Source organism: Nuphar pumila, chromosome 3, assembly GCF_984573655.1.
Source record: "Nuphar pumila chromosome 3, dmNupPumi1.hap1.1, whole genome shotgun sequence".
Classification (NCBI taxonomy): Eukaryota; Viridiplantae; Streptophyta; class Magnoliopsida; order Nymphaeales; family Nymphaeaceae; genus Nuphar; species Nuphar pumila.
This window is the reverse complement of record NC_143251.1, coordinates 41,024,819-41,096,907: the sequence shown is the minus strand read 5'-3', so window position 1 is coordinate 41,096,907 and position 72,089 is coordinate 41,024,819. Positions and strand designations below refer to the sequence as shown.

General features: G+C 36.8%; 2 protein-coding genes and 1 non-coding gene across 3 annotated transcripts; 1 reads left to right on the top strand and 2 right to left on the bottom strand.

The window, feature by feature from the left end:
• Positions 1-13,338: 13,338 nt before the first annotated feature.
• LOC149842690 (large ribosomal subunit protein eL24-like) lies at positions 13,339-17,558 on the top strand. Its single transcript, XM_089999363.1, has 5 exons — positions 13,339-13,391; positions 16,193-16,268; positions 16,551-16,652; positions 16,795-16,943; positions 17,169-17,558. Exons 1-5 carry the CDS (start codon positions 13,381-13,383, stop codon positions 17,320-17,322), a joined length of 492 nt encoding a protein of 163 aa, XP_089855489.1. The 5' UTR covers positions 13,339-13,380; the 3' UTR covers positions 17,323-17,558.
• Positions 17,559-25,713: 8,155 nt separating this feature from the next.
• On the bottom strand, positions 25,714-70,372 carry EDA7 (embryo sac development arrest 7). Its single transcript, XM_090001543.1, has 17 exons — positions 70,291-70,372; positions 69,921-70,081; positions 69,650-69,748; positions 66,585-66,676; positions 60,080-60,180; positions 56,324-56,414; positions 47,648-47,706; positions 47,442-47,562; positions 47,285-47,353; positions 46,433-46,485; positions 46,213-46,321; positions 31,002-31,172; positions 30,661-30,819; positions 30,387-30,479; positions 29,175-29,345; positions 28,709-28,929; positions 25,714-26,208 (listed from the first exon to the last, which is right to left on the bottom strand). Exons 2-17 carry the CDS (start codon positions 70,048-70,050, stop codon positions 25,860-25,862), a joined length of 2,088 nt encoding a protein of 695 aa, XP_089857669.1. The 5' UTR covers positions 70,051-70,081; positions 70,291-70,372; the 3' UTR covers positions 25,714-25,859.
• On the bottom strand, positions 33,104-33,225 carry LOC149842689 (U6atac minor spliceosomal RNA). Its single transcript, XR_016431273.1, has one exon. It is a non-coding gene; the product is annotated as a U6atac minor spliceosomal RNA (small nuclear RNA).
• Positions 70,373-72,089: the final 1,717 nt, after the last annotated feature.

Below are 72,089 nucleotides of genomic sequence, written 5' to 3'. Positions count from 1 at the left end.
GCGATGGAACAAGAGCGATTCTACAGAAGATCTGGCGAAGAGAACTGAGATTCACGGTTGAGTGGTTGATGAACCGGGCTCAACCTAATTTTGTGCAAACATGGAAAAAAATTGATGAGGATGTCGATGACTCTTATACCATGATAGAGCAACAGCAGAGAGAAGAAAATGTATGTGTATTGCATTGATTCTTGAGATAGCCAAAAGGGCTATTTATAACCTTACAGTTTACAACGATTTAGAGTATACAAGAGTTATCATTTTTTACAATGGTTATCAAAAACAATAATTAGCTAACTTCATATGGACTCTTTAATGTTTTAACTTTCTGGTATACAGGAATCTTCAACGTTTTGATGTTCTGGTATACTCTGGATAGAAAAGTCTGGAAGAGTCGTATTCTTATCAGTATAGATACCCAATGGGGGATAATTCGTGACCAAGAGAGTACTTCCCAATGGCAACAACTAGAATTAGGATGCATCCTAAAAACTTCTGCAAAAGACTTGGACATACCACCTATGACACATTGGTAGTCTTGACTCCCTAACTCCGAGGACTGAGGGCTGGGTGAGACACCTCGCTCTCACAAACACAAGAATGTCCCGCAGAGTTTGTATTGTCTACCTCTCTATGTAGACCACGAGTCTGGTAACATACTTCCCAATGGCAGCAACTAGAATTAGGATGCATCCTTAAAACTTCTACAGAAGACTTTGATAAACCACCTAGGACACATTGGTAGTCCTGACCCCCTAACTCCGAGGACTGAGGACCAGGTGAGACATCCCGCTCTCACAAATACAAGAATATCCCACAAAGTTTGTATTGTCTACCTCTCTATATAGACCACAAGTCTGGTAACATACACTGTCTTTCAGGTGTACCCAGAACCCAAGAAATTCAGTAACATATACCGTCTTTCAGGTATACCCAGAAATCTCGAATTTAAGAGTGTTTCTTTCATAGATTTGTATATTATTCTATTTTCTGTCATGGTACCTTATAGAGACACCGAACTTTCATCCCGCACTCAGATGGTGACAAGTATAAGTGGGTCCGTCAAGGTGCGGGTAAGCACTTCGACACATATCTGCAACCACAGGCTCATATTTGCCTAACACTCTTTTATTGCATGTCAAGTCATTTTGACAAATTGAATGTACATGACTGTGTCATGTTTCTTATAGATTTCGCCAGAGCTTCTGTAGCTCCATACGGTTTCAGCAAACTCACACATGTATTTCTTAGCTCTAGAAATACACATAATTCCTTTCAGGGTACTACTGATTTTAAAACTGGACATCAGTTTGTATTCAAAGTGTGAACACCTCTTGTGCATTATCACAATTTGAGGTGCAATTTGAGAACTTATTCAATTTAGTTCCTTTAATAAGTATACATCAACATAAATAACTATATATGTTGATTTGATACACATACATACATTTAAAAGTGTGATATTCGTGGACCGTATTCATAGATCTCTTTCGGTCCATTCCCAAACCTAACCCGAATGGGTGCCAGGCTGTCCAATGTAGCAAACATTTGTTGTTTTACTTATCTATCATTTTTTTTGTTTTCTCACACTGAATACAGGAAGTCCATGATGGACTACAGTCCGGTTGAGCATACTAGTTGATCACTCCCTTACGATGGTGAGTAATGGCGGTGACAAATGGCAACCAACGATTTGCCATGTTATCTTTATATCTATTATAGTTTTTTTATAATGCAAGTTGGGCTGCAGCAGAACCTTGTCCTTCGGGTCTGCAGCACCCAACACAATGTTGCATTGGTTTGTGTTGAATGGTACAGTTGGGTGTTCCAGCACCCTATACCAAAGTCGTCAGGCCTGCAGCTCGCAACACAAATTTTTTTTTGTCTTACCATACATCAAACTGTGAATTAGGTTACACACATAACTGCATATTCTTTTTGTTTTTGTTGACAGATATCAAACTATGAATCAAGTTACACTCATACTACATATTTTTTTCTTTTTGACAGATATCAAACTATGAGTCAAAATACATGCATAGCTATTTTTTTGACAGCTATAAAACTGTAACTTAAGAATATGCATCATTATATTTTTTTGACAGATCTGAACAATAAATCAAACATATCACGGTTGTACATGTTTTTGACAGAACTAAACAATGAATCAAAACATGTAACGATTGTACATGTTTTGACAAATTTAAACCATGAACTAAATCATATCATGGTTGTATATTTTTTTTGACAGGTTTAAACGATGAATCAAAATATATTATGGTTGTACTTGTTTTTGATAGATTTAAACAATGAACCAAAAACATATCACAGTTGTACACGTTTTTTACATATTTAAACCATGAACCAAAAATATATCACGGTTGTACACGTTTTTGATAGATTTAAACCATGAACCAAAAACATATCACGACTGTGCATATTTTTGACAGATTTAAACCTTGAATCAAAACATATCTAGTTACATTTTTTGACATAGCTAAATAGTAAATCAAAACATATCATAGCTAACAGATCTTAATTGTGAATCTACGTGTATCCTCATTATAAAATTTATTGACAGATCTAAATAATAAATCAAATGCATCACGGCTATAACATTTTTGACAGGTCTGATCGTGCATACTTAGTTTCGATTTGCATATAGAACATGTGATAAGGACGAAAATGCACAGATTGTATCATGGTAAGGTTTGATCACACAAGCTTATTTTTTATTTGTATAGATCTAAAATATATCTCATATGGCCATCAATGATTCATTAGGTATCATGTATGTATCGAGGTCTCAAGGCCACATATATAAATAGTTTCACATATTCGGACTGCTGATGCATACGTGCATCACACGTTTCTAAGAAGCAATATAGGAATGGAATGCCCCTACCTCTTTCGATGAGTCGAATCATCGAATACTCCGTTACGGTTGGCAGGATCCACGTTCGCACACCTTCTTTCAATCATTCCTTTGTCTAGCACCTCTAGTAAGGTTGGTAGCATGGCAAAGAAGGAGATAGAAGGGAAGAAAGGAAGAGAGGAGGTGAGAGAGAGACCCAACAAAAATTGTGTCTTGATTTTATGGCAACTTCCGAAATTCTCCTTATCTCTTTTGGTTCATTGCCAAAATTTTGAATTCTTGAAACTGTCCTTCCTCCTCCTCCATTAAAGCCCATTCAATTCTTTCCTCATTTTGATTTCTTATTATCATTTTCACTCTTGCCTTTTCTTCCAGCTATGCACACAAGGCAAATCACGAAAATCGTGAATGTGAAAGAAGGGATAGCTAGCTTCTTAATTTAAACTTTCAACCTTCCTATTCTTTTTAAATTTTATCTTAATTCTATCTTAAAACCCATAGAGGAAAAACGTGTGCTAAGTAAAGGAATTTCTTTATCTTTCTAAAATGAAGGTTTTGAATGTTAAAACCCTAATTGAGTTTCTCATTTTAAAATTTTTGACTAGCCTGCATCTTGCATAAATAAAATATGTAAACTTACCATTTAATTCCAGATTTTTTTGTAAAAAGGAATCATAGTATGAAAAAGTAAAAACCTATGTGCATAGAAGGATTTGAACTTGGATCACTCCTCAAAGAGGCACTGAACCTCTCCATTACACTATCATTTACTTCAATGCAATTTGAGTCTTCTTTAATTTACTAATACACATGTAAGTGTTATGTGTTTTTGTCAAAAAGAATATAACTTTTATTCATTAAAACCGCACGTGGGTGTAGTGAGAATTGAACCTGCGTCAAATCCCCAAGAGCCAACAAACCTCTCCACAACACTACATCTCATTTCGTTGCAAGTTTTGTCTACTTTAATTTAAATATATCTTTATTCGGATTTTCCAAAATCAGTCTCAGATTTTTGGATTTGAGTTCCTGAATATTACAAATCTATAGAATCCTCTAATTGGTTTTCAGATCTTGATTAGGGTTATACGATATTTGGATCCATTAGGATCCAATTGAATTTTAATTGGATTTTGGATCCATCTAGAATCTGAATCCATTTGCTATATATAAATCCACATATTGGATTTGATATAACCCTATTCGGATACAAGATTCATTTGGATTCAATACATTTAATATACTATTATCCTATCCATTCTGAAGGAAAATTCGCTTTTATTTATTTCTAAAAATTCTAAAATGTTTTAGGTTTTACAGCAGGGGCAGGACGACTCATAGGCGACAACTGGTGGCAGGTTGCAGGTGGAGGGCAACAACACTAGAGGAATGCCAGTCGAAGAACTGGTGCACATCAATGCATGAAAGACCCATCCAAACAGGTTTTGGAATGTCCATCTTCTCCCTCTATTGACAGCAGAAAGCAGGTGGAGGGTGATAGCTCAAGAGGAATGCCAGTTGAGGAGCTGGTGCACGTTAGTGCATGAAAGACCCAGTCAAACTAGGTTTCGAATGGCTCTCCTGATTATCCATCTTCTTTCTCTCTCTGCAACGGTTTATTTTCTTATCCTCATCATCTCACTCTGATTCATCGTTCTTCTGGGGTCCCTAGCATTGAGGATCACATCACTCCTCCTGGTTTTCTTCTCTTCCAAATGATTAGCATGCTAACGTGGTCCCTGGTGTTGTTGATCATCACCTTGCCCCACATTCAACCAAAATTACTCATAGGTCTGTGATAAGGAGAACCCATCGTTGTTTGGATGCTAGCATTGATGGGTCCATATCTCTTACTCAATCAGGTCATGTTAACTTGCCTCCCATGCCACCTATCAAATTAGTGCTAGAGCTTTGTAGTAAAGCACACTAGCCTCGAAGGACAGAGATCAAGATGCTTAACGTGAACTCTAGGTAATCTTTTTCCTATGGTCTTCCAAAAGGTTACTCCTTCTAGTAACCTTCTGACACCTATGACATATTTCCTGTCTCATTGGCTTCTCATTGATGACTAATGGTAAGCTAGCCTTATGGGCACGTAGTTTTGTGGTTCTTTTGCCTTTAATTTAAATATTTTTTTTTTCAAAAATAAAGTTGATTCTTACTAAGAAAAGTATGTTGATCACATATGTGAGGTTAGTCTCATGAAAAATAGTAAAAAAAAAAGTCATTTGTACCTCATGTTGCCATGACCAAATGTTTCCCATTGCATCAAAATTTATATGTTTAAATTGTTTTAATGTTGTCTATCACAGTAAATGTATTAAATATAATCTATTGGCTAGAATAAACTCTTCAATCATGTTTTCTTACTTAAAACATATGCTTTTTAATTAAAAAATCAGATACTTAAAGTTAGTGATACAAAAGAATACATCTTACTATTTCTTAAAGACGGAAGAGGGGCATTGGTGGACTAAAATAATTGGTTTTGTTATATTTCAATGTCATTTTTAATTTATTAAACCATGTTATAACAATGCCCTTGTCATGCAAGAGAGAGAGTGAGAGCTAATTATTAAAAAATATTTAAATTAGAGAATTATAGATATTCTTTTGTTGAAGATCAATATCCATACAGTCCATCCAAGAATCCTTACAACTTCAAAACTCCTCGTGACTCCAAGAAACCTCATTTGAAAAGTTTTCACAGGAGTCCTAATCAAGAAGGTTATTTACATGAAGAAAAGAATTATAAAACAACGTGTACGATTGAGAAATATAAGAGTTCTTAGAATAGGAAAACTCCAAGTTACCTATTTTCTATTGTATCTAATTAATTGTCTATATATAAACTTCCTCATCTCTCTGAAAATCCTTGGAGAGAGAGAGAGAGAGAGACTTTATGGATGTAGGCACGCCCTGGCCAATCGATGCAAAATTTGTGCTCTTCTTATGTGATTGTGTTTCTGCGTGTTTGTCTCAAGGTCAGTTTCAATACATGATCTGAATTTCTTTCATAGTATCAGAGCCATAATGTGTTGAGCACAGAAAATGATGTTCAGGCTATTATAGTTTTCTCTGCATAAAGTATTACTAACGCAACTTCATTTGGGTAAGTCATGATGCTTCTTCTACATGCGTTGTTGAGATTTTGCATGCAACATTGGATTTGGGGATTGAAAAGTTTTTGTTGAGTAGTTTGCTTCGCGATTGGTTGCTTAAAAAATGAGTTTCTCATCATCATCTATGTCCTCATCGCTATCGGCATCAACGTCTCTTGTCTCTAATGTGACAATCCAATGGAAAGCCTTTTCAAGACTGGTTTCAATAAAATTTGATCGTAATAATTACATGTTATGGCATGCTCAAATTGAATCAGTTATGTTCAGTCAAGATTTGATCAAGTTTGTTGATATTTTATGTCTTGCCCCAAATTAGTTTTTAAATATTGCTAAGAAAGGTGAAACATGTTTCATAATTTTTGAATATCTAGTGTGAAAAATATCTAATCAATTGGCCTTGAGTTGGATTAAGACTATGGTTATTGAGGTTGTGCTCAATCAAGTCGTTAGAATTCCTAGTGTCAGAGATGTGTGGATTGCTCTTGAGAAAGCCCATGCTTCCTAATTCAGTCTTGGAATCATGCAAATGAAGAAAAAACTCTAAGACGTTAGCAAAGGAGATAAATCCATGATAAAATATTTAAATCATGTTAAGTTTCTCATTGATTCTTTAAGTATTGTGAATGAAATAGTGTCTGATGATGATCTTGTGGATTATTATATGTTGAATGGCCTCATACACGAATATGAGAACTTTGTCACCACTATCACTACTCTTGAAGAGCTTCTTTTATTTTATAAATTATATGATATGTTGTTAAGGAAAGGATTCAGATGCAAAATCAAAGATCCTTTCAAGAATCTACTGACATGACCTTATTTGCTCAGCAAGGAAGAGGTCGTAATCAGGGGTTTTTAAGACCGTTTAGAGGTGAAAGAAGTAGAGGTTGGAATTTTGGAAACCCAAATGATCATGGGTATGGGTTTCTTATAAAAAAAAATCAAGGTAGAGGTAATGGAGGTGAGGAAAAAGGGAATCCCAACCAACAATGGGTCATTTGTCAGTTTTGTGGGTGTAGGAATCATACTACAAGATAATGTTGGGATATTTTCAAAGCCTTTACAACGTTATTGAGCATGTCTTCGGTTAGAAACTCCAACTAGTAACCAGACACAGACACCACCCATCATATGATAGCTGAAGAAGAAGGCATAACAAAAAAGACAGATTATGACAACTTAGATTTTATCATGGTCGATAATGGTGTCAATCTCTCCATAGCCACTATAGGTACGATAAATCCTCACTATAAAGGCATATATATACTAGGAAATGTTCTACATGTCTCTCAAATCAAGAAAAAACTAGTTTTCGTTGCTCGTTTTACTTATGATAATAATTGTATATTTTCACCTCACGTGTTTCTATGTTAAGGATCTGAAGGACACGGCTACCCTTCTAAAGGGTCAAAGTGAGGGAGGTTTATATGTTTGCAGCAAAGGAAAAGAGGAGTCAAGGAGAGGAGCCAAGACATTCTTGGTTCAAAAGGATATTTGTCCATAAATAGGGCATTGCATGCTTCAACATCCTAGTGAGGGCGTTACATATATTTTTAGTTCTAGATATTTTCCTGAAATTAAGTTACACTTATCCAATTTATGTTCTAGTTGCATGATTGGAAAGACTCATAAATTACCTTTCAGTTTATCTAGGACTGTTTCATCCCATCCTTTTGAAATATTGACTTGTGGGGTCCTACACCTGTGATCTCTAGAGAAGGTCATAGGTTTTATTTGTTGCTTGTAGATGATTTCTCTCAATTTTCTTGGTTATTTCCTTTGGTGAGAAAATAAGATACTTTGAGTTGTTTTGAAACTTTTAAAAATATTATGAAAAATTTTGGTTTCTTAATAAAGATTTTTCACAGTGATGTGGGTGGCGAGTTTCTCAGTTTGACATTTTCATTTTTTTTTTTAAATCATCATGACATTAAATGATGGGTTTCATTTCCTTATACTCTTCAACAAAATGAGATTGTTGAGCGAAAACATAGACATGTTATGAAAACAAGGCTAAGTATGTTGTTTTATACATCTATTAGTACCAAGTTTTTGGTAGATGCCTTCAGAACAACCATTTATCTTATAAATAAGCTTCCCAGTCTTAATCTTGATAACAAGTCCCCATATGGGTTACTCTGGAAACAAATTTCTAACTATACTTTCCTAAGAGTATTTGGATGTATTTGTTATCCTTGCCTTGTTCCATATAACTTTTTAAAGTTGGCTCCTAAGACCAAAGCTTGTGTTTTCATTGGATATGGAACTAATTACAAATTCTATTTGTGTATTGACCCACTACTAAATAAGGTTTATATATCAAGACATGTGACTTTTGATTAATCACAAATTTTTTATGCTGGTACCAATGGTTTTGTCACCTAAAAGAAGTTTCTAGTTGGTTAAGGTCTCAAGAACCTCCAATAACCCTAGAGTAAAAGTTACCTAGTTTCACTATTGTACCAGGTCCTTTAAATAACCAAGTCCTACTGTGTTTTATTGTCATTTACTTGTGCCTACCTCATCTGCACCAGAAACTGTTAGTCTTGACCATAGCACACCTCCCTCACCAGTTTCTGATCTAGACCGTAGTCCAAAAAACTCGTCTCCCATAGATTCCGCTAATCCTGAATCAAGTGCCTATTCAAGGATAAATTTGGTCGTTGATCTTACTCCTAAAATTACTCGTCAACCTATTAGGACTCATCCTATGGTTACGAGGTCTTAAGATGGAACCTTGAAACAGCGACATTTCTTGTCCACCAGATATCTCTTAAGTGTTGCTACGACAAGTGAGCTGTCACAAGAGTGAACCAGAAACCTATGCTAAAGCTATTATAAATAAAAGGTAGAAAACAACTATGCAGGAAGAGTTTGATGCCTTATTAGAAATGAAACTTGGACCTCTGTTCTTTCATCACCTACCCAAAACTCGATTGGATACAAATGGATCTATAAGATCAAGAGGCAGATAGATGGATCTACTGCTAGATATAAAGAAAAACTTGTTGAAAAATAGTACAATCAACATGAATGAATTGATTATGTTGAGACATTTAAGTGGTCAAACCTACTACTGTCAGAACTGTTTTGTCTCTTGTTGTGAGCTTTAGTTGGTTCATACATCAATTAGATGTGAACAATGCTTTTTTACATGAGTAGCACAACCATAAGATTTGGAAAATAGTCATGACCCAACTATGTTTGCAAACTAAAAATCGTTCTATATGGGTTAAAACAAGCTCCCAAAGTCAGGTTTAAACGATTGCATAGCTATCTTATTTAAATGGCCTTCGTTGAGTCAAAGACCAACATGTCTCTTTCTATTAAAAAATATAGGGATTTTACACTATTTGTCCTTGCATATATTGATGACATTATTGTGATAGAAAATTCTCATATAGAAGTCTAGAGCTTGATAAATAAGTTAAGAAAAAAAAATTCTATCAAAGATCTAGGTTCTCTATGATACTTTCTAGAAATAGATGTCATTCTCTCTTCAAATGGGTTGATTATTTTTTAAAATAAATATATTCTAGATGTGGTTAAAAGGAGTCATATGCTAGAAGCCAAACCAGTGACTACACTGCAACAATTAAGGTCATCTTATGCTAAATTTGAAGGAAAACCATTTGATGATACCAATCATTATTAACGCATCATTGAGGCACTCCAATATATCATGTTTACCCATCCAGATATTATATGCGATGTAAATAAAGCATGTCAATTGATGCATGCTCTAACTCAAGACCACTTCAATCATGTCAAAAAAATCATTCGATATCTTAAGGAGACCATAATGCATGGACTTCATATTCATAAAAGTAAATTGTTGCAGTTATCAGGCTATGTTTACACTAATTGGGCGGGGTGCTCATAGGCGCTCAATTGGTGGCTACCTTACATTCCTTGGCATAAATTTACTCTCTTAGAACTCATCAAAGCAATAAATTTGCAAAACCTGACGATGAACAGACATCATTTATTAGGGATGAAAATGGTTTGGACTTCTGATCCCAAAATACATTGGAGAGTAGGATCAGTTCAAATCCAGGACAACCAAAATTTGCAAAACCCCCTTCCTGAATCCGACCCATTTGCAAACTTATCATCTATCTTGATAGCTAGGATAGACATTGGTCATAGATGCTTAAGGGCACATTTGGAAGCAAGAAAACTTTTCATAGGAAATAAAAATTTTGCCTATGATAAGTTTTGATATTATAATTTTTCAAAATCAAAATTGTTCACTTGTTTGTGTGCACGAGAAAAGTTAAAATGAAAAATTTAGAAAAATGAGAGAAGAGGAGAGTGATGGTGATGGAGCAGCTCTACCATGTAGGGGTGGCAAAATCTGACACGACCTGCCAACCCGCTTCTTAGGCGGGTTCGGGTTTGGCTTAAACAGGTTCGTGTTGTAAACGGGTCGACCCGCCTAACCCATTTGTTAAAAAGGTCAGGTTTGTGTTAGGGGTATGCCAACCCGGCTGACCCGTTTAATAAACGGGTTAGGCGAGCGGGTCAACTCGTTTACCCGAACCTGACCCACCAACCCATTTACCCAACCTGCCCACTAACCCGCTCGCCAACCTGCTCGCTAACACGAACCCGACCCGCCAATCCGTTTGCCCGACCCCGACCCGCCCGCCAACCTGTTTATTAAACGGGTTAACCGTGTCGTGTCGGGTTACCCGTTTAATAAATGGGTCGGGTTCGTGTTTGCCACAGCCGACCCGTTTAATAAACGGATTGGGTTCGTGTTGAGGTATGCTGACCCGGGTTGCCACCCTTACTACCATGGTTGTCACCCACTGGGTGGTGGCCCTGGTGGAAACGATTGAACAAAGGGTGGCAGAAAAGGTGCCGGTGGTGACGGGTACCCTTCCAAAATCGATGAAGATGAAGATGAGAGAGAGAGAGAGAGAGAGAGAGAGAGAGAGAGAGAGACCCAAATGGTGGGTGATGGTGAGATGGTGGAAGGGAGGGTCTCTAACAAAAGGAAAGGAAAGGAAGCGGGTTCAGCTCAACCCTCTACAAAAAAAAAGGTGTGATGGATGGTGGGAGAGAGAGCCCACAACTTTTTTTTGGATACATTCCTTTACGTTAGCCCACAACATGCTTCTTCCAACCCGAAGATCGATGTGAAAATTCTCTACGTTATTCTACTCCTACGTAAGGAAAAAAAAATGAACATGAAATGCATAAAATTCAGAAAAATAATAAAGTTTTATTCATCCATCTCTTTCTAATTCTCCCGCATAATAATAATTTATAGAAAACTAAAACCTTAATCTAATATGGATCCAAACTCTAGCTATAATCCAAACATAAAAACAAAAAAAACAAAATGGACATACAAACGGATCCTGGACCTAGGTAATTAATCCTGCGTCAGATGCCCATCACTCGGATGGGCCCCACTCTTCTTTTCTTCGATGTCGTTCTTATTTCGGATGGACGGCATCAAGCTGGTTTAAAATGAACGGCTCACAATGAGCTAGTTCGCTGTTTTGATGGGTGTCGTTCATTTCTAAGATGAACGACATCCATGGCAGCTGGTGTGATCCTCCCTCTTTGTGGACCAATAGGCCTAACCAGAATTCGGGCTGAGCCGGGCTGGTCTGTAGCCCACTTCTAAGGTCAAGCGCCAATTAGATGAAGCCCTACAGGAACCTTAATTGAACATATTTTATCTGATATCTGACTCCGATTAGACAGATTCGACAAGCCAAATTGGATCTGATTACTAACAGAATTCTCATTCGGTTTTGAGTTTTGCTACCGAATCTGGCAATTATCCAAAATTGAGGGATATCTGAATTCAATTAGATGTAAAAGGTCGGATTTAGTATGAGATTTTCTATATCTGAATCCAACCCTGATTAGCCAATATCCAAATAGTAGTTTCTTGTATGGGTCGGTGTCAACGGGTCAGGTTTGGTTTGGACCCATGTAGAACCAGACCCAAACCTGAATTGAGATGATGGTACCGGATCTGGACCTGGGTCTAATTGGACCCACCATAAGAGAAACTTTACCCGGATCTTATAAGGATTACATGAACTAAACTTAGACCATACCAGGTAAAATATTATATTTTATTATTCTTACATTGAAAATTTGTGGATCTTAATCAGAACTCGGGTCAGGCGTGAGTCTGGTATAAAATTTCACAAACCATACCCTGCCCCACCCATATTCTAATCGGACCTTCTTATTTCTTACCAAACCCTGAACCTATAGGGTTTGGTACGGGTCGGGTCCGGATCAAACGTGACCCATTGACACCTTAAACAGGAGAGGCGTCATGCACAACCAACTACTGTTGTCAATATCGGTTTCAGACGTCAACCCGATTCATACTTGAACCAAATCGAGTGTCACTTTTATTTTTTAATTAAAAATTTAAAAAATATTAAAATATTAAAATAAGGGCAAATTCAGCCCAATTGGCCCGATTCAAGGTGAACAAGAATTGAATTGTCCGATTCAATGCGAATGGGCCGATTCACATCGATTCTGCAACATTGCATCCTTAAACCCTTGGTGAATTTGACCTCTGACTCATAGGGCTGTCAACAGGTCGAGAAATCGACCCATCAGGGCGTACCCGAATCCAAATAACAAAGCATCGAGTTCTTTGTTTTTGGGGTCATGAAAATAAAATCCCAAACCAAAATCCATATGATTATTTGATGAAGTTTACTTTTACTTAAAATGCATATAGAACACTTGAGTCGGGTCCGGTATCAGGCAAAAAAATCCGGTTTGGGTTAGGCACCCAATAAAAATCATAACCGAGACCCAGCCCACATATTGCTTGGGTCGGGTTAGGGTCAGCCCGAGTTGACAATTTTTATGCTCATACTTGGGAATTCGGGTTTGAGTTGGGTGCTCGGTACAAACCGGACCCGTTGGTAGCCCTCCCAATTCCCATCAGATTTTACTTTGCAATACTAAATCCGATTGGAACACGTTGTCGGATCCATAATTTCCTACCGAACCCAACCAAACGGATTCGGATATGTTGAATATCCCCCGAACCAAACGGATTCTGATAGGTCGAATATCCGACCCAAATACTTGGGAATTCGAGTTTGGGTTGGGTACTCGGTACAAATTCGACCCGTTGGCACCCTTCCCAATCCCATCAGATTTCACTTTGCAATACCGAATCCGATTGGAACACGTTGTCGGATACATAATTTACTACCAAACCCGACCAAACGGATTCGGATTAGGATAGGTAGAATATCCGACCAAAACCCGAACCAATTGACATCCCTCGCTAGGGTTCAGGGTTTCATCCCCGTTCTGTGCCCTATTTATTGCTGCTTAGTTGCTGCTGGAGGCCGATTTCTGCAAGGCGGGTGAGCAGCCATGGTTCTCAAGTACATTCTTCCTCTCCCCCTCTCCTCTCTTCTTCATTCCTTCACTATATTCTCCTTTAGATCTCCATTCATGTGGTTCTCGATCTTGTTTCGGAGGCATGATCAGAGTTCTTTAGTCGTTACTAGATTTCGGAGTGTCTCTACGGTCAAATAATCTCATTTTAGCTTCTTATGTCGAATTTTTTTTGCTTTCTTAGTGGAGTTTCTTGGGCAGATTTGGGTCGATCGTGATCGTGTGCAAAGTGGTTGTTTTTCGTTGCTTTAACAATTCAGAACTCCTATGTTTTTTTTTTGGGGGGGGGGGGGTCGGAATCTGGCTTTTTATCAGATTTCGATTTTGATATGAACCTTTCGCCGTGGAAATCAATGAACGCCCTGATATTTGTTGCATTCCTGCCCGCTTATTTTTGGTTTTTCTCCCTCTTTGGGGGAGTGATGAACAAACCCTAGATTTCGGATCTGATAAGATTTGCTTTGTGTTTTTTCGGATTGACCTCTGCTTGCCACGTTCTTTCATTCTTTAGGGATTGTGATTACGTGTTGTAGTGATTTAGTGAATCTGTACGTCTCTATTGAGGAAAATGGAAATGCTAGAAACTTAACATGGGAGTAGCATGATATAGTTAGTTGGCATTTGAAATTGCTTGTGGGGTAGCACGTCCTTCGTGTGTGCCCGTGGCTACTTTCTCGTGTGTACTGGTTTAATGTTACATGTTTCCGTTTTTCTTGTGTAAGTTTTTGCTATTTGTTTTGAAAATGCAATTGTTTTTCATGTAAAGCATATGGTACATTTGGTGATGGAACCTGACTTTTAGACCTTGCAAGAAAGGTGGCCTAGGTGGTTTTATATGTGTTGAATGATTTTTTTGGTAGCCTAACAAAAACTTGCATACACGATGCATATTTGTGTATGTAGTGTTTTTCTCATTTAAGGAACTTTTTTATTGTATTGATTATTTTCTCGGCTTTTTTCCTTTCATGGTTAATATTTGTTGTGAGTGGCTTCCATGACCTGCTATGAGAACATGAGAGAAGTAAAATACTTTTTAAGGAAAGAGATAGATGCTGGTGTCTTTACCGAGGAGAAAAGAAAATGTTATTCATTCTCTTAGGTTTCTTTGATGTAATGTCTCAATCATTGGAGAAGATTGTTTGGGTATGATTGGTTTATTGTTCCATCAGTGTTTGTTTTGTATCCTCTTGTAGTGACATCGTGTGAATGGTTAATACTGAGAAAGGATTTGCAACTTAGAGTGGTGGTTTGATCCTTCACAGATGTATGGGAAGAGGGAAAAAATTGAATTTTCATGGTAGTTATGTTCATGTGATCGTGTTACTTGAGGTTATAACTTGGTATCTATTTTTGTCATAGCTTTTCATGGATTCAATTGAATGTTGCAGTCGCTGATGTTCCTTTTTTTATGTTTTAATGATACAATTTTATACTTATCCCAAATAGGCTGGTAAATGATCATACAAGCTGAACCATGACTATTCAGGATTGACTTATTTAGGATTACGGTGTGTGCTTGAGCTTAGTTCCATGTGCTTGGTTGCTCAGGCTCCTTGCCACTAGACTAATCCCAATAATCAAGGAAACTTGCAAGTATTATTCTAGTCCATTGATGATGCTATGGAACTTGTGAGGGTTGTGTATACACTGCTATCATTATTACTCCTGGAGAAGGGTGCTTGATTAAAATGTAAAAATAGCTAAGTATTGACTAGATTTAGAGGACAGAAGGTGAAAATGTGTATTGTTTCAGATGGTTTATCGTTGATGAATTTCTTGTCTCTTCTTGAAGTGAATGGTGTTTTAAGATCAATCTTTTTTATATATTTGGTGAAATGTTGAAGTTTTAGGTTGTTGCTTGATGTTTTCCGTTAGGGAGGTTGTTCCATACCATGTCATTTAATTCATCATTGATAACATATCTATTCATGCTACTGGTAAATTGTTTCATGGAGTATGTCACTCATTGCTTTTGGTATCCTTATATAGCATCATTGCATCATCCTGTTGCATTGTGATCCTTGTACATGCTAGACAGCATAAGGAGTTGTTGAGAAACACACAGACGCACATGATCAACCACAAGCATCCTCGGATATTTAGTTTGATAAGCAAGCTTACAAATAGAGAAACACTTGGTTGTTGTTCATCATCCTTGTTTGTTGCAACAACACAATGGTCAAATAGTTTTATAAACAATATAGGCAACTTTCTGGTAAAGGTTTCACATCTTTGCAATCTTGTCAAGGAGAGAGCATGGATGGTACAAGGAAATGTTGATAAGGATGTTTTTGAACAATTTGGGCACAGTTGTTCAGAGTATAGATCAAATTGTTGAATTTCTTTACATGTTAGGCCACTATGGCATAGAAGGGAAGAAGATAGGGCATTATCCAATATGATTTTCGTTGCCAAAGCATGGAAGGTTGAAAGTTCATAAACCTTTTTATTCAGTTAAATAATTTTCAGTGTGACCATCAGCTAGTGGAATATCTGTGATAGCCAGACCCTTGTGTCTCCCCCTACCCTTCCCAATGTCAGATAGGTAGGGGTGTGGGTATGGGGTATGCAGGTTTTCAGGTGTGGGGGATTGTTTGCGTGGTTATTGCCTCAGGTGAAAACCTTTCATTTCTTCTGACGGATGATCTATGTGTTTCTCTTTCCCATAGCATAATAGTGCCATTGTGTTCGAAGTTTCTGTTGTCAATGATCTTGGAATTTGGTATTAAAATATCTATTTTTTTGTTTGTTTTGGCTGAAATGCACTTTATTTTTCTCTTATTTTCAGGACTGAGTTGTGCCGATTCAGTGGTGCCAAGATTTATCCTGGTAAAGGTATCAGATTTATACGGTCAGATTCCCAGGTAATCACTGCTGCTGCTATATTGATATGGACTATTGTATATAAAAAACTGTTGAAGTTGCGTTAAACTGATCATGTTTTGTCTCTCCGAATTTGTCCCTCTTTTGGGGCATATATGATGCCTCCTTTTTAGCGAGACTTTCGAGAAATAGTCTTGTTTTTTCAGTTAGGGTTTATTTATTAGTTGAAGTTGAGTTATTTCTAAGCATGATTTGTTGCTAGAGAGTCCAACTGTTAATAAATAGTTTTGTAATGAACAAGACCATATCTGTGCACTGTGTAGGTTTTCCTTTTCGCCAATTCAAAATGTAAGAGGTACTTCCACAACCGACTGAAGCCATCAAAGCTTACCTGGACGGCTATGTACAGGAAGCAGCATAAGAAGGTAAATTATATGGCTTTGTTTTGTCTCTTATATTTTTTGCAACTTGTTATTATCATATGTATCTTTCGTTAGTATTTTTTCCCCTATAAAACATATTTTTAGTATTTGTTGATCACTGGATCTGATCCATATCACTCTTCAGGACATTCATGCTGAGGCTGTGAAGAAAAGAAGACGGACCACAAAGAAGCCATATTCTAGGTCGATCGTTGGTGTTACCCTTGAAGTAATCCAGAAGAAAAGAACCGAGAAGGCTGAAGTTCGAGATGCTGCGAGAGAAGCTGCCCTACGGTATGGAAACTAGTCTTTCTTTCCGTTGCATGACTTTAAAACTGAAGCTGGTTTGTGTTTTACAAATTGAAGAAGACTTTGTTTCAACTTGTTCTCAGCTGTCTAGACTTTTTTTGGGGGGGGGGTGGGGGGGGGGTGGGGGGGGGGGCTATGAATCATTGCTATTTTGTATTGGAGGTCATCTTCGTCCTTGTAAGATTCTTAGATAACTTGGGCTTTATGCAGTGAGATCAAAGAGAGGATCAAGAAAACCAAGGATGAGAAAAAAGCCAAGAAGGCGGAGGTGATGGCCAAGACACAGAAATCCCAGCCCAAGGGTAACGTGGCCAAGTCTGCTGCACCAAAAGGCTCAAAACTTGGCGGTGGAGGGAAGCGCTGAGCGCCCTTGACCCTTTTCTCCTGCACCTTCTCGTAGTTGGGGTAGCGGGTAGGAAAAGAAAAAAGAACAGACTTTTTTCTATAACATTTTAGGAAGCATTGAGTTCATTTTTGGAGTTTTTGTTCTTTTGCCTCAGGGCTGTACCTCTTTTATTTGTTTTCTATCTAAATTTTAGTTTGGATTGCATGCTTTTGGTGAGACCTCTATATATACATTAGAGGCAAATGGTTTCTGCATTTCATACTCGATAATTTTGTTCTTTTAGCAAAGGATGTAAGTGTTCTTAGAAACCTTCGCTGAATGAATCATGCGTTGCAACTATGACAATTTGCAACTAGCTATGACGCAAATTTTGGTGCATTTCATACTCGATAATTATGTTCTTTTAGCAAAGGATGTAAGTGTTCTTAGAAACCTTCGCTGAATGAATCATGCGTTGCAACTATGACAATTTGCAACTAGCTATGACGCAAATTTTGGTTTGCTTTATAGATCAGCGTCCATGAGAGAGTATTTTCTTAATTTTTAATATGAAAACAGATTTTGAATTTTCTTCATCTTTCAAACTATTCGATAAGCAAATTAACAAAATTTTAGTTCTAATTTGGGTTCTTTTGAAGGGGTTCGCTATACATATTGAAACAAAATAGATGTTCATTCAGGCAAGGTTGCAACTTAGAAAATATTGAAATAAAATTAACCTGAATATACTACCTATAGAAAAGTGACTAGGCTCCCATCGATGCGGTCATGTGGTCTGCGTCAAGATTTTGATGGAATGAGTTTACCAACTTTTTCAGTTTTATCACAAATTCAAAGTAAATTTCTTAATAAGAAAACTGTAACCAGAAACCTGTTTACATTCTTCATGATCTAACGTGTTCTTTGACTCTCAAACAATGGGGGCGAGCATAGGCAAGATTCTGGTGGTGCTTGGGCTATATTTACAAATATAACCCTATATTTGCAATATGTAGGACACTTGAATCATGTCTTCTTTGGTCACAGGTGGGGATGAAGTCACAGTGTCGATTTTGTGATCAACTTTGACAAGATTCAAGAAAAAAACAATCACAACTTGTTGCTAGGAGCTGTCAGTGCATGTCTCCTTGTGGTGGGACATTGCCTAATCCCAGCTTGCCTTTCAAAAATAAAAAAACCTTGATGAAGTGTTGTGATTGTGATTTACCATCAGATGTTCTTGAGAAAATCCAAAAATCACAGGGAGTTGCAAACATACCGGCTATTGCCAGTTGAGAGCTAGCTAGCTTTAAGAAGATTGTTTGAGACAATGGCTTCCCAAGCCTATGAGATGACAATACACTCAAGCTGTTCATCGATCCATGGTTTGTGGAGGTTGATTTCTCACTCTATCAGCTAGATCAGGCGCCCCTACACAGGCCCAACAGTATTAGAGTCTGGGCCTGGTAAGGTAGGTGTGATTTGCTAATTAGGTCCAAGTCCGACTTCCACTGGATCCCTCTCATGCACCAACCTCAGTCTCATTTGGAATATAAGATAAAGAACTTTCACAAGTAAAAAAAAAAAAAAATCTGGTTCTTGCTTTCTGGATCTGGTCCTACCTGAGCCAGACCTGATACCAGTATCTCAAAGTTGGACCCATATCAGGATACAACATGATCCAGTTCCACCAAGGCATCTTGTTTTGCTAAGTCGCCCAGTGACCTTCAGCGCAGCCTATCATCAAAACCAGGCTGGCTCTGTTTAGAAAGTGGTAGTCAGAGGGAGTTTATGCATGAGGAAAAGCAGCAACTGCCAATTCCAAGTTTTGGCAGCTACCGTTACCGAATTCAGTTTTTAGTGCAAACACAAAAGAGAGACGGTCTCACCCCCTTCCCCAAATACATAAACCGCTTCCTCAACATTGTTCTCCCAAACAGCCACCAACAAGGCAATTTGACCAGGACCCCCATCCCAGCTACCAGTTCCCAAACACAGCGTATTTTTTTTTTCGATGGTCACTTTAATTGCTTAAGCTGTCCCTTTCTAATGGCCTTGCATCAATTCAGCCAACAGTTAGTCCAAGTAGGGTTGGTCTGAGCAGCTTGTGATTCAGTTCGTCATGAACCCGTTCGTGGCGATGAGCAGCTTCTTTAGCTTAAACGAGTCGAGCCCATACACAAGGTGTTTTGAAGGCAAAATCATCCCAAGGACGATATCAGACCACAATGGAATTCGGATTTCTGTTGCTCCATATAGACGACCGGCCTTGTCCTTTAAGTTCTTTAAGTGCTGAACTGTTAGAAAAGATTGTGAACAGGTAATTAGAGAGAGCTGGAATGTGGAGGTATGAGGGTGTGCTATGTATGTTCTCATGGCCAAAAAGAGACTCATTGAATGGTGAAGACTGAAGTATGTTCAATCTCGGACATGATTAAATTCAGCCATACAGAACTTGAATCAAACCAGTAGCAAATAGAAAGAGGTGACATAGACAGTATTGCCAAGTAAAGATGATCTTCAAATCCTCCATGAAATGGAAGAATCTATGTGGAAGCAGAAGATGTCGCTGGTTGGAGGAGGGGGATTGCAACACAGTAATTTTTCCCTCCTTGTATAAAGAAAATATTATGAGAAACCATATTACCTCCTTCACTTTGAAGAATGGCTCAGAAATTCAATCCCCAGAAGCCATCAAAGTAGAGGCAGTTCGATATTTCCTCTCTATTTCAGAAAACTGAAATTAACCTAGTGCCTTTTACGGGAGTTCAAGAGCCAAAAGTCAGTGAAGAAGACAACAAAATGCTCTCAAAAGAAGCATCTAATGAAGAAGTCAAAAATGTGGTTTTTGAGTTGGGCTTTTTTATCATAAGTTTTGGCGCATCGTTGGAAAGGATGTCACCAAGGCAGTTAAAAATTTCTCAGGCAGAGAGACTCCTGAAAAGAATCAATTGTACACATGTTACCCTCTGGAGCTGACAGACTGTCAATTCTAACCCATTGGTCTTTGCAATTTAGTGTACAAGGTCATAACTAAGATAATGGTACTGTTGAAAAAAGTTTTTAAAATATAGTATATTTGTAAAGTTTTTGGTGATTTATTGTTTTTCACCAAAAGTGCTTTAAAAATGTTTATTGTTTTTTTATTTTTTACTTTGGTTAATCTTGTGTAGTAGGGTGACTTGTGGATGTTGCAGTGCTTCACACAGGAATGGATGCACCATTCGCACATGCGCGCCCTTGGGTATGTAAGAGTGTTTGAGACGCAATGTAGCATTTTGATGACGCACTTCTCATGCTCGCAGTGACGCAAGGCGCATGTGAGGTGCTGAGGTCCGCTTTGATCAAGCCATTTTTTGACTCTTTGTTTTTTGAATGGTCTGACAGTTAGAAAAACTTTTAAAATGCATTTATATAGTGTTTATGGAGCATTGTGACTGTTGGACGGTTTTGAAGGTTCTTGATCGTTGGTCAAAAGCAAGTAACCGTTTAAAGTCATTTTTGTCTCATTTTCAAACCATTGGATTTATGCCTTTAATTTCATTTATCACAAAATCATCTTGGCCTTCCTAAAGTATATAAATATTTTTATTTTTTCATCTTTTGGATCATCAGATTTTCTGATTCTTAAGCTTTCTCTTTCTATTCTTTTAATCTCGATTTGGCTTGCAAGTTTAAGTGTGGAGAAGCCACTTGATCTTTCGAAACAGTGACTCTCTTAAGACTCAAGCCTAGCTGTATCTTGAAAACTTAATCATAACAAATCATTTTTGCATCTTCAAAATTCCCAAAGTGGGGCGATTAATTTCTAAAGATAACGATCTCAAGAACGTGTCCCTAAGCTTGAGATCTTGATTTTTATAAATCCTATATTTGGGCACCGATGGTTCCAATAATCATAAGTAACAATCAGCAAGTTTTTAAAAAAGAGAGTATTCAGGATAGTGTGCTTTTGGCACACGAGTTGGTGGACTCTGTTTACGAGCAAAAAAAAGATGAGCAATTTTCAAGATGGATCTTGCAAAGCACATGACAAGATTGATTGAGATTTTTTGAAAACTTCATTGTTCTTTGGTTTTGATATGGGTCGGACGGACAAGATTATGAAAGGAGTGAGAACCCCTTATTTCGCGGTGGTCATAAATGGAGTAGCTAGTAAACAATTTTTTAGTAGCATGGGAATCAGGCTTATTTTTACTGGTTATGGAGCGCCTCACGAGACATCTCAATCTCTCTGTATCAAAAGGGCTCATCTCTCTCATATCAGTTAAAAAAATTCAGTGGCACCATTCATTTTAAGCGGATGATTCAATTTTCTTTGTTTGAGATAGAAAACAATCTATTCCAAACTTTCTGAATTGCATGAGATCTTTTGAGGCGGCATAGGACTTCAAATTAATAAAGTGAAAACTATTTTTGTCCGATGCAATCTGTCTAATAGCAGAACCTCCTACATCTCCAATCATAGTGGCTGGCAGATGAAGAAGATTCCACTTACATATTTGGGTTTGCCGGTTTGTAAAGGGTGCATGAGGAAATCTTTATGTGAGCCCCTCATCACAAAGTTTCAAACTAAGTTGGAGGTGTGGAACGGAAAGCAGCTTTCTATGGCAGAAGAGTGGCCTTAACAAGGTCAGTCTTACAATCCTTTCTCTTGTACTGGATGGGATCATTTCAATTACCATAGAACATCATAAGGACCATAGAAAGCATCGACCACGATTTTCTATGGCAACAGGAGGCATCTAAGAAACATACTTCTCTTATGAGTTGGGAGAAAATTTGTAAACCCATAGAGGAAGGTAACCTTGACCATAAAAACTTAAAAGAAGCTTATTACTACTTGCCTAGCTAAATGAGCTTGGATGTAGCTAATAATATGAAAAATCCTTGGGTACAGTTGGTTAGAGTAAAATACATAAAAGGAGAATCCATGTGGGTTCCTTGCCATCAAAGAAGAAACACAATCGGGTGGCAAGGAGTCAATCATGGGGCAAAGGTCATCCTTGATCACACCAAATGGAAGATTGGAGAAGGGGATAAGGTCGAATTTTGGTTCGGCCCCTGGTGCACGACAGGTCCCCCTGGAAAACCACCTCCCATTGAACACGATGAAGGTGATGTATCAAAGTTTAAAAAATATTAGAACAAGGGATCAGATTGATACGAACTGAGCTCCTATATGCCATTATGTGGACTGCACTCTGCGTTCCATATACCATTAGATAAGCAGAAACTGTCACGGCACAAGTGTGGTCACCAGGACACCCGGACTGTCTAGTATGGATGCTAAAGGAGGAGTTTTCGATCAAAGCAGCATGGGATGCTATCAGGGAACATGGGTGAGGAACTCCATCTTCAAATTCGTGTGGGTGGAAAAAGTTTTCCCATGGGCGGCCATAAGGCTTCCGTGGGCCTTGGAAGATACCTTGCTCACTTAGGACAACTTGCGAAGATGAGTAGGGATGGCAGTGGACCGGGGGAAAACGGGCCCTCGCCCCGCCTCACCCCGTTTGGATCCGGGATGGAGGACATGAAACAGGGATGAAGGTTTAAATCAAAATCCGTGCGGGGATGGAGGCAGGGATAGACTTACCCTTTCCCCCGCCCCATCCCAATCCCCACCTTGCCCGCCCCTCCCCGTCCCGTCCCCAATCCTTCTTTAGGGATGGCAATGGACCGAGGTGAAACGAGGCCCCGCCCCGACTCACCCCGTTTGGACCGGGGATGGAGGTTAAAATCAAAACCCGTGCGGGGATGGAGGACAGGATTTTGAGACGGGACGGGGGTGGAGACCTTGTCACCCGCCCCTGCCCCGGTCCACTGCCATCCCTAAAGATGAGGCATCCAATTCCCTAGACGATGCAAGTTTTGTGGAAGTGTGGGCGAGGATGTGAATCATCTATTGGTCTGGTATTCGGCTGTTTTAGATGTGGAAATGGACAACGAATCTATATGGGGTCAAATGACACCCAAAGGGGAGTCTCACCAGTGATGTCATTTCCTGGTTTGCAATGAAGCTGGAAAATATACGAGTAAGGTGAAGCAGAGAAAGATCTTTTCAAGTGATAGTATGGTTCATTTGGAAAACTAAAAACCAACGGATTTTCGGAGAAGTTGGGAAAAATCTGTCCACTCTCAAGAAGGTCTCCATGTTTTGAGAGAACAAGCCTTATGCATTTTGAAGAACATGGAAGACCCTGTTACAATACGTTGGAGAAGGTTGCTATGTTGGTTCCCGCCTAAACAGGGTTGGATTCAAATATGCATATGCGGGAATCACCAGTCATCGTGGCATTATGGATATACTATTCGATTACACACATGATTTTACATGCATGCAGGGTGTTTCTCCAAACGGGAATCTATTATGGACAAACAATGGACGGGTTGGCCTAAAATTTTGAATCTTTTGGAACTTGGGTCTAAAATCATCTTAGAGACTGGGTGAGCAGACCAGATATTTAGAAGGGAGACATCAGGGTCAAGATATTCCTCAAGAGGTGTTGTTTATTTCTGTACAGTTTTGATAGAATTAATATTCAAAAACCACAATGTAATTCTAACTATACAGCAAAATCTCTAAGTTGGCTAAGGGGAGAATCCAAAAATCTTGGAAGAATCATCACCCATATTGGTACCCAACAGGGGAAGGAATATAGTCATGTAATACTTTACACAGTTTAATGAACTAGTAGGGGTCTGCCTAAGCCCAGCTTGCCTTTAAAAAAAAAGAGATAAAAAATAGATATTTTTTATTTATAATATATATTTTAAGTAAAATATAAAAAAAGAAACATATACAAAGGATGCATGAAAAATATACACATAAAATATGAACTGTTAAGTGTAATATATATATATATATATTCTATGCACAAATAACATGAAATGTTTTTACACGAACCAGCTAATGTTTGGCTCATCTCATTCAAAGACAAGCCAAGCTCAAGCTTGGCTCCACTAAACACAAAGATAAGAGTCACAAGCTCAATCCACTAGTAAACGAGTTCAACCCAAACATGCCCTGTTTGGCTCCTTTACCAGCCACCTATCAAACTATAGGCTACGCTCTCACGTTACACTTGAGTCAGTAAAGCCACCCACATGAAAGGTGGCTTTGTTGGGATTACCATGATAGACTTCTCTAATCGCGTTGGCTTCATGAATATACCTTAACTCCAATCACCTATGAAAAACCAAGGCTTTATCATTGCAGTTGGGGCATGTTTGGAAGCAGGAGCATAACAGGAAAAGTGAAAGTTGGAAAGAAATTTATAACTTTTTTCATCCGTCCCAAACAAGAAAAAAAAAATTGAAAGGGAAGTTTTGATAGAAAAAATTATTCCACCCAAGGGGGTGGAGGAATTTTTCTTACCAATTTTTTTTTATTGCACTAGGGTAACCCCTCACCCTCAAAGCATCTCATTCGACTCTGTTGCCTTCGTCTTCATCTTCCTCCAGTGCCCCCACACTTTCAACTCTCTCTCTCTCTCTCTCTCTCTCTCTCTCTCTCTCTCTCTCTCTCTCTCTGAAAGGAGGTCTGATCAACCCCCCTTCTCCCTATCTTCCTCCAAGAAGGGGCTCACATGTTCAACCACATAGCACCTAAGTGGCTTCATATTTTTCCAGCCTGTTTTTCTCATACCACAAACAAACGAATTTTTTTTCATTTGGACAACTTTTCAAATCAAAACTTCAGGCAAATTTTTTTCCATAGAATCTTTCTTGCTTCCAAACATGGTCTTGAAGCAGCCAAGCCACCCATCTGATAGACTGAGTATTACCCAATGATAGGCCTTAAATTATCTTTAAACTTACCCAAACACAGATCTGTCTCCATTTTAGAGTTTTAAACGCAATAATCAAAGTTGTAGCCACAGGAAAACTAGGGGAGAAGATAATGCCAGGGTGTGGTGTACCTGGAGAGTCACATGCTGTAAGGGGGCGAGCACAACCAAAGATAGAACGGTAGAAAGATGACCTTTGCTCTCATTTATCGACCAAGAGTGATTCTCCTTTTTTATTGATGCACCTGATACTGAATTGATACAGTTGATCAGTGGAACACGCATCACTTGAAACATAATCTTAGGAACGAGATAATATTTCCAGTATCTCGCAGATTCCAGACCATGAGGACGCACATCATTCCGAACAACACATTTTCGACAGATACTTGTGCACGTGATGAAATCCTATAGCAAGAAAGACATGGTAAAAAAGTCGGTTGCATAATATAAGTGAACCACTGAACTACTGATTCAATACTGTTAGGATGAGCGTGTTGTACAAACATAAATGAGGAGAAAAAAATGTGAACATATTACATATCTAATAGAATGGAACTTATGAAGATGATAAAATGGATACCTACTGTGGTTGAAGATATATCACAATAGCCGCAGCCGAGTTAAAAAATGTACGCGATGGCATGTGATACATAAATGTGATCAAGAATGGTGAAGCCAAAAGAGGGAGGTGATATCTCAAGTTAAATACTATGCCAACTCTGCCAGTTTCTCTTGCCTACTTGACAAAAGAAAATTAAAATATGTACCTCCAACGTACTTGTATCACCATCTTCGGCCTCTACCTTTGCTCCTACCTCGGCTACCACCTTTGCCACCTCTCTTATGTCCTCTTCCACGCAACTCTTCTCTATCAGGTTTAAGTCCCAGGGACTCAGTACCTCGTTTCTTTCTTTCTTGCTGCTCTTCCTCAGGCTTCCTCTTGGCCTGGCTCTTTGAAATGAATGACATCTCCCGCGATCCACCAGGCCCTTTTTTCACAGCAGCAGTTTCATTTGAAACCTGCTTTTCCAGGGCAGCCACCCTTTCTTCCAAAGAAAGAGCATCCTCCTTGGTGAGGGAAGCACCGCTCCAAAATGCCTCAGCATGGCGTGCATCCTTCACCTCATAAAGTCTGCATCAATTTCAATATTAGTACACTATGCACAACATTACACTATATGTGTTGGGAGAGAGGGAGAGAGCGAGCCTAGAATCTCCTATCCCTAAAAGATCTTGTAGATGTTTTAGATGTGAAGGAGATCAACAATAGAGGGATGCTCAATGTTAAAATATATTGTTTTGTATATATATGGGTTATTATTTGGTGCCTTTTAAGGCACCAAATTATATGGAACTATTGAACTGAAAATCATACATTTTAGTGTTTTTTTTTAAATTAAATCTTATGAATGTGACCTACAATGTTTGCTTGGTAGGATATGAGTTTTGAATCATATGATTGTGACACATAAGCAGGTTTTTTAAGAGCTTCAAAAATGAATGGTCTACAATTTCATAATGTGTTGATTGAGTTGATATTTATAACTCAAGAAATAAAAAAATCATATTTTTTGAATCACTAAAATTTCATAACTCAAGAAATCATATTTTTGGACAGAAACAACACAATCCAAGGCTTGATCCTTAGCAAACCAACCTTCCTGAACACATCTATGTGGTCAGATTGAGTTGATAAAGCCTGAGCGTATAATTTTTATCTCAATAGTTCCATATAATTTGTGCTTTCAAAGGCACCAAATATTATACATATAGGGTAATACATCCCTACTAAATGAAACATGCGAAATGGGTTTTTCGGGCTTTTTTTATTTTTACTTGATTTTATAGGGATCAGCTCTTGAAGCGTTCGATTTCGACACATGGGTGGGTTTTTTATAAGGTTCGAAAAATCAGTGGTCCAAAATCTTTGTAAATTTTCGAGGCTCCAAATATCATTTTTTTTCATTGAAAACACATGATCCAGGTGTGGATTCCTAGTAAATCGACCATGGCCAACACATTTATAGGGTTGGAACCGCGAAGAAAACACCGGAAAAGCCAAAAAAGACATTTAGCATGTTCATTTAGCATATTTCATTTAGCATGGATGTATTACCCTATATATAATCATAGCTTGTAAAATAGGGTATTATGTAAAAATTTTCCTTTATTTGTTCTTTATTTTTGTAATAGGTCATGCCCATTAGGGGCATTTTTGTCTATTTTTTATTTGTTCAGCTAGTTGAGCTAGCCCTCTTATATATATATATATATATATATATATATATATATATATATATATATATATATATATAGAGAGAGAGAGAGAGAGAGAGAGAGTGACTAGAATATGAGAACCAAAGAACTGGAAATATGGACATTTCCAACACTTTTTTTGCAAATCTAATCATGTGGATGTGATTGACATGATGAATTTGATAGGAATCAACCATTGGATTGTGTATTTTCGATGAAAAAATATGATTTTTGAATGCTTGAATATTTATGAAGAATATAAGCCATTGGTTTTAAAACCTCACATCCATACGGCTAGATTCAAGAGAAAAGAATAAAAAATTCATGAAATTTGTGGTTTACACATTAGTTCTCATATTTCCAGTGACTATATATATATATATATATATGAACAATATTTGCTACTAATGAGCTAGAAATCATAGGTGCAAGTTGTATCAACTCAATCTAACCACATAAATATGGTTAGCATGGTTTGTTTGCTAAGGATCAAGCCCTCGATCATGCTTTTCTGATGTAAAAATGTGATCCTTTAAGTTATGAAATTTTGACACATTGTGGGCCATTGATTTTTGGACCCCTTTGAAAACCTAATAAATTATCATATAATCACATGATTCAAAACAAGTTTCCTACTAAACAAACCATGTAGATCACATCCGTAACATTTGATCTACAAAAAATTGAAATTTGTTGAGGAAAAGAGTGATTTCTACTCATTAGTTCCTTACCTTCATTAGTAGCCAATATTTACCCACATATATATGATCTCTCCCATATTTTTTCAATGCTTCTCTTAAGCACTTTAAGATCAATAAAATAAATTTTTTTTATTGTGCTTGTGCTCTTTAGTGCATTATATTGTGTTTGCCCTTAATGGCCTAGTGCTTGTGCACACTTTTATTTGCCTATTGTAGTTTTGGTATTGTATTCTTCTTTATTATTTCATTACAGCTCAATACACAACACGTACTCAATTTTGAGATCCCATCAAAATGTGGCCCCCTTTCTGACTCACAGAGACAAGGAATAACATAACGTTACTCATTTGCTTTCCAAAACCATATCTCACTGTCAATTTAATCCTCCAAAAAGTAGATGACACATGTAGGCCATCCCATGATAGATGCTTGTGGTAATGATCTTTTGACAGTAGAAAGTGGGTAGTAAGAGAAGCAATCAAGTAAAAGATAGCTTCATCAATTTATCTTCAACAAACTTCCGCTTTCCAAGAGTTTTCCTTCCAAAAGAGATGACTGTAGTTCTATCTTTCTAATTGCTTATTCATTTTTCTCCCTTTTGCCAAGTATAGGACATGGCTTAGTGGTTCTCTCTTCATGGCAAAACTGAAAACAGAAAATTCTCTGGAAGCATACCTTGGAGCTCGTGCTGTTCTCCTCATATTTCTATCATCATCCTCATCTGCCTCATTTTCTGATAAGTTCGGAGCTGTTGATGCATCAGAGTCACTGATGCTCTCCTCTTCATTATCATTGAGAACACGCTCAAAATGTTCCTCTATCAAAGATGGTTGTTTCTTGGAAGAATTGGGATGTAGTGCCAGATAGTCATGGGAAAGCTCATCAATTTCATAGTCCTGTCACACAATTGATTAAAAACCTTACGCACAAACATCAACTAAATTTCTTTGGCCGTGAAAAATAGTATATCAGCATGCTAAAGACAGGCTTCGATTAGGGCAGCAATATAAGTCATTCAGCTATGTAGCCGAATTAGTTAATCACTTATCATACAGTTGAAATGAGGCAAACTGTGGCCAGAAGGATGACATAGAGGTAGATGAATCTCCTCCAAAAAAAGACAGAGGTAGATGAAAAATACCTTGTCTTCAAAGATTGCTGCAAAACGTTCATCCTTAAGTAGCTCATCACCCAGTCCCTTCTTTTTCTTGGCTTTCTTTGTGTCAGCATCTGCTTGACCATCATTGGCTTCTGCATTTTCAAGCAGACGTGCAGCAAGCACCTTGTTTACCTTAGGAAGTTTTCTCTTGATCTGAATAGATAAATACAAAAGGAGCCATCATTAATCTTAATGATGTAAAAGAGACAACAGAAGTGACCATGTCTACACTCATGGAATTCTGCTTTCATATGATGATGGGCAATCGAAAAAACAAGACAGGATCATAGTTCAAAAAGCAATTGAAAGAACAACACAGGATCATAGTTCAAATAAATCTAAATAATGCCACATCTTAGAAAATGAAAGTTAATTCACTATAGACAGATGGATGACAATCTTGAAAGAACAATGAAGAATCAGAACCTCAGTACTGCATTCAGACTCAAGGATGTCAAGAGGGAGCAAGGAGACCCCAGTTCTCCCAATTGCATGCAAGGAATTGCAGTAGCTGGCAATTTCCATACCAGAAATCCCAGTTTTCAGTTCTCTTGCAGATACGTGGCAGCCTTTTTATAGGTTTCTAGTTAATATTTTAACAGAAATGCTCAGATAGAGGTGACTTCATAGGTTTCTAATAACTATTATGTCAGAAACACAGAGTCCTGGAAATCCTTTTCGGCATTTCTAAACAGGGAAAGAAGATAGCAGGTATCTAGGTCACTTCAGTGCTTATACTTTGCAGCAGCAGCAGCAGGAGGAGGAGGAGGAGGAGAAACCATCTTTTTTGTATGCTCAGCACAGGCAGAAAGTTTTGATTTTCGAATCAATAGATTTCTGGTCAAATGAATAGGTGGTGAAGCACCTACCTCTCTGCTTCTTCAAAGTTCAAGTTTTAAATTCTTTTTCCTTTTGTATTCTTTTCCTCTTATTCAACTTTTTTCCCTTGTTTTGATTTTTGTCCTTTGTGTGGGTGTGTGCACATGCTTGAGTCTGTTTCTTGCATAATTTTCACAATTCTTTTTTACTTCTACAGGATCATAAACCCAATCTCTTTCAGTGTAACACAGAGCTTCTCAGCCTCATTGCCTTAAAACCATTACACAAAAATATATAAGAGCAGAGAAGTTAAATAAACTAAAATTTCAGGAAATAAGATATAGCATCAGGATCAATAAGTCAGGAATACTGAACCGTAATTCGAGCAGCACGTTCTTTCTCCATTTTCTCTTGTATTCGTTGTTTCCGGTAAGAATCATATGCAAATGGATCTGCCAAACTTAGTGCCTGCAATATTTTGAAAAAAGGAAGGAGAAAAAAAATGAGCATCTTACAGAGAGTTCATTATTTCTCTCACCGATTTGCACAAATTATCAGAGAAGGATGAAGAGAATTTCAAAGAACAAATTGAATTTTGTACTTAAAATGCTATTAAGAACTTATATAGAGAGAGAAGTGGCAGACGTACCCGTTGATAGACACGGTAATCAATAAAAAAACCATGCATGTAGGCTCTTAGGAGGTCAGTGCCAATCAAATTTGTCAATTTCAGGCGTTCAATATCTTCTTTAGTCAAAAATTTATAGTTATCATAGATAGTTGTTTCTGCACTCTCCTCAAGCTCTTCCTGTGTGGCAACAGTTCAGAAGCAGTGATATTATGAGCACTAGAGGATAACTTACAGAGAGGGAATTAAGAAAAGACTAGAACATCACACAAGAGTAGCTTCTGAAAAAAAATAAAATAACCACAATGATGATGATTATGATAATGATAAAATAATAAATATCAAGACTAAACAGGTTATACCGTTAACTGCTCTAGGTAGGAGCACCACTTAGGGGAAGGCCCAAGAGCAGGAATAAAATATGCTGGTATCTGGCTAGACTCTAGAGCCAAAAGCAACAATCCACTCTCTCCAAAAATGCAAACATCATTGATGGTTCCAGCTGTTGGTTCAATACTGGCCATTACATCTCCCTATAAAAGAAAATAAAAATATCACGACTTGCAAAAACTTTTGATGTTCACAATGCATTACATGAAGCAACCACTCAATGATTTTTCTCTACAAACATATTTCAATTTACAAATATCCATACTTCTTTAACTTGCATCATCCAGTCATTCAGATAACATGCATCTGTACGATTTAAGAGACACCTTTGATTCAAGTAATTATCCAATCTGGTTTAGTAATGTCACCCTAAAAACATGGAATATAGCACAAGCATACATGCATAAACTAGCCAGGCAGCAGAAATTTGAAAGGCAATCAATGATTCATCCAAACTTCTCAGAGAGGAAAAAGAAAAAAGTTGCATATGAAGAAAATATTAGGCATCTTACAAGCTCAAACCATGGAAAACATCTTACAGGCAAAAGTATAGCATAACAGTGGCCTTGTGAGTGGTGGGCGAGAGAAGTCTATGCTGTTAAACACACTCGATTTAGGAAAAAACAAGGAGCTATTAAAGATGATTCCATTCTAAGAAATTCTTACATCTTGATTGATTAAAAGATTTTTTTTCCTAATTTGGAGAAGTTTCTGGTTGGATACCTTTTCAATTAAAAAAGAAAACTTAAAGAAACAAATTGTTTTTTAATCTTTCCATTTTTTTAAAATTCAGGGTATGAAAATTGTCAATCCATCTTCATCAGAATTGCCAGAAGTCAAGACCGTTTTAGAGTTCACTGGCTTGTTTTGCTTATTGAGGGATGTATTTAAGCCCCTTTTGATATCTCATTCTGTGTGGAGGTAACGATATGCCTGATGAGAGCTGCAGAAGAAGATGAGGATGCGTACCTAGATTTGCAGAAAATCCTGAACTGAAACCCATTGCAAATAATGGGCAGTTACTTTCTGGTGTAACATTTTGCGCACATGTAACACAGTAAATAAAGAATAGCTTGCTTCTTTTGACAATTCTAGTTTGAAACAAGCCAAAATAACAGAGGACATTTTGGCATGCTTGGACACCTGCAACCCATAACCCACCATCTAGATAGCTAGCAGTTGCAGTGTGACACTAACACAAGCCTGTTGTCTATGAATGCTAACTTTTCTTCACAATAGCCCTTCTTCCCAAATATTACAGCCTTTCTAGTTAAAAGGCAAGTGAAATGAAACAAGATGTGCACAATCACAATGCCAACAAAGGGCTACACAAGTGCACGAATCACAATATGGTCTCTAATGGACCAATTACAATCTCACAAAGGAGATATACAAAACACAAACTTCACAACAGCACAATGTAAAAAATAATGATTTTATAATCTCAACAAGTATGTTTGAAAAAGCATGCATAAACACTTACCAAAGGCTCTATTTATAGAGCAATACAGCAGTCAAAAAGGGAGTGAAGGGAGGCAGACCATCATTCGTTAACAGTCAGAAATATGGCCGTTGGGAGCAGTCCAACGACTAGTTGGACTGCTTCCCAACAGTCACAAACAGTTTTACATTAAAAATGAAAAGAAAATTAAAAATCTAAAAAGACAATACAGTCCCTATTTGACTGTATTTAGTACAACATATGAAATTATTAAAATACTCCAGATATACATATATTGTATGAATATATATAATATCAGGTGTATATATATATATATGTGTGTGTGTGATGTAATATATCATAATTTTTCCTTTATTTTTAATTTTATAAATATTTTTAATTAAATAATTATATTTTTGTGTCTGAAATTAAAAATAATATAAAGAATTATATATATATATATATATAGAGAGAGAGAGAGAGGGGCTGAAATCTAAATGGACCTTGACTTGGGTCATGGGTCCAGCCAATACCCATAGTACATCCATAAGTTTTTTTCTTTAAATAAAGAAGAATTTAAAACTTCAACTAAAAGAAATATATATAAGTATATATATATATATATATTAAAAGAGATAAAATAGGGAAGAGTTCTACTTTTAGTAGAACTCTATCCCATATAGGGGGTGTCACCTCATAAGAAGAGTCCCTCTTCCTTTATAAGAGAGAGGCTAAGTCTATCTTTCCCAAAAAACGTCAAGGAGAAAGAAAAGAGAGAGAGAGGATGAGAGAAAGAGAGAGAGAAAGAAGGGTGCCACCTTCTCCACCTTTTTCTTCTTCTTCTACTACTAATTTTTGCGTATTTGCAGCAAAAAGGTACGGGTTCTTCTCTTTTTCGATAGAACGAGGGTTTAGCATGGCCTAAATCACATGGGTTTAAAGGAAAATCAAATATGTGATTTTCTGCATGTATAAAATATATATTTTCAGCATTCTTGATGCTTGAATCTGATTTTCTGCATTCATGAACATGCCTGTGACTTTTTGCATGTATAAAATATGTATTTTCAGTGTTCTTGATGCTTGAATCTGATTGTCTGCGTTCATGAACATGCCTGCGATTTTCTGCATGTATAAAATATGTATTTTGTGCATTCTTAATGCTTGAATCTGGTTTTTTGTATTCATGAACATGCCTGCGATTTTCTTAATGTATAAAATATGTATTTTCTGCGTTCTTGATGCTTGAATCTGATTTTCTGCGTTCATGAACATGCCTGTGATTTTCTGCATGTATAAAATATGTATTTTCAGTATTCTTGATGCTTGAATCTGATTTTCTGCGTTCTTGAACAAGTCTGCGATTTTCTATAGTCTTGAACATGTTTTCTTTTTTTCTACATGCATAAGTCTACAATTTTTGCATTCTTGAATAGGAATACAAAACTGTGATTTTCGGTAATCTTGAATATTTATATTTCTGCGATTTTTCTGCATATACATGACTGCGATTTTGGTTTTCTTGAACAGGTCCGCAGCAGGGATATATAAATATATATGTTGTCTGCGTTCTTGAACAGTTTCGCAGCATATATATATATATATATATATATATATATATATATATATATATATATATATATATGATGTCTTCGTTCTTAAACAGTTTAGCAGCAGATATATATATATGATGTATGTGTTCTTGAACAATTTCACAGCAGAGATATATATACATATGTTGTCTGCGTTGTCGAACAGTTTCACGACATAAAAACATGTAATCAGTCTGTGTGTTTGACTATGTCCGCAGTACTGACATACATGTATATCAACCTGCGATTTGGGCTGTTTTCGCAGCTTAAAATATAGCACTGATATATATATATATATAAGTCTGCAAATCTGCACCGTTTTACAGCTTTTACACATGCAGATCAGACTACGTTTTTTACTAAGTTTGCAGCACCGATATATATGTATATCAGTCTGCAAAATCTGGATTGTTTTGTAGCATATATACATATATATCAGTCTGCGTGTTTGGCTATGTTCGCAGCACTGATGTACATGTATATCAGTCTGCGATTTGGGTTACTTTCGCAGCATAAAAACAGGTATATCAGTCCACGAGCTGGACTGTGTTCGTAGATAATATATATATATATATATATATATATATATATATATATATCAGTGTGTGATCTTTATTGTGTTCGCAGCCCTGATATATATGTATATCAACCTGCGATTTGGGTTAGGTTTGTAGCCTTGATATATATAAGTATATCAGTCTGTGATCTTGATTTTATTCGCAACCCTGATATATATATATATATATATATATATATAACAGTCTGCAATCTTGATAGTTGCAATCTTGATAGTAGATGCAACATATATATGTATGTCTGCAGTCTTGTTAGAGTTCACAACAAACATGTATTTTGGACAATTATTCAATCCGTGAACTATCTCTGCATGTTTAGTTATACATTGTCGGTCCCAAGCCCGGATAAAGGAGGAGGGTTGCGGTAGGCCTGCGACAGCCAGCATAAAAACTTAGTCATACCCTATGAATATGAACCAATATGAGAATTTCGTTGGGGCGTTCCCTTCTGAGTGACGCGTTGTACTCTATAGGCCCAGAGGCAGTGATAAATGGGCAAGGGTTGCTAGGTCGTCCCGGAAGCGACGCGTCACACCGGCGCCCGGGTGTGGTGTCAAATAGGCAAGGGTTTCCTCACTTTGTTGGACGGGTGGGGGTAAAGAAGTTAGTCCAAGACCATAAAATTAGGTTAGTCACTTGGAACACAGGGTCTTTAACTGGTAAGTTGGTAGAGTTAGTAGATGTTATGCGTAGGAGAAAGATTGATATTTTATGTCTACAAGACACCAAATGGGTAGGTGAGAAAGCAAAAGTGATAGAACCTTGGGGATATAAGATTTGGTATAAAGGAATAAATAGGAATAGGAATGGAGTAGGGATTGTTATGAGTCGTGAGTTTATAGATAATGTAGTTGAGGTCCGTAGGAAGGGTGATAGGATTTTACTTATTAAATTAGTATTAGGTACGGATATTATTAATATTATTAGTGTTTATGCACCTCAAGTAGGTTTAGATGATTCCATTAAGCGACAATTTTGGGAAGATTTAAATGGAGTAGTACAAGGGATATCTTATGGAGAAAGGCTTTTCATCGGCGGTGACCTTAATGGGCATGTAGGCATTAGTAGGGATGGATTTGAGAGTATCCATGGAGGCTATGGTATAGGAGAAAGAAACGAAAGTGGAGAAAGGATTTTAGATTTTGGTTTGTCCTATGATATGATCTTAGCAAACACTTGGTTTAGGAAGAGAGAGTCTCACCTAGTAATATTTAAAAGTGGGGTTAATACGAGTAAGATAGATTTTTTCCTACTTAGAAAGAGATATATGGGTTGTTGCATCGATTGTAAGGTTATACCGGGAGAAAGTGTAGTTACACAACATAGAGTCTTAATTTTAGATCTTAGAATTAGACAATGCCGCAAAAGGGATAGACATAGGATAGATCCTATAATTAAGTGGTGGGCACTGAAAGGAGCTAAACAAGGAATGTTTGTAGAGCAGGTAGTTAAGGAAACTGATTGGTGTCTCGAGGAGGATTCAGAATCAATGTGGAATAAGATAGCGGGTGACATGAGAAAGGTGGCTAAGGAGGTATTGGGTGAGTCTAAAGGCGGTGCACCGCTAGGTAAGGATACATCGTGGTGGAACGAGGATGTCAAATTAGCTATTAAGGTTAAAAGAGAGTGTTATAGAAATCTAAGTAAATGTCGTGATAATGAGAATTTGGAGAAGTATATGATAGCAAAGAAGGAAGCTAAAAAAGTAGTTCGGAACGCGAGGGATAAGGTATATAAGGAGGTTTATGACAAGTTGGATACCAAAGAGGGTGAGAAGGATATTTATAGGATTGCAAAAATGAGAGATAGGAAATCGAGGGATCTGGGTATGGTTAGATGTATCAAAGATGAAACGCAAAGGGTTTTAGTCAAAGATGAGGAGATTAAAGAGAGATGGAAAGATTATTTTGATAAGCTATTTAATGAAAGTCATGCTCAGGATCTTGGAGACTTTTTCATTCCATTTCATGAGATGAATCGTGACTTCATGCGCAAGATTCAAAAGAAAGAAATTGCAGAGGCTTTGAAGAAAATAAAATCAAGAAGGGCAGTTGGCCCAGATGGTATACCTATCGAGGCTTGGAAATGCTTGAGAGAGAAAGGTTTAGAATGGTTGACAAATCTTTTTAACAAGATTTGGCGGACAAATAAGATGCCTAATGAGTGGAGGAAGAGTACTTTGGTGCCTCTATATAAGAATAAGGGTGATATACAAGATTGCACAAACTATCGTGGTATAAAACTCATGAGTCATACTATGAAACTTTGGGAGAGGGTGATTGAGTCTAGGTTGAGGAAGGTTGTCATGATATCGGAGAATCAATTTGGTTTTATGCCTGGAAGATCTACTATGGAAGCTATACATCTTCTTAGACAACTTATTAAGAGAAATAGAGAGAGGAACAAAGATTTGCATATGGTTTTTATTGATTTGGAGAAGGCTTACGATAGAGTACCTAGGGACGTTCTCTGGTGGACAATGATGAAGAAAGGTGTTTCTCTCAAGTACATTAGTATAATTAAAGATATGTATGAAGGAGTACTAACCAATGTCCGCACTCGTGGAGGGGTGACAACCAATTTTCCTATAACGGTTGGGTTACATCAAGGATCTGCTTTAAGCCCTTTCCTATTTGTTATAGTGATGGATGAGATTACGAGATCAATTCAAGAAAATGTGCCGTGGTGTATGTCGTTTGCTGATGATATTGTTTTGATTGATGAGTCTAGAGCTAGAGTTAATGCTAAGTTAGAATTATGGAGACAGACATTGGAAGCAAGAGGTTTTAAGTTGAGTAAGAATAAGACAGAATATATGGAATGTCGGTTTAGTAAGCAACGAAGTAGTGATGAGAGTGTAGTGAAGCTTGGTGCGCAAGAAATACCGGTGCATGATTGTTTCAAATATTTGAGATCTATCATTCAAAAGTATGGAGAAATTGATGGAGATGTAAATCATAGGATAAAGGTTGGGTGGATGAAATGGAAAAGTGCAACTGGAGTGTTGTGCGATCGTAGGATGCCATTGTGGTTGAAGGGAAAGTTTTATAGGACGACTATTAGGCCCGCTTTATTATATGGTACGGAATGTTGGGCTGCCAAGAGACATCATATTCAAAAAATGAGTGTAATTGAGATGTGTATGCTTAGATGGATATGTGGAAATACAATAAAAGATAAGATTCAGAACGAGGAGATACGTAAGAAGGTAGGCGTTGCACCCATTGAAAATAAGATGAGAGAGAATCGTTTACGGTGGTTTGGACATATTCGGCGAAGGCCTAATGATGCTCTAGTTAGAAGGATGGAGAAATGGGAAAATATATTAGTTAAAAGAGGTCGGGGTAGGCCTAGGAAGACATGGATGGAGATGATAGGAAAGGATATGAATGCTTTGAACCTCACCGAGGACATGGCATTGGATAGAAATGATTGGAGGAGAAGGATTCATGTGGAAGACCCAGAATGATATTCTTTTTTGGTTCATATCGTCGACCCCAATTGTTTTGGGATGAAGGCGTAGTTGTTGTTGTATTCAATCTGTGAACTTTTAACTGTTTTCACTTCTCTGACAATAAGGTAAGACTTTTATACATAGTTCAACATGCATTTAACAAATTTCTGTGATTGTACCATGAATTGTGTTATGAACATGAAAATTTGATTATTTATGTGTGTTTCATGTTCACTAAAAGATCTTGTAATGCTATCTGATTATGGTAATGCCTGAATTACAGATGGGTCTTTTGAGGCCATGAGCATGTGTTGCTCATGAAATGTTAAGTTATAATTTGCATTGCAAAGATTTTGTTAAAAAATTTGGTTTAATCGTTGATGTGACAGGCCAAGGGCCTGAAATTGTTATTGCATGTGAATTTACATAATTGTTCTTATGTGAAGAACTTTAAATTAATTAAGATGATAAAAGAGACCAAACTGTGTAATAATTTTCTTTTATGGTGTCCTTCTGAAAGGGTGAGAACCTTTGATGACGATCATGAGAGACCGTGAGGATACTTAACATCGTGTGCATTTGTTGTCCCCAAGAACTCAATGTGTGGTTCGTGCTCCCAGCCACAGTTGTAGGAAACTTTCAACTACTTTGCTTGGGGGTGGTGTTGTTCACTCAACTATAGTTATTGGTACACCAAGAAAGTAGCATCAGTGGATGTAGATTTTCTTGATGTCCGGGCATTAGGTGAAGATTCCTAATGTTCTGATTGATGGTATGGATTCCTGATATCGATTGAAGAACAAGTTTAGAACTCAATAATTAAAATACAAATTGTGTTAAGCTATAACTGGGAACTGCCTTGGTCCTCGAGAACTTTGCCCATTTTTTAGTATCAACGGGTTTGTAAGAAAGTGAAAATTAAATTTGTGCATTAAATAGGGACATGCATGCAAAATCAATTCTGATAATTTAACTTAAAAAGTTATTCATGCATGTTGCATTGATTCATGCATCCCTAAAGGTTTAGCATTGATTTCATGCATCCCTAGATGTTTAATTTAGCATGAAATTGTTGATTGCTTGTCTGAACTGCTTAAATTGTAAGTTGTTCTGATGATGTGTTATTTGGGATTTCGAAAAGGTCTCGTACGAGAACTTCGGTTCTTACCCGGATTTTAAAAAAAATAATTTTCAAGTACTCAGGCACCGTGATAGAGGGACTAAGGGACTGGTTGGCTAGAGGGCACGAGGGTTATGATCTGGTGGCCCAGGTTCTGACGTACACTAGAGATTTTGTTTTGATACAAAAACAATGTGAAACTTAATTGAGTAAATGAAATTTCAGTTCGTGGTATAAATTTATTCTATGTCTGAAATGGTTGATTGGGTTGTGAATATTAAATTTGTAATGTACTTAAAGACTATGTCACACAGACTCTTCCGACAGGGCACCGCACCCGCGTTGCACCCGCACCCAAGCAGGTGCAACACTTGGACACAACTTCCTTTGTGTTAGGTGAAATCAACCACACTGAGGTCCATTTCTATCCAAAAGTAGATTCAGTTAACCCTAATCAAGTTCATTTTTACCTATATTATATATATAAATACATAAATGCACACAAATACACGTAGTGTTAACTTAAAACTGTTAAAAATTATATATATATATATATATATCCTCCCCACACCCCCGCACCCAAGTTTTTTTTTAAAGTGCCGCATCATCGCATCCGTACCCGCACCCGCATTTATGTGACATAGGCTTCAGGTCCTTGGGAGGTTTTTTGCAATTGTTAAAAAAAATCCATATTTTTGAGGGTCAATTTGGGATCGTTACAATACGTAAGGATCTCATCCACATGACCTTAGTTGTTGCTATCGCCATCGCCCTATATTCAGCTTTCGTGAAAGATAAAGGTGTTTTCTGTTGCTTTTTGCATATCCAGAAAATGAGGGAATCACCTACAAACACATAAAACCTGCACTTGAGTGTCGATTATTGGATCTCCTCCCCAATCAGAATCAGTATAAGTAATAATATTTAAAGATTATTAAGATGATCAAAATAACCCTTTAGATATAGTCTTCTTGATGTAGCGAACTATACTTAACACGTCACTCATGTGAACTAACGTTAGGCACATGCTGAAATTGACTTGCAGTATGCACTGCATGTGCAATATCCGGTCTAGTAATAGATAAGTACATTAGTGATCCGATAAGTTGCCTACAAGGAGTTGGATCATCTAATAAAACTCCATCTTCAACTCTCATTTTAGCATTTATCACTTCAGAAGTATCAACATATTTTGTGTATGTGATTCCCGAACGTGCAACAATATCAGCTGGAAACTTTATTTGAGACAAAATGTATCCTCTTAGTGAATATGATACTTCAATACCTAGAAAATATCTCAAAAAACCAATATCAGTCATATCAAAAGATTTCTTAAGCATAATTTTAATTTCTTCAATTTCCTTCTGATCATTCTCAGTGATGATCATATCATCAACATACAAGAGCAAAATGATAAGTGAAGTAATTGTAGATCTTACAAAAAGAGTAGTGTCAGTATAACAGGATTTAAACCCAAAATTTATCAATCTCACTAAATCAATCATATCATGCTTTAGGAGCTTGTTTAAGTCTATATAAAGTCTTCCAAAGACGAAGAACCATACAATTTTCAATAGTCAGACTAAGGAGAGGATCCATGTAAACTTTATTTAAATTTTCATTTAAGAAAGTAAGGTTTCTTCATAATCTATACCATATTCCTTGGAATACCCTTTTGCAACTAATCTTACTTTATATCTTTCTAGGGATCTGTCACTTTGTGTTTTGACCTTAAATACCCATCTACATCATGTTGTCTTGTTTCCCTTAGGAAGATGTTGGATGTGGCCTTATGTAATGCATCTAATTCTATTTTAATAACTTTTACCCATTATTTTATGTCTTTGGCTTCTCTAAGTTGAATGGCTCATGATATGAGTGATTTGCTAGGAGACAAACATTTCGGAGGTCTAGATATTGGTTCAGATCTTCTAACACTAGATTATTCTATACTTGTTGGTTGGTTATATTTTTATAAAGTACATGAATGCTCCCCATTATCTCATCTAGAGTTATTGTATAGGGTTATGAGTTGGTTTTGTTTCTTTACTTGGTTCATCATTTGACTCAACATTATCACTAACTTCATTACCATCATTTTCAATGTTGGACTTAGGCAACAAGTCAAACAATAAGGCATACTCGAATTCTTCCTTAGTTTTTTCAAGATCAAATCCCTTTTTCTTTTTCAAGAAATGTTACATTTCTAAATACATAAAGTTTATCATTTTTAGAGTCATAGCATCGATAACCTTTTTTATTTTTGGCATATCCAAGAAAAACACATTTAATAGCTTGAGGAGAGAGTTTGATGTATTTTTCAAGTAACAATCCTTAATCTTTTCAAATCGAACACCCTTAATCTTTTCAAATCGAAAGAAATCTTAAAGAGTTTTTCAATTGAAGATTTGTTTTCTAAAATTTGAGAAGGCATTTTGTTTATCAAATAAACCGTGGTGAGAGCGGTTTCGGCCCAAAACTTCTTTGAAACTTATTTTGAAATAAGTAAGGTCCTAGTAGTTTCAATAATATGACAATGTTTTCTTTTAACAAAATTTCATTTTGTTGGGGAGGACTAGGGCAAGATGTTTGGTGCAAAATACCATAAGTTTTTAGATAGGATTGAAAATCATTTGAAAGAAACTCCCCCCCCCCCCCCGAGTCGGAGCGGAAGATCTTCATATTTGTTTTAAATTGATTTTTAACATGATTATGAAAAATTTTAAAACATAAAAAAACTTCAGATTTTAGTCTAAGGAAGTATATCCAAGTGTCTACTAAAATCATCTATAAATGTAACATAATATGAGTAACCACCTTTTGACATAACAGGAACGGGACCCCATACATCCGAATGCACTAATTATAGATTCAAAAGGCATTATTTGCATTTTTCCAAGTATACAATTTTCACATACAAATTCTTTTTCCTTACAAAATTTTTTTAAAAATGAAAAAATGAATAGTTTAGATATACTTGGATGTCCTAATCTTTTATGCCAAAGATCCAAATTAATTTCTTGGATATGGTTACAAAAAGAGTCTTTAGGTAGATATAAAGAGTCCATATAGTAAAGGTCTCATCTTTTATGGCCTTGCCCAATCAGCTTCCCTAACTGAAGATCCTGAACCCAACAAACCTTAGATGAGAATAATATTTTACACTCATAATCGAAAATTTGAGAAACCAAAAAAATATTTAAATCAACTTTTAGAATAACCCTAACATTTGAAACAAAAAAAAAATTAATCATTGTTAAGGTTTCCTATACTTTTAACTTTTAAAAAAGTACCATCGGTGGTTGACGCACATGAAAAATATGAACTAGTGCAATCGGATAGTAGGGACTCATTATGAGTCATATGAAAAGAAGCTCCTGAATCCAAAATCCAAAAGGACTTACCCGAAGGAAAAGAAAAGGAGACAGCGGCACCGGATGTAGATGGAGTGGCTTTTAGTATTTTTGAAACAGTCTCCGCAATTTGGGCAATTGTCAAGTCATTGAAGTTGCCCCCATTATTTGATTCTTGAGGTTCTTCACTTACCGCGGCCACCTTTTTGAGTTTGAGACAATCCGGTCTTATGTATCTCAGTTCTTTACAATAGTGACAAGTAATTTTACCACCCTTTATCCTCCCCCATTATGTCCTCCATTGATTTTTTTCTCAAAATGAGGAGGTTTATAAGTTTTTACAAAAATTTCAGGTCTTGATACAACAAGCACCTCATCACTAGACTTGTGCATTCCAAGTCTAGTTTCTTCTTGACATATTTGAGCAAGGACATCACTTATAGAAGGAGGATCTAACTTGCTTAAATTTTGATCGAAGACCATATAGAAAAGAGAAGATTTTCTCTTTCAACTTGTTGCTTTCTCATCTCAACCGCCGAACCTTCTCATATTGGTTAAAACATAGCCAACTCATCCCAAATGGGAATAAGAGACCATAAAAAACTCTTACACTCTCATCTCCTTGTTTGGTAGTACGTACCTTGTCTTAGAAATAATATATTCTAGCCATATCTTTTTGAATAAATGTGCTCCTTAAAAAGATCCATGCATTACACGCTTTTTTGAACTTGATAATGTTAGTTGCATCATTGAACTCCATGGTATTCATGAACTATGAGAGTATTTGAGCTTTGTTAGCCTTCCGATCCTCTATTTTGTCTTATGCAAAGCCTTCTTCTTTTCTTTTTTCGAAAAGAGCTTTGATTTGATCGCCTTCTCTTCTTGTTAGCTTTAGTTGGGGTTCATTAGTGGTCCTACTAATAAAACCCCATAGCTTTTTTCACTTGATATGGTTTTTTATTGCGGTAGCCCACATCAGGTAGTTGCTTTCGTTGAGCCTATAGGAGATGATGGAGGTCGATTCTCTTTCACCCATGTTAACGGTGAAAATTTTAGCTTGAAGTTGAAGAACAAAGCTTGAAAATCACTACCACAAAGAGAGCATACCCAAGATGTTTTTCAACACTAAAAGAGCCCAAGGCTCTGATACCATGAAATGAAACAAGATGTGCACAATCACAATGCCAACAAAGGGCTACACAAGTGCACAAATCACAATATGGTCTCTAATTGACCGATTACTATCTCACAAAGGAGATATACAAAACACAAACTTCACAACAGCAATGTAAAAAATAATGATTTTATAATTTCAAGAAGTATGCTTGAAAAAACATACATAAACACTTACAAAAGGCTTTATTTATAGAGCAATACACCAGTCAAAGGGAGTGAAGGGAGGCAGTCCAAACGGTCAGAAATATGACCGTTGCTTCCCAACAGTCACAAACAGATTTACATTAAAAATGAAAAGAAAATTAAAAATCTAAAAAGATTATACAGTCCCTATTGGACTGTATTTATTACAACATATGAAAACATATGAAATGACTAAAATACCCCTGATATACATATTATATATATAATGTATTTTAACAGCAAGTACCTCTATAATGGGTTGGCGGTGACTCTCCAACTACAGTGAAATGGGTCCTAGACTCCTGATAGATAGATGTCTAAAATAATAAAGGTGAGTCTACATTAAAGAGATTTCTCATGCCAGCATCAAAGAGTTGGATTTCATCCTTTGAGAACTGAGAAGTGCTAGAGGTGACACTTCCATTACCAAAATACTGAGACAACTTAGATAAAATCAAAATGTTCAGAAATACAAGATTTTGACATTAAAGATTTTAGGTGCTTAAAATATTTTCTTAGAATAGAAGTGCCAAGGCCAAGGAGAGCCATTTTTATATAGCAAAGAAAGTATTTCTAAAAACTTCTTCAACAACTGGGTACACAGTGTTAAGCCAATAGGTAGTTCTCTAAAACAAAATTATGAACCAAGGAGAGAAAGTAGTGAAATATAATCCTATCGGTGCATACATTAGCATAGCCAATGTACCAAACGAGGATCAGACTCTATTTTGACAAAAAATCTATTGCATCATATGCAGACAAAAATCATGATACAAACAGAAACTGGGACTGGGACTGGGTCAGGGAAGGATATCTCATCTTATTTGTTATCAGAACTTACAAACTTTTCAACTTCTATATAAACATCCTGACTTGAGATTGCCAAAGTTAAAGGGCAATGTAAAAAAGGATATCTAGTGATCACGGAATAAAGCAGGAAAATGTCCACATGTTGATTAGTTACTTGAATTGAAGGGGCATGTAAAAAAGGTACCAGGAGAAGTACAAAAAATTGCTTCTCAAGGTAACTAGCTTTGCTAGAAAGTCCAGGTCGTCAGTCACAAGTCACCACACGTCTAGATGCCCAGCATGCTAGGGTAGGATCGAGTTTATAATCCATCATCATCTCCATGGTAACAAATTGTAGCTATCATCCCTGCACCACATCCATGTATGTATGTATGTATGTATGTATGTATGTATGTATGTATGTATGTATGTATGTATGTATGTATGTATGTATGTATGTATGTATGTATGTATGTATGTAGTTACCATCCTGAAGATGGTTTACTTTTTCCAAACCCGCGCACAAGCAACACAAGAAAAAGATCAGGGCCATACATACATACATATATTAACTTAGCAATCAATTACCTTTACATGATGACTGATATGGTTTGATCATCATATCATGTCTATTGGATTTGTCTCTTATTGACCGTGAAAATTGGAAGGAACCTTCCCTAGAGACCCTTATCTCTATCAAAACAAAGGTTCCACCTTAATAGGCGCCATAGGATCAGTGATATAGGATAAACCCTAAAATAATGGAACCTATTGGCAATCGTAAGAGACAAAATCTTAGAGGTTGGAAAAAGCTGGCAACACCAAATAGTAGTTAAAATGATAAAGTCACAACTGTAATATGTATTCCTTTTTTCCATATTTTTTAATATGTTTATTTTTTCAAGATTCTCCTGATAGAAATGCAAGGAAACAAGATTTTGCTATTTTGGTAACATTTCAAAAGAAATATGGCCGACAAGATACTGTTTATAACTATCAGCAGTATGGTCCCAACATCAACAATCCCATCCTCTACCAAGTATAAAAATAAAAATAAAAAATAAAAAGGGGAATCTAAAAGAGGACTTTGGAATGCATGGATGCAAAAACAGTATACCAGGTTGTTAGTGAGCCCACAACCCAATATATGTGACCTAAATGGTCATCGACCACCTTGTTCTATGACTCAGGTAACCTTGGCTAGATATGCTGGTTCCACCTTGAATTGGTTTGCAAATAGTAAAATGCCAACTGCAACATGCACCAACCTAACCATAGATATATTCTAGTCTTCACAACATCAGTACATTTGACACTGGTGAGCTGTTGAAAGTCTTGTGCATCTTCAAGAAATTTTAAACACTCAAATGCACCGAGCCTCACTTTATTTCTTCTCCAAAAAAAAAAGCACCAAAATGGATTTCTTTTTTTTTTCAGTATCAATGCAATTTTTGTAGGAAATATATTAGCATAATTTTCAGCTTCAAAAAGAGCCCTTACTGACTCAGGGTCCCAAATTCGAACAATTTGCTTGTCGGTAGTTATCATGTTTGGACGGCCGGTATTCAATGTCTGGTGCCACTTGATATCCAAGATAGAAGTTCCATACCTGAAGAAAAGAGGGCTTTCAGAAAGAGCTTAACGGCATTTTTTCAATAGCTAAAACTTCAACATGAGAAACGTGAATCATTAGCTATAGTGTTTAATAGATTTTACTCACATATGGTCCTTAACATGAATAGGTGATGACTGCCGCAAGTCATATATTAAAATCTGCACATCAGCACCAAAAGCATCATACAGTTTATGAAATATAATGAAAGGCAACATTTATCAGAACATCCATAAATTACTTGATCGAATCTATTTTATGTTTAGAAAAATAATGATTTTCAAGTAAATAATTATAAAAAAGAAGAACAGGAAAACAGAGAACAAGTAGCAATCTTTAAGCACCAAGAGCTATCAATAGAGATTGTAATTGAAACTGCTGTTCACAGTTGACTATTCGTATGCATATCAACTTGTCATGAGCCAGTTTGTAGGATCTGTTTTACCGGACTCTGTCACCTCATCATTATGCTCAATATATAACATGCACTAAATTCTCTTAAAGAAAAATAATATGCACTGAATGAGCAGACTAGCAGAGAGAATCAAATGAAGTAGCTAGATCCCAAGCCGCATCTTGTAGCTTCCTACACATCATGCATGTTTCAAATCATGGACTTTAATACTCAAGATCCTACTCTGTGAATTTAGACTTTTGTCACATGCCATTGGCTTGAATTTTGTAGTTTGCAGGTTTCTAACACCATTTCAACATCTTACACAGCAAATATAAAGAAATTTCACTTATATGAGAACATGATTCAATTTTATGCTTCTCAATTCTCAAATATGGCGCTCTATACAAGGTAAAACAAGCAGGTCATGTTCTTAAGAAACAACATAGCAACATGGAAGTAATTAATTTAACATTGGCAAATCTTGATGAATAACTTATTTCTACATGCCATTTCAAAAGGTCATGACAAAGGCCATAAAGGACAGCAAATGTGTGCCATCTTGCCTTTCCAGCACTACTTCCAACTGCCATCTGCAAACCTCCAATATCATCAAACTGTAAAGCAGTGATCTCCTACATGATGGCAGAAGAAAATGAAGAATTAAACCACTTTGCTTCAGAGATTGTAATGGAGATAAGGAACAATAGTGCACACAACTACCTCATCAAAATCACCAGCTGCTTCCACAGCATTGATCCTGCCAACTGCAGATTTTGCTCTCAAGTCAAAGCATTCCACATAACCATCCTCACCACCACATGCAACCAGCCCATGGATCATACTGATTTGACAACAAATATGCATCAAAACAAATGAAAAACACCAAGTGAAGCATAAACTTATCAAAGCTCCATGTAAGAAATAACCTCTGGCGAACAACATTTACAGCGGGAGACTGAGTGCTGAGGGAGGGGAGAAAACGCCCCTGAGAGTTATAAACAAAAATTAGCGCTTGTAGCTATCACCAGGCTCACACAAAAGAAAGTGATGGCAACAAACTTTGGTAAACTAAGCAGTCCACACTTACGCAACAATCTCAAGAAAACCTCACACAGCAAATCTCAATCAGTGTCAACAACTGCTTAACATCTCCAAGAAGAATTAAACCTTACCATTTCAGTTTAAACAAGAGAAGGTGACTTTGCAATGGACAACACGATGTACTCTCAAATAAAACAATCAGCAAGCCTTACAAAGAGATAATGAACCTTGCACTAAAATAGAACAAGGTTTGATAATATAAGCTACACAGACAATGGCAAGTCATGGGTCTTTACTTTCTCCTCTTTCTTAGCATGTGATCTTGACTGTTGATTGATGATAACTAATTATTGCAAAGAAGTAAATGCAAGTAGATAGGAGAGATCTGAGAATTTGATACAGACCCATTTGAAACCGGATCCGTATCGGCATTGGATGGACTGGAGCAAGAAGAGAACCAACCCAAACCAGCCTTGGGTGGATCGGAGCATGGAGTGGAGCATGCGGCGGAGCGGATCGGCAAAGGTGGACCCGGATCCAAGGAGGGGCCATCTGGCCCTAGTGGGGCCCACAAAGGTGTCGACCTCCCCTTGGGAGGTGCCTAGATGGTCGTTCAAGGTGGTTATGAGGCCTCTTAGGTATTAACTCTAAGCCAAGGGAAGTTTTACCTATTTTTGAAAAAGACTCTTAGAATTTCCCAATTGCTTTTATGAAATCTTGTAACAGGTGATGGCTTTCTGAGCCCCCCTTGAGCATATAAATAGAGGCTCCATTTTGTAAGCTAAATATCTCTTTATCTCGGTAAGGTCTAGACCTTACTCAAGTGTGGTGGTTGATCCCTAGTGGGTCTGTTCATCATAAGAGGGCCAAGGCTGCAGCCAAGGCCCTCCATCTTCAAGGTGCAACAATCCCATTCGGTGGACTCAAAAGCTTACCGGGTGAAATCGTGTGTTCCGTGCAGTACCATCCCAGCCGTGTCAACCTTCGTAGACCATCCCCAACAAGCCTACCTTAGTCCAGTAAGTGGTCTCAGCTTTTGTCCTAAGCCCCAACCCATCTAAGAACTCTCTCAAACTGTGTGAACCTAGTTAAGGCTTGGTTTCAGCCTACTCATAAACGCAGAATCCGGACCAACTTTGAACAGTCATAATTCCCTAACCAGAATGAGTTTGGTTATCAAATTTGAACCACAACTCATAAGTGTCAGCCTCTCTGCCAAAAATCATCCCCAAACTCCGACCCAGTTAGGACAGCCAACCTATTTTATGACCCCTGCCAAACCTGAGACCCAGTCCTGTCCTGATTTCCGTTTTCTATTCCCGACTTCATAAAACCCAAACCCCGTAGAGTTAGATCCTCAAATTTTAACCAGGCCTTCCCAGACGTGTCTAGATCAATCCCTGAAAATTTGGGATTTTTCTGCCAGCCATTTAGGAGAATCAAATATTTTAGTAAAACCTGACAGACCCCAACTCAACTGAACCTATTTTCTGTTTAACCTGTTGAGACCTATCCGAAATTGGTTTTGGATCTAGTCCGAACCCCGTGGGCCAGGAACATATCAGAATTGTGTTAAAATGTAAAACTGTACATATATGTATATATAATAATATTATATTATTATATATATATAAATACATTTTTAATTTCTTTCTTTTCTGTATTTTTTTTCCTTTATTTTTATTTTTTGTCTTTATGTCATCTAGTTCAGTTTGAACTAGAATGACTGTTGCTAGTCAAGTCCTGTCCAGACTTGACTAGCAATAGAGCTGTTGGACTGACACAGTCCAACAGCTCTTAATAGAGCTGTTGGACTGACACATTCCAACAGCTCTAAATAGAGCTGTTGGACTGTGCCCAACAGCTCTATTGAGTCCTCTTTCAGCTGTGTATATAAAGGGGTGCAGCCCCTCTTGTATTTCACTCCAATGCTTCTTAAGCAATTGGTTTTTCATATCAATAAAGAATACATTTTTATTTTTATTTTGTTTCGAGTTATACCCTTTTTAAGGGTTATGCTTTAGTGTCATTCTTGACACTTGCTCTTGTTAATCAAAGCTCGTGTTTCGAAGATCCCCATTTCATTTCATGGTATCAGAGCCGCGGAAGTACTAAATCTTGAGGAAAAGCTGCCTCGGTTTCCGTGCCCGTTTGCAAAAGTGTTTGCCACTTGAAGAGAAGTGTTTTATCACTTCATTGGAGAAGATTTCACATCTTGTTGTATTGTTTTTTTTTTCTTTCTTTCTCATTTTCCTTCTTTTTTCTCTTCTATCCCTATTCTTTCTCTCGTAATCGATGGATGACAATGATAAAGTCACCATCATGCCTATGAAACTAAGCGATACGAACTATGTAACATGGGCTTCAATCATGAAGCACCATATATGGGGAAAAGGCTTATGGGGGATTGTGGATGGTTCCGATTCGGAACCTAAGCTATCTCTTACTAAAAAAGAGGGAGATAAAGACGTCCCTCTATCGGAAGAAGAGAAAATCACGGCTATTGCCTCATACGAGAAGAAATGGAGAATATCTCATGCGAAGATAATGTCATGGCTTATCAATAGCGTTGACATTAAAAAATGCTCAAGTCTTGCCAAATTTGATCATGCCGATAAGGCATGGGAATACCTTAAGAATATGTATTCCCTTAAAGATATTGCACACGTGTGCAACCTCCAAGAAAAAGTTCGAATGATGACACAAGGAGACAAAACTATTCGTGAATATTACAATGGGTTGTCCGAACTTTGGGAAGAACTTTCCCTTTTAGAACCAAAGTGGCATTGTGCCGAAGACATCGAGCTTCGTCAGAAACAACTCGATGTTAAACATTTTTACCAGTTTATCACTGGATTAAGGCCGGAATTTGAAACCACTAAATCGGCCCTACTTCACCGGGGAAAAATTCCTTCTATTGTTGAAACTATTGAAGAGTTAACAATGGAAGAAAATCGTCTCCGGAAAGGTTCTTTAAAAATTGAAGATGATTCCGTTTTAGCCGTGTCTAGACCAGGGAATCATGTTCGATCATATAGGCCTCCTCACTTTAACCGACAAAATGGTGACTATGATAAGAAGAAAGTTATTTGTCATCACTGTCATGAACCGGGACACTACAGGCCACAATGTCCCAAACTTAAGGAGCTGAGAGAAAAAAGAGCTGCAATTGCTGGATCGGAGCCTAAAGATCAGGATGCACCAGTTTCCCTGGCCCAACTAATGGAGATCCTTCAGCCTCTCATCAAAGGTGCCTCTTCCTCATCTGAAGCTTCAACCGGCGCAGCAGCCTCATCTTTTTCTGATTTAGGTAAAATTTCTTGGCTTCTTGACTCTGGTGCATCTTTTCATATGACCCCAAATAATCAAAGTCTATCCAAATGTGTTAAAAATAAAACAAGTGTGTCAAAGGTCTTTACTGCTGATGGGACTTCTCTTGAAATAGAAGGAATAGGAGATTTTGAAAAAATTTATAAAACAAAAAAAAAATTTATTCCAGAAATTAGACATGTTCCCAAATTAAATTTAAATCTTTTATCTGTATCTCAAATTTCTGATTATGGGTGTAATATTTCTTTTTCTTCTCATGGTTGTTGGGTACAGGATCGCCAGTCAGGCAAGCTGATTGGGGAAGGCCATAGAGAAGGACTCTATTACATGGATTTTTTAGAAATGCCGAAGAAAGCTTTTTGTTATAATATTCAAAAAATAGAGTTGGAAATGTGGCATAAGAGACTTGGTCACCCACATATAGCCAAAATCCAACATTTTCCAAATCTAGGGAAATTTTGTAACTCTGAATCATTTGATTGTAAAGATTGTATTCTCGGCAAAATGAAAAGATTACCATTTCAGAACAGAACCTTTTTCTCTTCAAGACCACTTGAATTAATACACTCGGATGTTTGGGGTCCTGCACCAGTAATTTCTAAAGGAGGATTTGTTTACTATGTTATTTTTGTCGATGATTTCTCCCGACATACGTGGATGTACTTTCTCAAACACAAGTCTGAAGTATTTTCATACTTTCAAACTTTTCATAATATGGTTAAAAACAAATTTCAAAATGATATTACTATTTTTCGCACAGATTCAGGGGGAGAGTTTTTATCCACAGATTTTCAAAATTATCTTAAATTGCATGGCATCACACATCAAAGATCTTGTCCTTATACACCTCAACAAAATGGACTGGCAGAACGAAAACATCGCCATATTATAGAAACCACTAGAACTTTATTAATAGCAAATCAAGTCCCTAAAGACTTTTGGGCAGAAGCTGCCTTAACTGCCACCTATCTCATTAATAGGATGCCATCTTCTTCGTTACAAAATATCACTCCCATTGAAAAACTTATGAACATTTCTCCAGACTACTCTAGATTAAGAATATTTGGGTGCAAATGTTTCATATTTACTGACAAAAATGATAAACTTTCCCCTCGTGCGATTCCCTGTGCCTTTTTAGGATATGCTGAAAACCAGAAAGGTTATAGATGTTTTGACTTCAAAAATAATAAACTATATGTGTCTAAAAATGTTTCCTTTCTTGAAAAGGAGAGCTTCTTTGATTTTAGAAAATTAAAAGACGTCACTGAGTACTTCTTTTTGCTAGATCTAACATCAACATCTGATGAATATGACCTTGATTGTAACTTTGATGATGATCCAAGAATTATTGATCTTAATGTTGAAAATGAAGAAGTTCATAGAGATACTAGTATTCAATATTCCAGGCGACAAGAGTCTAATACTCCATGTGCACTTGAGAAATATTCTAACATTCCAACTAGACAATCATCCCGGATCTCGAGGCCTCCAGAAAAGTTTGTATCATACGAGTCTTTCTCACCCACATATAGGGCAGTTATTGCATTAATTCACTCATATGAAGAACCATCCACATATTTTCAAGCAAAAAATGATATCAAATGGATAGAAGCCATGAAAGTTGAATTAGATGCACTTGAAAAGGCTTCTACATGGAATATTCAAGATCTTCCTCCAGGGAAGAAAACTATAGGATGTCGATGGGTTTATAAAATTAAAACCAAGAGTGATGGTACTCTTGAAAGATATAAAGCCCGTTTAGTAGCCAAAGGTTATGCCCAAGAATATGGGATTGATTATGAAGAAACCTTTGCTCCGGTGGCTCGTATGACTACTGTCCGAACCTTAATTGCCTTAGCTTCTATCAAAAAATGGTCTATTTTTCAAATGGATGTCAAAAATGCTTTTTTAAATGGAAAGCTAGTTGAAGAAGTATATATGGAACCCCCTCCTGGTCTAAGTATTCCTAAGGGTAAAGTCCTTCGCTTAGAAAAAGCTCTTTATGGACTTAAACAAGCATCAAAAGCTTGGTATGATAGGTTTAGTCGTGTTATGATTGATATTGGTTTTCAATTCTGTTTAACTGACACTGCTTTGTTTATTAAGAATTCTGATGCAGGGATCATTGTGCTTCTTCTCTATGTGGATGATATGATCATCACCGGAAGCGATAAACAGGGAGTTGAAACAATCAAAACACTTCTTAAATCTCATTTTGAAATGACTGATTTGGGCTTGTTGAGATATTTTTTAGGCATTGAAGTTGCTTATTCTCCTAGAGGATATTTATTATCTCAGACTAAATTTGCTTTTGATATTGTTTTCAGGTCTGGTATTACTGATGATAAGAAAGTTGACACTCCAGAAGTTGTTAATGTTAAAATGAAGATTGATGATGGAGAACTTCTTGCAGACCCTACTCCTTACAGACAGCTTGTCGGGGCACTTTCCTATCTATCCATTACCAGACCAGATATAGCACATGCTGTTCATACAGCAAGTCAATTTCAACATGCTCCTACTTCTGTTCATATGGGAGCAGTCATGCGTATTATCAGATACATCAAGTCCTCTCTTTCACGAGGACTTTTCTTATCTTCCTCCTCTTCTCTTGATTTAATTGCATATACTGATGCTGATTGGGGAGGTGATCCCAATAACAGACACTCAACCACTGGCTTTTGTGTCTTTTTAGGGGAATCATTAATCTCGTGGAGGTGTAAAAAGCAGCAGAAGGTATCTCTCTCATCCACCGAAGCTGAATACAGAGACATGGCAACCACGACCATGGAAGTAGTTTGGCTCCGACGACTGCTTGCTGACATGGGAGTTGAAGCAACAAAGGCTTCACAAATGTGTTGTGACAACAAAAGTGCGATCTACATTGCCAGTAACAGAACATTCCACGAACGCACCAAACACATCGAAATGGATTGTCACTACGTCAGAGAGGAATATCTACACGAGATAATTGATCTGCCATATGTCACTTCAGAATATCAGTTAGCAAACCTCTTTACAAAGCCTCTCGCTGCTCCCCGATTTCACTTTCTCTTAGACAAACTTTCGCTCATTGTACCGTAAGTTTGAGGGGGAGTGTTAAAATGTAAAACTGTACATATATGTATATATAATAATATTATATTATTATATATATATATAAATACATTTTTAATTTCTTTCTTTTCTGTATTTTTTTCCTTTATTTTTATTTTTTGTCTTTATGTCATCTAGTTCAGTTTGAACTAGAATGACTGTTGCTAGTCAAGTCCTGTCCAGACTTGACTAGCAATAGAGCTGTTGGACTGACACAGTCCAACAGCTCTTAATAGAGCTGTTGGACTGACACATTCCAACAGCTCTAAATAGAGCTGTTGGACTGTGCCCAACAGCTCTATTGAGTCCTCTTTCAGCTGTGTATATAAAGGGGTGCAGCCCCTCTTGTATTTCACTCCAATGCTTCTTAAGCAATTGGTTTTTCATATCAATAAAGAATACATTTTTATTTTTATTTTGTTTCCAGTTATACCCTTTTTAAGGGTTATGCTTTAGTGTCATTCTTGACACTTGCTCTTGTTAATCAAAGCTCGTGTTTCGAAGATCCCCATTTCATTTCAAATTGTACATTTATTCAGTTTGTTAATCTATTAAGACGGTTGTTGCTTCCACCAATACGATCATAATTTGCCCAAAGCTGGCCAATACCATTTCAGTGCTGCTAATATGAAATTCTTTGTCAGTCAATGAGCAATTGCATTAAAAATAATCTGTGATGAAACCATGAATCCTCAGCATTGGGAGATCCTTTTATATTCCCCATAATTTCCCTTTTGCAGTTATTTTCCATCTCCACCTTTTTCAATTTCTAACATTTTCTGACATTCATGTAAAAGCTTTTAGCTATTTTTATTTTTATTAACAAAATATTTTCATATTTCATGTTAAAATTCCATAGTCATGTTGTTACTTTTGGCCTGAATGTTGAGAATGCGCACCACAAAATCGGACCTGTTTCAAGAAGTTAAATATTGGCACCTGTGCTTGAAGACAGCAGAGGTTAAAAAGCCTAAGCATTTATGATCAACTTTTTTTGGTGAAACCATTCCAAGAAGCAAGCAACATTACAAGCATCAAAAAAAGTTATGAAGGTATAACATCATGATACACGAGGTGAACACGAGGCATTTCTCAACTGAGGAAAACAAACACCACCAGTGTCAACAAAAGCAATCCATTTCTGGTCATCTGTTGTGAGATTCTGAAGGTTAGCCCTCTGTCTTAGGCTTTTAAGAGGGTTGATATCACTTTTGGTGTAATAATGCAGTTCCCGTGGAGGTTTAACTCCCCACCCCCAAAAAACAAAAACATTTAGGAGTCAAGATTTTATTTGCATGTTGCCCACATTTATGATGACATCACACCAGCTGCATTAGGTCAGTATCAGCATTCAAGAGGTCATTTATGCAATCAATGTTCGTGTAGTTAAGATATGGGGTTAGTGTGAGCAATATTGGGCATGCAAAGAACCTAAAGTAGGTTCTGCATTGAGTGCTCAAAAAAGAATGAGCAATTTCAACTATTGCTCTGTTCTAAGCACCGCAGTACAAGATGGTTTTAGATACACATTATCTGATATTTCCCTCTCAATCAAAACTGCAATTCACTTTCAGATACTAGATAAATGCTAATGCAAGGATATGTACTATTTTCCTGGATATTTTCAAGACTGAATTAGTAACATGGATCCTTCAGCAAATTCATGCATCAATGAAAAAACAAAGGTCTACAAGAATATATTGTTCCAAATATACTCATTTTTTCCAGAAAAAAGGATATTAATCCAGGCTTTTATGATACCGTGAAGGCAGGAATTCTTCAATAGCTACAATAAAGGCCTATTATCAGATAATTCTAACAGTAAAGGATTATTATCAGATAATATTAACAGATTCACTAACAGGCAAAAGGGGCTCTTATGGGGAAAAAACGGCATCTCCAATACAAACACAACACCTTCCCCCAGCCAAAAAGGGTAGTGCAAATCTGCAACAACATAACACACTAGCAACCCAAAAATAGAAACTGTAAACATTCCATTAAGGTCTATCAAACTGGTTCACTGTGACAGTAATGCACCATTCCAGAAAAGAGCCAAGGTACAAAATACCATACTTGCACAGAAAAGTGAGACACAGTAACATAAATTAAAGTAACAGACAGTAAACACTAACTTGTTCCAAGTTTATTCTGTATAGATCTGGAGAAGAAGCAACACAAAGAAGGTCACAAGACCACCGATCATATGCCATGTCCCTTCCCATCCTGTGTCATATAGGACATCCCCAGTGATTCAGCATACATAAACATTTCAATCTAAAATACAGAGAAGCTACTATGCCAGCCAAAAAAGACCAAAGCGACATCTTATGTCACTATAAAGCAATTTATATGGATGATATCAAGGAACTTAAGATACAGGATGCCAAATTACTGTCACAAATGCATCAATTTATCCCTCACTTAGATTAAAAAAAATAGAAGTTCCTTGCCACAGAAATTTGGCCAATAATACACCGTATTTTCTCTATAAGCCCAATAACCACGACATATTATTAAAACTACATTCAGCAAATATCTTTTCACAACACAGAGCCATCAGTGTACCCTAAAAGACCCTTTCCACTGATTGTTTGCTTCATAAAACACAAACCAAAAAGCATGTACACCAACTAAGCTATTTGGGGTCTCTTACAGCAATTTGTTCCAATGCAAGGCACTAAGTCAACGAACTAAGCAAACTCAACCATCTAATACTTCATAGACAAAGGTCATGATGAAAGCGACAGAAGCATGTTAAGCCTTAACCTACCAAGATTATTCAAATAAAAAGCCCCTTGGACATCAACCAGCAAGTAGAAAGAATGACATATATTAGCAGCACCTCAGATTTTGTCTACAAACCTAATCTACTTCATATATTGTCAGAACTGAAATAGATAGACATGGAACGACTTAAAAACACCTCAAGTTATCCAACACAATGAACCATGAAAGAGTTTAATCTTTAAGCCTCTAAAGCACAAATTAAGCTGGGTCAGGTGGATCAATCATGCATCAAACTGTTAAGATTTTCTAGCCAGTCCTAATAGACTAGAATCAATCTATCGATTAGATCGGCAAATGCTCACATGAAGATTGAAATTTCACATATAGAAGATAGACGTTTATGTTATTAAGACTGTATATGCACATACGGGTCCAGGTCTGGACCCGTATCCTTGTAACCTCACATGATAGATGATATCTGGAATATCGGATCTGGACTGAAGAATCACAGACCCGATCCGATCAGTGTACTATATATATATATATATATATATATATATATATCAAGGAATAGGGCATGAATCTTATTGATTAAGAATCGTGCTTCTCGTGGCTACCTCCTCCCTTCTCTCCCTTCCAGCAGTGATACAGAAGAACCAAACATACAGGTGTGCGATTTCTGATATATGTTAACTTGGTGACAGAGAAAAAATACAATGCAAACAATGATCTTGAACTGATTGCACAAATCCACCAACCAGAACACCAAATTTTCTGACATGTTGACCAATTATAAACAGGAAATAGACTAGCATGAATTTGTAGTTGATACAACATGAGAAAAGGCAACACAATGGCCTCCACTTCACTAGCTATGCACAAATTAAGAAACTAAACAATATTATTGCATTTGTTCTTGAATTTTGCTTAAAATTCATCATAATGGAAGTGAAGTCCATGATGGAGTTGAATCAACCATTCAAGATTTTTGGAACCAATATTAGCTGAGGGTGATTCATACATTCCAGTTTAGGGGGATTGTCATGTTTATGGCAAAACATGGTATCTTGTGCTTACTGCTGAGATTTGTTGAATCAGGGCCTGATTAGATCGACATAACTAGAACTATTGGCTGGAATTTGGAAATTTTAAAGTCTGCATAGACTAAGAAGCTGCAAACGAGCTATATATGCAATCAAAGCATACACATTACACGTTGGCATGTTGTAGAAAGAACTGTGTGGTACAAGGGACTTCACATGTAGCATCATGAACCTTGATGCGCAAAGGACAATGTGGTGTAGGTCCTTCCACTGTATTAGTAATTTGACTAAAAGCAAGCATCCAAACAAAGGCAATGAAAAGATGAATATTTTCAAACCTCACAATACAAAATAGGCAATTGGATGCAATAGAGCACTGTGTTATGGCAAAGTAAGACCATAACAATGTAACCCAGAGACATCGTTGGGCTTCTGCCACTCCTATAGAAGCATATATGCTCAAATCTCATAGTAGATTTCACCTTAGCTCCTCTGCACTGCAGATACATGGTTTTTCTCTTTCCAGGCAAAGTGAAACACATGGCATCCCTATTTTGGAAAAAAAATCCACTCAATGGTGGCTCCCTGGCATCTGGAAAAATTGCCATCTAGTCCTGCAATCCTAGTCATGCAAAGTAAGCTAGAAACAGAATCAGCATGATAATTTCCTCATGTGTGTAATATCTATGGCATTCACCAATCGTGGCATCTTATGCTCTTCATTAACATGTTAAAGGATTACCACGGATTATGAGAACTGAAACAAAAAACATAAAAGGCACCTTCAGAGACATCTCAGGATGATGCCATGCAGTATGCTCCAAACAAGAAGAGTATCTACTCAGCAAAACACAGCCTCCACCAAAGTTAGTTTCCAATAAATAGAGCTAACATGATTGACCACCACTTTACGAATAGGGGTTAGCAATTCCATCAGAATTAGCTAGTTGGAGAAATCAATATAAACCTCAACTAAATCAAAGGCCTCAGCAACAGATACAGTCTTTGTTGCATTCCTAATTCCTATCAACTTTTGCAGACAAGATAAATGGATCTGATAACTAAGCAATCCCAGCAAAAACATGTGACAATGTCATACCACAATTTAAGTACCCATCTAAGGAAATACATTCCTCATCAGTGATCAGTCCCTTCACATGTCCATGGCTTGTTCATCAATTATATTTGTATTCCAGTGTATTCAATCATATTTAGTTTTGTGATATGGCATGTTTTTAACTCCTTTTCGGCAAAAGTGTCCCACAACTATTTCCTGTTAAGTGCAATCATTCACATCAAACAACTTTACAACTGATAAACCATGCTCCATACATTTAGGTTTGGAGATGACAGATGTACCTTTTCATGATTGCCCTTCTTACCAAAACAATAACCTAAATTGACACTCAATCCACAATAGAACTGTGAAGGAACAAAGAATACCAGGAGAATTAAATAACAGCATGCTTGAGTGGACTGGTTCCACAATGACACTCTACGTCTCTACACAACTAAGACAATCACTTGGCATATGCTCAATGATAACATACAACTTACAATTCGACAATCACCATTCAATATATTTCATTATAGAACCCAATGAATTGGAAGCATATGTTTAGCAAATGTTGATCTAACGTGATGAACGGATCTCACATCCATTATTAGATCTTCAAACACAAACCAAAATGGAATTCCAGATGTGAGAAAATCTATCCCCAAATAATATAAGAATTCCATTCTTATCCATGCCCTAAAGTACTTACTAGTTACTAATAAGATCACCATCCACACTTCCAAAGGTCAAAGGTTGAGGATCCAAATGTCCATTAGAAGAAGTCTTAAAATATATGACAAGACTAAAAAACCATTTCAAGATGATTATCTACTTATTTATGGATGACACTGCACTAATAACTCTAATATTCACCAAATTGACAAAACACAAGAAATATATAAAAGTTGTTAACCACAATGATACATAAAAAGGTAACATAAATTACTAACCACAATGATGCACGGATACTCAATTCTTCTATGAATATTGACTATCTGTTCAAGTTGATAGCAAGAAACTATACCCATTCAACCTTATCTAAAGTTTGAATATTATGATACCTTGGAATCCTTAAGCTGTAGTGGCTTCCATATTTTGCATGTAAGCAAACTGAGCGATCAGCACATAGAAAAGCTATTTTGGAATAATCATCAGTGAGCATCTACAGGAACAGCAGTCATGGTCATTAATGTTCCAAAGCTATTAACCACAGAGCAAAAGGAGATCTCAAACAGTTGTTCAACAAATATGCATACACATGAAGGCATGGTTGTGGTGCTCAATTTCTGGCAAACAGTTTGAGATCATAAACAACTGACTAATATTATAATTTCAAAAAAATGTTAAGAAAAAAAAACCATCTTATCTCGATCAGGTGAACAGCAGCACCATGTGAAAAGTTAACTAAATTTCAAAGAAATAGGTACAACATTCTTTGGAATGTCAAAATTCCTTGGACATAGTGATACATTGATGTTGCAAAAACATAAAATGTTTTAAGAGCATTCAGTTGGTCACATCTGGTAATTGACCACCCTTACTAACTGCTAAAAGAAGACACCTAGAATATGTTGACAATGAAAGGGAGATTTTAGATGTAATGGAGGATCAATTGCAGCATAGACAATATAACAAAATCATCATGTGAGTCTGTGACCAACCAGGAAATAAGTTTATCTCTCTGCTCCTACAAAGATCTGGACACAACCAAGATTTGTGATGGACAATAAGGTATTTAAATAAGAATATAAACAATCTAAAAGAACTAGCTAGTGGGACTGCTCCACTCCACAAAAACACATGGAGAACAGATGAATCATGTTATGTGATCTCATGGGAGACACTTTCCATAATCCAATTTTGGCCTTATGTTGCAACCACCTGAAGAATTTCAAAAAGCAGGAAGACCATCTATATGCATGATTATTCTGTTAGAAAATGACATATATATGTATATACTTGAATATATATATATATATATATTTATATATATATACATACTTTTCGTAATACAAGAGTATGTATATGTATATATATATATATATATGTATATAACTATATATTTAAAGTATATACTTATATTCTTGTAATACTTTTTTATTTATTTATTTTTGTAATTTTATTTCTTTCTTATTTTTTTGTCTTTTTGTCAAACAGTCATAATTGACTAGAGCTGTTGGACTGTCAAAACAGCCAACAGCCTTTTTGTCAGGTTCTGTCAAACAGTCAAAATGTTGACTGTTTGAATAGAGCTGTTGGGCTACTCCCAACAGCTATCCCAACAGCTATTTTAATAGCTCCTCTCATGTAACCTCTCTATAAATAAGAGCATGCTGCCCATTGTAAATATAATACAAAGGTAGAGGGTTTTACCTCTTACATATTCAGATTCAAGTGCATTTATGCACTATTCTTATGTTTGTGCTGTGGAGCAAAATGTATGCTATTTTGGTTTACCATATTGGGTGAATGTATGTTTTGTCAAGTTGTTTGTAGACATGATTGTGTGTAAGACTCTTTACATGGTATCAGAGCTTGGTGTATGATCAACCGTGCATTGGTGAGCTGCCTCGTAAAGTGTGCATTCTTTCTTTCGTGATTGGTGGTTCCTTTTTTTCTTTGGATTCATCATGGGTGAATTTTTTCCGCACAATACAAGCAACTCCAACTTCATTCCGCCATTCAAACTTAAAGGAAGCAACTATAACATTTGGGCGGGACACTTGGAGACATTCATCAAGGGTCAAGGTTTGTGGGGATTTGTAAGAGGTACTATTCTTGAACCCACTCCCAAAATTACATTAGGTGAAAATGACGTTGAGACTAGTCTTGAAGAAAAAAACAAAGCCATGGAAGAATACTACAAAAAATTAGATGAATGGGAAATGAAAAATGTCAAAATTCTTTCATGGATGCTTAGTGGAGTTGAGACAAAAATTGCCTGAAACCTTTTGTGTTACAAAAAGGCAAATGAAGCATGGGAATATCTTAGAGGTATGTTTACCGAAAAAGATATGGCTCACAAGTATTATCTCCAAGAAAAAGTTAGAAACATTAAATAAGGAGATAAGAATATAAGAGATTATTTTATGGAGTTATCTTCCATTTAGACCCAACTTGCCCAATTTGAACCCAAATGGGAAGGAAAGTGTATAGAAATGCGGAGAGTTCAAGTTGAAGAAGAGAGACTTTTCGCTTTTCTCTATGGTTTGAGACCCGAGTTTGAACAAACAAGGGCCTCCTTGCTATCATCTTCATCACCTCCTCCTATTCATGAGATTCTCACTAAACTTAGTGGAGAAGAGACTAGGCTAAACATGAGTAAAAATGTTAGTGTGCTTGCTACTTCTAGCAATAGTCAAGAAGAGTATTGCGCACTTGCCGCATCAAAACCAGGACACTATATCAAGCCATATAAACCTCCTCATTTTAATAAGAATCGAGGAGAATCAAAAATCATTTGCCATAATTGTAATGAGCCCGGTCATATTAGGCCTCAATGTCCTAGATACAAATATAGGCCTCAAGAAAAGCGTGTTGCGGCTGCACCATCAAAACAAGATGAAGATACTTTGAATCTTAAAGACCTCACCAAATCATTATCTCAACTGACGGAGGCATTGCAACCACTGCTTAAAGGATCTACCTCTGGAGCGGCCATTGCAACCTCTTCTACTCCTGGTATGTGCTCTTGGCTTCTTGATTCAGGAGCTTCTTTTCATATGACCCCACATAGATCTATACTATCCGAATGTCAACCTAATTCAAATGCATCATTTGTTTCCACTGCCGATGGTACTGCCTTGGAAATAGAGGGTGTTGGAATTTTTAAAAATGATTTGTCAAAACATAACAACTTTTATATTCCGAAAATAAGACTTATACCAAAACTTCATCTTAATCTACTTTCTGTTTCTCAAATCTCGGATCATGGATGTGATGTCATTTTCTCATCAAGTAAATGTTGGGTGCAGGATCGTCAGTCCGGAAAATTGATTGGGGAAGGTTCTAGGCAAGAAGATCTCTATTATATGGATTTCCTTTGTATTCCAAAGGAATCGTTTTGCAACACTGCCCAAACAAAAGACATACGGACTTGGCATCATAGACTTGGGCATCCAAATATAAGAAAATTAAATTTTGTACCTATTACCAAGAATCTTTGTAAAGATAATTTTGAATGCAAAGAATGTTTACTTGGTAAAATGACAGTCTTGCCTTATGGTCAAAGAACTTTTTACTCCTCAATGCCTTTTGAATTAGTTCATTCGGATGTATGGGGTCATGCTCCTGTAGCCTCTAAAGGCGGATTCTCCTACTATGTTGTGTTTATTGATGACTTTACTATATATTGTTGGATTTACTTTCTTAAGTATAAATCAGATGTATTTACAACCTTCAAAACATTCCATAACATGATTAAAAATCAATTTGAAAGTAAACTCAAAATTCTCAGAACTGACTCTGGAGGAGAATACTTGTCAAATGAGTTTAAACAATTTTTAGAAAATGAAGGAATTTTACATCAAAGATCATGTCCTAGAACCCCGCAACAAAATGGAATTTCAGAAAGGAAACACAGACATATTATAGAAACTACAAGAACTCTTCTTATTGCTAAAAATGTTCCAAAAAATCTTTGGGTTGAAGCTGCATTAACCTTAGTATATCTTATAAATAGGATGCCTTCCAAAACTTTATCTAATGAAATTCCTTTTGAAAAATTATTCAAATATCAACCTGACTATCAAAGACTGAGAATCTTTGGTTGCAAATGTTATGTTTTGAATGATAAAGGAGATAAACTATCTTCTAAAGCTATTTCCTGTGCGTTCATTGGTTATTCAGAAACACAAAAAGGATTTAAATGTTATGATACCAAAAATGATAAACTTCTCATTTCAAGGAATGTTAATTTTGTTGAAAATGAAAGTGGATTTGAAGAAAACATGTCAGAAGACATAAACTCTGATTATTCTTTCTTGTTCAAACTATTGTCTAATGATGAAAATATTTATGTAGAACCTCTTATTGAAAATAGAACAATAGTTGAACCAATAGTATACACTAGAAGAAATCGAAATGCATTCAATGAAGGTGTAAATCAAAGTAATCATGAAGCATCAGAAATTCCTTCAGAACAAACCACTATTCGTAGATCAGAACGAACCTCAAGAATGCCAAATAAATTTGTGTCTTATGATTCATTCTCTCCTAAACCTAGAGCATGCCTTATAGCTATCCACTCATATTTTGAACCCTCATGTTACAATGAAGCAAAAAATTTACCTGAATGGATAAAAGCTATGCACATAGAATTAGAAGCTCTTAAAGATGCTAATACTTGGGAAATTTTGGATTTACCTATAGAAAAAAAAAGACAATAGGTTGTAGATGGGTTTTTAAAGTAAAAACCAAAAGTGATGGATCCTTGGAAAGGCATAAAGCCAGATTAGTTGCCAAAGGATATTCTCAAGAATACGGAGTAGATTACGAAGAAACTTTTGCTCCTGTTGCCAGGATGACCACTGTTCGAATGCTTGTAGCTATTTCAGCTATTAAAAATTAGAATATATTTCAAATGGATGTTAAAAATGCATTTTTAAATGGGAATCTCAATGAGGAAGTATATATGGATATTCCACCTGGATTAATAATTCCTTCAGGTAAAGTGCTTAAATTAAAAAAGGCATTATATGGCCTCAAACAAGCACCTAAAGCTTGGTTTGATACTTTTAACAATGTTATTACAAGGTATGGTTTTAAACCATGCTATACTGATACAGCTTTGTTTATCAAGAACTCTTCTGCTGGTATTATAATTTTACTTTTATATGTTGATGATATGTTAATTACAGGTAGTGACAAGGAGGGAATCAAGAAAGTAAAACAGTTTTTAAAAAATTCTTTTGAAATGACAAATCTTGGGTTTCTAACATACTTTCTTGGTATAGAAGTTTCATACTCTAACCGAGGATACATATTGTCACAAACAAAGTTTGCTTCAGATATTATTGACAGGTCAGGACTTTCAGATGATAAAGTTGTTGATACTCCAGAGATTGTTGGAATGAAAATACGAGCTGATGATGGAGTTCCTTTGGACAATCCAACTCCCTTCAGACAGCTAGTGGGATCTCTTATGTATTTAAGTATTACAAGACCAGACATAGCCCATGTTGTACATATAGCCAGTCAATTTCAACATGCTCCAACATCAGCTCATATGAGTGCAGTCATGAGAATTATTAAATACATCAGAGACACTATAAATAAGGGAGTCTTTTTGTCCTCTTCGTCCTTAGATCTTATTGCATATTCTGATGCTGATTGGGGAGGAGATCCAAATAGCAGGCGCTCAACAATTGGTTTTTGTATATTTCTAGTTGAATCTTTGATTTCATGGAGGTGCAAGAAACAACAAAAGGTGTCATTATCATTTACAGAAGCTGAATATAGAGCAATGGCAACTACTACTATGGAAGTCGTGAGGCTCAAACAACTGATTTCAGATATGGGGATTCACCTTCAGAATCCTACAAGATTGTGCTGTGACAATAAGAGTTCGATATACATTGCTCGAAATCATACATTTCATTAAAGAACTAAGCATATAGAGATGGATTGTCATTTTGTTCGTGAAGAATATTTGAAGAAGACTATTGGTCTTCCCTATGTGACATCAGAATATCAACTTGCTGACTTCTTCACCAAGGCACTATGCTCACCAAGATTCAACTTTTTACTTGACAAACTTTCGGTGATTTCACCATAAGTTTGAGGGAGACTGTTAGAAAATGACATATATATGTATATACTTGAATATATATATATATATATTTTTTTATATATATATATACATACTTTTTGTAATACAAGAGTATGTATATGTATATATATATATATGTATATAACTATATATTTAAAGTATATACTTATATTCTTGTCATACTTTTTTATTTATTTGTCTTTGTAATTTTATTTCTTTCTTATTTTTTTGTCTTTTTGTCAAACAGTCATAATTGACTAGAGTTGTTGGACTGTCAAAACAGCCAACAGCCTTTTTGTCAGGTTCTGTCAAAATGTTGACTGTTTGAATAGAGCTGTTGGGCTACTCCCAACGGCTCTAATTAGAGCTGTTGGGCTACTCCCAACGGCTCTAATTAGAGCTGTTGGGAGTAGCCCAACAGCTATCCCAACAGCTATTTTAATAGCTCCTCTCATGTAACATCTCTATAAATAAGGGCATGCTGCCCATTGTAAATATAATACAAAGGTAGAGGGTTTTACCTCTTACATATTCAGATTCAAGTGCATTTATGCACTATTCTTATGTTTGTGCTGTGGAGCATTTTGTATGCTATTTTGGTTTACCATATTGGGTGAATGTATCTTTTGTCAAGTTGTTTGTAGACTTGATTGTGTGTAAGACTCTTTACATATTCAACATCAAAAAAAGTCTTGAATTTGATAATCTCTAGATCATACAAATGCAAGCTTTTTCAATATCAAAGCTAATCTGGTAAAGAAGTTCCACTGCATTTAACAATAAGTACAGAAATTCACCTGGAAATTAACTATCTCAGAAACCAGGTGCCTTTCGAACTTCAATGATAACTCCCTCAACTCATACACTTTAACTTGTGGGGGATATACACCTGGAAATCAAAACTTCACCATTCAAAACAGACAAATCTCAACGGATTAAACAGCAAGCATAGCTACAGACAAATTAGCCTGTGAACGGATATATATTTGTGTGTATGTGAACAAGAACCAACCAAATCATCAACTGCTGACCAAACATTCCAAATACAAAATGGATCCACAATCAGAGTCCTTGCTGAGAATCGTGTCAACAAGAGCCATATCTGAGGCCCCTACACAGAAATGCTGATGACAAACTGTAGCAGAAAGCCAAGTAAAGATTTATCTTCCACTGTGAGTACATTGGCGCAATCAATAATGATAACAACCACATCCTTAAAGGTAGGGGTGGGCAACGGGATGGCCCAGGCCGCTTATGAACCAGGCCGTTGACTTGGCCAGCCGGTCAAAGCCCGGCCCATCAATTGACGGGGCAGGCCAAAGGCCTGGTTCGGGCCAGCCCACAGCCCGCCCATTAGGCCCGTGGGCCTAAACGGGCCGGGCTGAATATATATGCATATAATATATATACATATAATATATATATATATGTATATTCATATATAATAATATATATTATACATATATATTATTTATTTTTATATATACATAAAATTTCACATGCATCTCTCTCTCTCTCTCTCTCTCTCTCTCTCTCTCTCTCTCTATATATATATATATATATATATATATATATATATAAGGGTCCCATCACCAACACCTAAGATTGTTTCTTGGTTTAACAATCTTCAGACTTGCATGAACTGGAACAATATAATTAATCAACATTTTCACATTCTAAAGGCAAACAGTCTCTAGTTAAGGCAAATCATGACACAAGAAGGTGCTCTACTTTACGTTGCCAGGCAGCAGATTGTTTTCCTTCAGCAAGACCAAAAAAAACTGAAAATGTATGATTAAATTACGGACCAATTCCTCGTTCTTAGTTTTCAGAAAATCGATTTTAGGTGGAGGATATGAAGATGTTGCAGAACCACAAGAATTTCTTGGGAGAAATCTATGTCAAACTCCAATAAGCTAGTCCTGAAATCTACATCATTGTCTCTCTAGATAAATGCATTTGCTACAAATATTCCAAAACAAAACAGCAAAGTGTTGACGCTCTCAAATACATCTTTACTGAAACTTCTATCTAAGATGAAATTATTTCTATTTGGAGGAAAAACAGAAAAATGTCACCAATGTTAGTATTAGGGCAACAAGAAGAACAACAGCATTACAAATATTTTAAAATTAATTTTCATGAGCATTTTTCATAAACCCCGGCAATGATTTGTAAGTTGTAACATGCCAGATAATTGAATTTCCCACGATCTTAAACAATTTTCTCACTTTTGCAACGAAAGAAATTTTAGAGGCTTTGAAGAAAATGAAATCAAGAAGGGCAGTTGGCCCAAATGGTATACCTATCGAGGCTTGGAAATGCTTGGGAGAGAAAGGTTTAGAATGGTTGACAAATCTTTTTAACAAGATTTGGCGGACAAATAAGATGCCTAATGAGTAGAGAAAGAGTATTTTGGTGCCTCTATATAAGAATAAGGGTGATATACAAGATTGCACAAACTATCGTGATATAAAACTCATGAGTCATACTATAAAACTTTGGCAGATGGTGATTGAGTCTAGGTTGAGGAAGGTTGTCATGATATCGGAGAATCACTTTGGTTTTATGCCTGGAAGATCAACTATGGAAGCTATACATCTTCTTAGACAACTTATTGAGAGATATAGAGAGAGGAACAAAGATTTGCATATGGTTTTTATTGATTTGGAGAAGGCATACGATAGAGTACCTAGGGACGTTCTCTGGTTGACAATGATGAAGAAAGGTGTTTCTCTCAAGTACATTAGTATAATTAAAGATATATATGAAGGAGTACTAACCAATGTCCGCACTTGTGAAGGGGTGACAACCAATTTTCCTATAACGGTTGGGTTACATCAAGGATCTGCTTTAAGCCCTTTCCTATTTGTTATAGTGATGGATGAGCTTACGAGATCAATTCAAGAAAATGTGTCGTGGTGTATGTCGTTTGCTGGTGATATTGTTTTGATTGATGAGTCTAGAGCTAGGGTTAATGCTAAGTTAGAATTATGGAGACAGACATTGGAAGCAAGAGGTTTTAAGTTGAGTAAGAATAAGACAGAATATATGGAATGTCGGTTTAGTAAGCAACGAAGTAGTGATGGGAGTGTAGTGAAGCTTGGTGCGCAAGAAATACTGGTGCATGATTGTTTCAAATATTTGGGATATATCATTCAAAAGTATGGAGAAATTGATGGAGATGTAAATCATAGGATAAAGGTTGGGTGGATGAAATGGAAAAGTGCAACTGGAGTGTTGTGCGATCGTAGGATGCCATTGCGGTTGAAGGGAAAGTTTTATAGGACGACTATTAGGCCCGCTTTATTATATGGTACGGAATGTTGGGCTGCCAAGAGACATCATATTCAAAAAATGAGTGTAGTTGAGATGCGTATGCTTAGATGGATGTGTGGAAATACAATAAAAGATAAGATTCGGAACGAGGAGATACGTAAGAAGGTAGGCGTTGCACCCATTGAAAATAAGATGAGAGAGAATCGTTTACGGTGGTTTGGACATATTCGGCGGAGGCCTAATGATGCTCTAGTTAGAAGGATGGAGAAATGGGAAAATATATTAGTTAAAAGAGGTCAAGGTAGGCCTAGGAAGACATGGATGGAGATGATAGGAAAGGATATGAATGCTTTGAACCTCACCGAGGACATGGCATTGGATAGAAATGATTGGAGGATAAGGATTCATGTGGAAGACCCAGAATGATATTCTTTTTTGGTTCATATCGCCGATTCAATCTCGAAGATGCATTTACAGTGGGAAAGCGAAAAAGGTTCGTACCGGAAATTCTTGTGCTGCCTAAGATTGAACTGACATGCAACAAAGATATTAAGCAAATTAAGCATTGGAATAGCACATTCACCTGATGCAATAACATACTCTCCATCTGGAGTTACTTTAATTTTAGTCGTCGCGGTCTCGAACCTCAAATCTTGAATCAATTCTACTCTTCGCCTGTAATCTATACATCAAAAAATAACAAAAAAGCGGAAAAAAACCCTCCAAAAGTCAGCTCGATGCACATTGATTCAGAAGACTCGTGCATTTGCCATTTGAACATCACAAAAGAAAGCTCCGAAAAATAAGAGGAAATCCAAAAGCTCGCGAGAACGATGAAATTCCGTCACCGCGACCTTTATCTTTCCGAAGGGCCTTCAATTTCTTCGGCGGAATCCACGTCGCTACCGATCTCTGCCCCGCGACCGAGTAAATCTTTACGCCGTTTACGGAGGTGACCTTCAAGTTACCTCCATGGCTAGCCATGACGAACCGTGCTGTAATCCCAAAACGCAAACTAAAATCGAAAAGAAATCATCAATCGAATCACGAACCAAAACAGAGGAAGATAATCAACCGAAACTGAAATTGCTACACGTAATCGACGAAATCGACCCATTCGATTCTTAATACGGGTCGCAGAAGATCAAAAAGTAATGAAAATATGATATTTGTATCGCAAAATTGGTGTTTTTGAAACCCTAAAAGGAGAAGATCCACACTTACGATCAGAATGGATGAAGGAGACGAACAGAGAGGCGGCGGGAAATCTTACACTTCGCGCAGCAGCGGGAGTTCGAGGGGAACCGAGTCGGTGGGCCTGTGGAGGCGAGGGTTTAAGCGAGAGTTAACCCTCAGACGGGGTCGGTTCGCATCGGGTCCGGTGTGGATTCGGGTCACGTTGACAAAAGTTTAAAACGGCAAAATAACGGCAGCTAAATCTCACAGGGTGACAAGTACCGGCGATATTTTGAAAAAAATACGAGAAATTACCTAGCCGTTTTTCGGTAAATATCAACAAAATTTAATTTTCTGTTCTTTTTATTTTTAATGTTTAGATTTTTAATTTTTTAATAAAAATAATTAAAGTTAAATTTTTATTCAATTTCTTCTTTCTTTTGGCTGAAAAAAACGTGAGATGTAGCTGATATTTACACAAAAACAACAGTGTGTCACTATGCTCACTAGTCAGGTGGTCTAGGTTCAAATCCCATGGCGTCACCCCTTGCACAAGCCGAAGCGTGGCAACTCCTTGAGGGTAAGGAGGTAAGCTCATGGAGATTTACACTGCCATGACAGTGACCGTAAGTACTACATGCAAAGCCAACATGGCTAGGTCTATGATCCTGAGGGTGGTTTTTTCATATAATTAAAAAAACTACTAAATGCAGCCCCAGCCAGACCCATAACATGTCGAGTACTAGATGGTTCATCGTTTTTTTTTTTTTTTAAAGGCAAACTAGGGTTAGGCAGACGCCTACCAGATATCTCTTAAGCACCATGTAGCAGAGGGATTCGAACCTGGGCCTTCATCTTGGCACAGAACCCCACTTACCACATGAGATACCACCTCGGTGGTAGATGGCTCCTCGATGTCCATCCCTACTCACAAGCCTCGATACTCAGAGATTTTTTTGACAAGGTAAATCTCACTATGATAAAAAAAAGAGGGGGTGAGGAAAATTCTACAATAAGTTGCTTATATAAAATTTATAACATAAAATATACATATAACAATGTGAGGGGTATGTGACAGATTTGTTCTTTACAACATAAAGATTTGTTTTTTCATAAAAAATAATATGTTTTGATATAAAAGTTTTCTTGGATACTAGATCATAACATCAATAATGCTTGTAGTTGGATGATAAAAATGTAGAGATTAGTTCTACTTGCAAGTTTAGATTTGACATAAGGAGCCAAACATGTCCTGGACCAATTGGTTTCTAAACTGAACCAATATATAGACCTGGATGGCATTGGATGGCATGGACCTGGACCTTCTTCAATAGGTTCTTCAACATGCCCCGTCTTGAGATTAAGCTTGTTCATTAGATAACCGGACCTGGGTCCTATCAAGGGCTTTGTAAGAATATCTTCTAATTGTTCTGGAGAATAAACAAATCTGACTTATATATCCTGATTTGTTACTTTTTCTTAGACAAAATGAAAGTTTACTTCAATATGCTTTGTTCCGTTGAGAAGGACAGGATTTGTTGATAAGTAAGTGGCTCCAAGATTATCACACCAACTGGTGATTTAGGGTTCTGCATTCCAAGTTCATTCAATAGTTGTTGCAACCACAAAAAGTTTTGAAACCCCTCTAGCTAACACTTTATACTTTGCTTTTGTACTAGACTTAGCAATGGTTTGTTTGGATGACTTCCAAGACAATTCTAGTCGAGATAGGATAGATACTCATTTGTAAACCTTCCATAGTCTGGGCACCCAAGCTTATCAGCATCAGTATAAGTGGTTAACTCATTATTTTCATATCTGAATATTTGAATACCCAAATTGATAGT

Coding starts and splice junctions, on each gene's coding strand:
- EDA7 (XM_090001543.1), bottom strand. CDS start 70,050: ATGGCTAGCCATGGAGGTAACTTGAAGGTCACCTCCGTAAACGGCGTA. Junction 46,322..46,432: donor ATTCATGTTAAGGACCATAT/GTGAGTAAAATC, acceptor TCTTTTCTTCAG/GTATGGAACTTCTATCTTGG. Junction 31,173..46,212: donor GAATTTGGGACCCTGAGTCA/GTAAGGGCTCTT, acceptor TTTCTTTTATAG/GGAGATGTAATGGCCAGTAT.
- LOC149842690 (XM_089999363.1), top strand. Junction 16,653..16,794: donor ACAGGAAGCAGCATAAGAAG/GTAAATTATATG, acceptor ATCACTCTTCAG/GACATTCATGCTGAGGCTGT. Junction 16,944..17,168: donor GCGAGAGAAGCTGCCCTACG/GTATGGAAACTA, acceptor GGCTTTATGCAG/TGAGATCAAAGAGAGGATCA.